The sequence below is a fragment of the Lactuca saligna genome, chromosome 5 (assembly GCF_052625555.1).
Source record: "Lactuca saligna cultivar CGN05327 chromosome 5, ASM5262555v1, whole genome shotgun sequence".
NCBI classification, from domain to species: Eukaryota; Viridiplantae; Streptophyta; class Magnoliopsida; order Asterales; family Asteraceae; genus Lactuca; species Lactuca saligna.
In genome coordinates, this window is record NC_136421.1 from 236,544,095 (window position 1) to 236,616,183 (window position 72,089).

Sequence of the window (72,089 nt, forward strand, 5' to 3'; positions counted from 1 at the left end):
TTGCTAACGCTCTAACAATTTACTTGTTTTTCTAACATTTAGATATGGATTCTTGAGACTTTTTCGGTGAACAGTTTGTTTAGTACCTGACAATAGAATGTGATCACTCGGGCTGTTGCATGGTTAAAACTGAGGCATTTACAAAAGACTCATTGCAACAAGTTTTTACAAATTGACGACGTATGGTTACTTAATTACTTATTTATTTATTTTTTTTATAATTTATTTTAATTTTTAATTTTTAAAATTTGTTAGCAGGATAATAGACTCGTATATAAGTTGGTGCCGACAGAAACTAAAAGGCGTGCTGAATGGTGGATAGTTAGCTCGACACAGATTGATCGCCCTGATTTTCCCAACACTAAAGTTCACAGGACACCTTCACTAACAATGTCACCCAAAAACACCCTACCTGTGAGTCTCGACCAAAGAAGACACGAATAGATGTTCCATCTTATCCGCCACCACTACTACCGCCGGCCGTTGACCCATCAATTGATAAGGATCAAATAATTACTGAATTGTAAAACACGGTATGTCAGTTAAAAAATAAGTTCAATGAATGTCGCAAGCAGTTGAGGTCACACGATGAGCGTTTAGCAGAGCGTGAGGCTACTTTATCCAAGCTTTTAAAACTTATTAATAACAATCATGGGGACGATTTTGCTACCACGGAGTACAATGACAATGAATTATGAAACCATGATTACGGCCCATGCACACCCGAAAAACTGTTGCATGACAGCCTTGAGCAGCCCATTTATCATTCGTCGGATGTAAAAGAGTGTAACACCTATGCTTTTCCAGGACGAGTCGAATTAGGGTTTCAAAGAGTAAAAGGTTGGATTTTGCAGAAAAAGGATCCTCACGACGTGAGGCATGGAGGCTCACGACGTGAGATGGGATGCATGAAGATTTTTGTCTGGGACTGAGCTCACGATGTGAGCAATAAGAGCTCACGACACGAGGAGCGCTACAGCCTAAGCCTATGATCTTTTAGGGTTTCCTTCGTATTTAAGCACCTTTAACCTCATTTTAAGATTTCTTATCATCCCCAAACCCTCTTTCACCTCAGAAAAACCATAGTACTCCCCTTTGCTTGATCTTTGGTGGGTTTGAAGCTTTTCTTGGATTGGAAGAAGGAGGAAAGAAGAAGAAGAAGAAGGTGGGATTGTGTTGTGGCTTACAAGGAATCATCATCAACATCACATTACCTTATTTATGGACTATCTTAAGTGCTAAAGCTCCTACCTTTATGGTTATATAAGGCTAGATCTAAGTATTGTACCACTTTTCTTCTAAATTGAGCATGTTGAATAACCATAAAGTTGACAACTTTATAGGTTATGAGCGCCTTAGGGCGTCTTGGAGTTTAGATCTAGAAAATGGATGAGTTTTTGAGCATTGCATGAAAGTTGGATGTCTTTTCTTCAACTTTGGACCTAAATGAGATCTAGACATATATGTCTTAAAAGCTTTGACTTTCTAGTGTATTAAGCAGTTGTAAGACTTTCTGGAATGTTAGATTTCAAGACTTAATGGATTAAGGACTTAAAAGTTGGATTTTTAGCCTCAGACTATTCTCACGATGTGAGACACAAGTTGTCACGATGTGAGGAGTGTTTGGTCCCGTTTCTTATGAGCTTTTTAAGGCTCACGTTGTGAGGATAGGCCGCTCACGTCGTGAGGTCAACTCAGATGTTATTCCTTGATTGAGTTGGGTAGGTTTAGTCGAGATGAGTTGGGACCTGATCGAGTGATCTCCCATGACGCGGGATGTGATTTTGGGCCTTCTTGTGCTTGGGCCAATTTGGAGCTTTGGGTGTCTTTTAGGAAGTTTGGCCCTCTTGGAGTTGGCCCATGATGTGTTTGAGCCCAATTAAGAAATTAGGCCATATTGGGCTTTTGGTGTGACATCCCCAAAATCTCGGCCAGAAAAGACCGATTTTCATTTATGCTTTTAAAATAATTTCAGAGTAAATCCTTTTGATTTGAAAGAGTTGCGGAATTTGTTCCCAAAAACAAAACATGATAAAGCAATGTTTACCAAAGCATTTCATAAAAGAAATGTATTTTCATTATATATTCAAAACTCGGGGTGTCATGTTCTGTTAGGTGCATTTCATGCATTCATTTTTTATAGTTTTAGTTCATAAAAGTGCATTACATTTAGGTTTAGACTCATGCATTTTGTATAATTTCGGGATTTTTCATGATGCAATTCCATTCACACGCTTTTAGAATATTTCAGGGACTTATGAAGGTTGGATCTTGTTGGAGGAAGTTATCAAGAGTTGGATACAAAGTTGTAGAAGTTTTGGAGCTTTGAAGAGAGAGAATGAAGAAATGAAGAATTTGGTTTCACAGGAGTTTACACGGCCGTGTAAATTTATGCCTTTGATTTACACGGGCCGTGTAAACGTATATGCAAGGATATTCTACTTTGAAGACCTGGAAGACTTAAGCATTCTACTTTTCTTGTTTACACGGCCGTGTAAATGGAACCCTTTGGTTTACACGGGCCGTGTAAACGTCTCGGCAGTTTTAAAGTGGTTTTGTCTTCTTATAATTCAGACAATCAGTTTTTATGAAGTTCAGGTCGGATTTTGGGAGGAGAAGAGACGATTTTCAGAGCTTTTGCAAGTAGATTAACACTTGGAAAACACTTTAATTTCTTTTTGTAAGCCAATTTGAAGTTTAAACTTGTTTGATTTGTAGTCCAACCTAGATATGTGTGGTTGATTTTATTATCATTTCCGAATCTGAATTCTTAAGTATGTGTTGTTAGATTGTAACTTGAATTTGACTTATGTCTAACATCTAGTAATCTTTGATTTGATCTTAATCATGTGTTTGATTAGTTCTCTTTTTCACTTGATCAATGAACTAGGGTTCTATTCAATCTAGTTAATCAAATCATGAAATTCGTATATGTTTTATGATTTGATGTTAGTAACACTCACTTACTTGGTTGTAATTAGATCAAAATTAGTGCAATCAAAGATTAAATGTTTATATTCCCAAGCTTAAGAGGAATGTTAAACATTGTTGGTAATTAGTGCAAGAACTTAATGTCATTTAATGATTTAATGCAAGAGCTTATTTGGGTTGAATCAAATAAATGAAATTTTATTTAAAGAGCTTATTTTGAATAGAATACTTTTGCCAATTTGGATATTAGAGTTTATTAATATCCAACTTACTAACCTAGATTGAACATGAGTTATAATCATATTACATCTTTCAACATAATACATATATAAGAGTCAGAATCGGAAATGTACTTCTTTTACTGCGTTTGTTTTCAATCTTTCTTATTTATGAAGTTTAATTCAAGTTTAAATACAAACCCCCATTTCAATATTACTTGTATTATGTGTGAAAATATGGTAAGATGAAAAGTCTCGTATCTCTGTGGACCGACCCTGCTTACTCTATACTATCTTTAGTATTAGAAATAGCAGTGATTTGAGTTATATTAATATTATTTTATCCCATCATTTGTTGGTTTGACACCCAAAAAAATTGGCGCCGTTGCCGGGGATACGGTAGTACTAGTTGTTTATGCCAAGATCTTTTCGCACAGGTACACCTTTACCAGTTGATTTGGAAATAGAGAAATCTGCTAAACAGAGAAGGAAGCAAGCCAGACTTTTAAAGAAACAACAACAATCCAGAGCTTCTTCATCAAATCCATCAACTACATCCTCTCCAACATCCAAAAGTATCACCCCACCATCTTCACCTACTCCTACCATGGCAGATAACCATGGAGGACATCAAAATCCTCCACATCCACCACCTGAACAAACCTTTAGACAATGGGCTACTCAAGATGTCACCCAACAACCTTTGTGCATAAATTACCCTGCAACAATCAACTTTGAACTCAAGTCTGGACTCATCCATTTGTTACCCTCATTCCGTGGTCTTGAGAATGAAGACCCACATAAATTCCTTAAGGAATTTCATGTTGTTTGTGTGGGTATGAAGCCACATGAAGTCATAGAAGATCAAATCAAGTTAAGGGCATTCCCCTTTGCTTTACAAGATTCAGCCAAGGAGTGGTTGTATGACTTACCACCGGGGTCAGTCACAACATGGAATGAACTTGCAAGGATGTTTCTGGATAAATATTTTCCCGAAATGAGAGCTTCAGCTTTACGTAGAGAGATAATTGGCATCAAGCAACAAAAGAGAGAAGCCTTGCATACTTATTGGGAACGGTTCAAGAAATTGTGCTCAAGATGTCCACAACATGGGATTACAGAATATCAGTTGTTGCAGTATTTTTGTGAAGGAATGTCATCTTGGGATAGGAGATTACTCAATGCATCAAGTGGTGGATCTATAGCTGATAAGACTCCAACAGAAATCAGAGTTCTTATAAAAAACATGGCAGAAGAGTCCAAGCATACAGTCCAAGAAGAAGAGTGGTATAGTGATGCACCAAGGGGGGTGAAAGAAATTTCTACTCCAAAAATTGAAAGTCAACTTTCTGAGTTGACTAAGGTAGTAATGATGCTTGCAAAAGATAAGGGCGTGCAACCACCAATAGTCAGACCTTGTGGCATTTGTACACAAGTTGGACATCCCACTGATATGTGCCCCATGTTACAAGAAGATGTAGAGCCAGTTCAAGCTATGGGATTTTTCAAGTCAACAACAAGGAAACTTCCAGCCAAGAAGCAATCCAAATTGGCACCAACCTAATACCAATTTTCAGCCTAGACCACCACCTTATCAACCAAGACCCCCATTTCAAAATCAAATGCACCATCAACAAAATTATCAACCACATTTCCAACCAACTCAACCTCCTCATCAATCTCAATATCAACCTCAAAACATGCATCAAGGAAGTAGTTCAAGCGGATCGGGAATGTCTTTGGAAGACATTGTTAAGAGTTTAGCCACAAGTACTCAAACATTTCAAAATGAGACCAAAGCGAGCATCAAGACTTTGGAGCAACAAATGACTCAACTCGCCAAATCTGTGAGTAAATTGGAGTCACAAGGCAAACTACCCGTGCAAACTGAGAAGAATCCAAAACATAGTGCATGTGCCATCACTTTGAGAAATGGTAAAGAATATGAAGGTCCTAAAATGATTGAAGAAGAAGAAGAGATGGAGTTAGAGAAAGAAGAAGAGAAGTCAAAAACCCCTTCCAAGCAAGCTCCTATTGAAGTAAAAGTCACTCCTCCTCCGTTTCCCTCAAGATTAAGCAAGTCAAAGCATGAAAGAGAAGACAATGAAATCATGGAGATGTTCAGGAAGGTAGAGGTAAATATTCCTCTTCTTGATGCCATCAAACAAGTCCCTAGGTATGCAAAATTCCTTAAGGAATTATGTACATCCAAGAAAAAGTTGAAAGGGAATGAAACTGTTAAAGTAGGGGAAAATGTGTCTGCAGTGTTACAAAAAAGATTACCTAAAAAATGTAAGGATCCGGGTGTTTTTACGGTTCCTTGCAAATTAGGTAATCTTCATGTTCCACGAGCTATGCTAGACCTTGGAGCTTCTATCAATGTTTTGCCATATTCCATCTTTAAAACATTAAATATTGGCACATTGAAGAAGACCGGGGTAATCATTCAATTGGCTGATAGATCTTTAGTACATCCCAAAGGTGTGTTAGAAGATGTGTTAGTCCAAGTGAATGAACTAGTATTTCCATCAGATTTTTATGTACTTGATATGGATGATGATGAATCACCGAATTTGAGTTCAATTCTCCTAGGAAGACCCTTTTTGAAAACAGCCAGGACGAAAATTGATGTTTATGATGGTACATTGTCCATGGAATTTGATGGGGAGGTGATAAATTTCAATATTTATGATGCTATGAGATATCCAAGTGATATTTCATCTTTGAATTTTGTGGATGTCATTGAACCATTGACAGAGGAGTGTTTTGATCTGTCTAATCTTGATGTGTTAGCTCTTATTTTAGACAGGAATCTTCAAAAGGAAAGAGTGGAAAAACTTGCCAATAAATTTACAATTGACAAAGAGATTATGGAGGTTGTGTCTTGTATGGATGAGAAGAAGAAAATGAGGTTTGATGTTCAAAAGCTGAAAATACCAATGTCTAATGAGAAACTTGTTCCCTCTATTGTGCAGGCACCGGAATTGGAGCTAAAAACTTTACCCGAGCATCTCAAGTATGCATATCTTGGAGATAAGGAAACTCTACCAGTGATCATTTCCACCAAGTTGTCAACAAAAGAAGAGGAAGAACTTGTCACCACCTTGAAGGAATATAAGGAAGCAATTGGGTGGACTATAGACGACATCAAAGGGCTAAGTCCTTCGCTTTGCATGCATAAAATCCTTATGGAAGAAGATTACAAGCCTTCCCGAGAAGCTCAAAGGCGTCTGAATCCTCCAATGATGGAGGTTGTGAAAAAAGAGATTTTGAAGTTGTTGAATGCGGGAATGATTTACCCTATATCAGATAGTAAGTGGGTAAGTCCGGTCCAAGTCGTGCCGAAGAAGAAAGGTATTACCGTTACAAAGAATGACTAAGGTGAATTAGTCCCCACCCGTGTGCAAAACGGGTGGAGAGTTTGCATTGATTATAGATGGCTCAATTCCTCAACCTGGAAAGACCATTTCCCACTTCCCTTCATTGATCAAATGTTGGAAAGGTTAGCGCGAAAAACACATTATTGTTGCTTGGATGGATATTCCGGTTTCCATCAAATACCCGTTGCACCTGAGGACCAAGAAAAAACTACTTTCACATGTCCTTTCGGAACATTTGCATATAGACGAATGCCTTTTGGGCTTTGCAATGCTCCAGCCACTTTTCAAAGGTGCATGGTAAGTATTTTTTCGGAATTTGTTGAGGAAATCATTGAAGTTTTTATGGATGACTTCACCGTTTATGGTAATTCTTTTCATGAATGTTTGGGAAATTTGAAAAAGATTTTGCAAAGATGTATTGAAACCAATCTTGTTTTGAATTATGAAAAGTGTCATTTTATGGTTGACAAAGGTCTCATACTAGGTCATATTGTGTCTTCTAAGGGTCTAGAAGTGGACAAAGCAAAAATAGATGTCATAAAATCTTTACCTTATCCCACTTGTGTTCGTGAGGTGCGCTCATTTCTTGGTCATGCAGGATTTTATAGAAGGTTTATTAAAGATTTTTCCAAGATATCTCGTCCCATGTGTGAGCTCCTACAAAAAGATGCAGAATTCGAGTTTTCTAAACAGTGCAAGCAAGCTTTTGATCAATTGAAAGAGTTGTTGATCACAGCACCAATACTTCAATCACCGGATTGGAGTTTGCCTTTTGAAATCATGTGTCATGCCAGTAATCACGCAGTTGGTGCAGTGTTAGGGCAAAGAAAAGACCGTGTTCCTAATGTCATTTATTATGCTTCAAAAACACTTGATAGTGCACAAGCCAATTATTCAACAACTGAAAAAGAATTGTTATCTATTGTCTTTGCTTTAGACAAATTTCGTCAATATCTTCTAGGTTCTAAAGTCATTGTTTATTCTGATCATGCAGCTATTAGGTATTTACTTGCAAAGAAAGATTCGAAGCCTAGACTCATTCGATGGGTATTACTCTTGCAAGAGTTTGACATTGAAATCAAAGACAAGAGCGGAAAGTCAAATCTTGTAGCTGATCATCTTAACAGGATTGTTTCTCCCGAAGATTCAACTCCCATTCATGATGCATTTCCCGATGAAAATCTGTTTTCAGCAAAAGTTGCCCCGTGGTATGCCGATATTGTGAACTACATTGTCACAAATCAAATTCCACCAGATTTAACTCGATGGCAAAAAGACAAGATCAAGAAAGAAGCCAAGAGGTATGTTTGGGATGAGCCATATTTGTGGAAATATTGTGCTGACCAAATGATTAGACGATGTGTGGATCAATATGAGGTAACTTCTATCTTAACATTTTGTCACTCTTATGCTTGTGGAGGACATTTTGGTCCTCAAAGGACTGCAAGAAAAGTTTTAGAGAGTGGATTTTACTGGCCAAGTATTTTCCATGACTCTTATGTTTTTTGCTCAAGCTGTGATAAATGTCAACGAATGGGCTCTTTAAGCTCAAAGAATCAAATGCCCTTAAACCCCATATTAGTTTGTGAAATTTTTGATGTTTGGGGCATTGATTTTATGGGACCTTTTCCATCATCTTCGGGTTTTATTTATATTCTTTTGGCTGTGGACTATGTTTCCAAGTGGGTGGAAGCAAAGGCTACCCGTACTAACGATTCAAAAGTTGTGATAGATTTCTTGAAGGCTAACATTTTTTCCAGATTTGGTGTTCCAAAGGCCTTGATCAGTGATCGTGGTACACATTTTTGTAATCGTATACTCGGGAGTGTTTTGAAGAAATATGGTGTCACTCATAAAGTTTCCACAGCATACCACCCACAAACAAATGGACAAGCTGAGGTGAGCAATCGACAAATCAAGGGCTTTTTGGAGAAAACCGTGAATACAACAAGGAAAGATTGCAGTACACGCCTTGATGATGCTTTGTGGGCGTACCGCACTGCATACAAAACTCCAATTGGAATGTCGCCATATCGTATTGTTTATGGAAAGCCGTGTCGATTACCCGTTGAGTTGGAACATAGGGCATATTGGGCAGTCAAGCAGTTCAACATGGATTTAAGTGAATCGGGAAAGAAGAGGAAGCTAGACATACAAGAATTGGAAGAAATCCGCAATGAAGCGTATGAGAATGAGGTTCTTTATAAGGAAAAGACTAGAGCATTCCATGACAAGATGATTACACGCAAGGTATTTCACAAAGGTCAAAAGGTACTACTTTACCATTCGCGTTTTAAATTGATTCCTGGTAAATTAAGGTCCCGTTGGGTGGGACCATTTGTTGTCACTAATGTTTTTGAGCATGGTGCAATAGAAATCACAAGTGAGAAAACCGGGAAGATTTTTAAGGTAAATGGTCACCGTTTGAAGCCTTATTATGAAGGATTTCAAGTCAAGAATGAAGAGGTGGAGGAAGTAATGGATCCAAAGTATGAAAATTGACAAATAGTTGGGGTCCAAGTCGAGCCAACGACATTAAAAAGGGGCGGCTAACCGGGAGGCAACCCGGGGGTATTTTTGTCATTTAGTATATTTTTATTGTATTTTCTTTGTTTTCAAACTTCCAAGTTGTTTTTCATGTTAAAAAAGGGTTAAAAATCATTTTTCGGGCAGTAGAGGTTTAGCGGGTTGCAATTTCAAAAAGTGAAAAAAATCAAGTTTTTTGGCTTTCTCAGAAGTTTTCACGGCCGTGTAAACTTATGCCTTGCATTTATACGGGCCGTGTAAACGATTGAATGCGGTTTTTATGATTCAGGGATTTACACGGCCGTGTAAACCCTCCCCTTTGATTTACACGGGCCGTGTAAACGCAAAAACAGGGCTGAACAATTTTAAGGTCAAATCTCGATTTTTCTAACTCATTCTTCACTCAATACCTGCGATTCCCTCTCTCCCTACTACCCCTTTCGAAAAAAACCCTTCCAAATGCTCAATCTTCCTCAATTTTGCATCAAAAATCAAGCTCCAAGGTATGAAATTCCTCCCTTTTCTTCATCTTCTTTATCTTCCACATCTATATCCTTCTCCCATGGCCGATTTTGGGTTTTTTTTAACAAAACCCTAGAATTTTTTTAACTTCAAATCTCAACCTAATGTTTCAAATTTCTTGTAGGATAAGCTTAGGGATAGCTTGGGGAAGCATTGGATATCATCTTATCACCATTATCAAGCACAAATTGGTATAATTGTTCCAAACTCTTACTTTGTGCATTTAGATAGAACACATTCTTTTTTTTGGGTGTTTTTGGTAAAACTTGCTAGTTCTTGTACTTCAATTGTCTTAATTGTGTGCAATATTTTGTTGATTCATTTGGGTTATGGCTTCCCGGGGTAAAAGACATAGAGTTGGCACTTCACATGATGAACAAGACCCACATGCCATAGACAACCCCTATGAATTTGGTCTTATTTTTGAGAACAATCGACAGGAAATCTTGTATGCAAATCTTGTTACAAGAACAATGGGTGCTCAAAAATTTGTGGACATCCAGGCCCTCAAAGATTTACACATATACAAGGGTGTTCACAAGCTTTTTAAAAACATAGGATGGGAGGGTCTTTTGAATCTTCATGCAGTTAGTTACCAAACACCGATGTTGGAACTTTTGTCTTCCATTTCCTTTGACTATCAAACCCATCTCCTAACTTTCCGTCTGCTCAACCAAACGCATCAATTTCATGCTGATATCCTTTGTGATATAATTGGTGCTCCTAAAGCAAGAAGGGATATATACACAGCTAAGGGTAGAAAAAATGTTGTTTTTGAGCAAGACTGCGCAAATTTTTAGAGAAACATCTCTTGTGAGTATGAGTATCAATCGGGCACCGCAAAAGCTTCTAGCATTATCCATCCGGTCTTGAAAGTAGTTCACCGGATCATTGCTTCTCTCTTATTCCCTCAAGAAGAGATTAGCAAAGCTAATAAAAAAGAGCTAGAAGTCTTGTGGTGTATGATTAACAAGCCTGCAGAAGTCCCTCATTTTGGTTGTTGGGTTATTCAAAAAATGCTCAGAAGTGCTACGAGCAATGGTGGACAGCTACATTGTGGAGGCATGGTTTCTATTATTGCAGAGCATCTTGGCCTCCATCTACCTAATAACCCAACAAACATCATCATGGGCCGTACTCGTCTATCAATTGATGTTATGGAAACAATGCATCTCTTCCACCGCCTTCCCACTGGGGATATTCATTGGACAGTAGATGGGAAAGAGTATCTACGTATAGACAGCAGAAATAAGAAGATACTCAATTTAGCTAATGATATTCCATCAACTAATTGGAAACTCAGATCCAACTTAGGTGTTACAATAGATCATAGTCCTCCATCCTCTCCTCCTCCTGCTCCTCCTGCTCCTACTGCTGGTGCTTCTAGTTCCTCTCGCCCTATTCCTTTTTCTGAACATAATCTTTATATGGGCGAGTTTGCGCGTTTGAATCATCGTTACACCAGTCTACAACAGGAAATCGGGGACATTTATACGGGTGTCGCTGAAATCACTTCTGATTTTCAGGACTACCGTAACTTACAGGAAGAGCATTGGGCCCAACAAGAGTTGTGGTGGGCTGAGCAAGATCAAAGATGGGCTACTCAAGAGCAGCACAACCGCAACATTCACCATCTGCTGAGTGATATCCATAGAGTTCTTGTGCTCCCCACACAGTCGCAGCAGCCATCAACATCCCAACCCCAATGGCCTCCCTACTATCCTACAGATTACCCTTCACAGTTCCCTCCATATCCTCCGCCTGGTCCTCAATAGGACGGCTGCGCCTCTCTTCAAGCATCGAGGACGATGCTATATTTTAAGCTTGGGGAGGGGTATCCATCCATTGCATTATCCTGTTGCATGTAGGTTGCATGTAGTTTTGTACATATTGCATTAATTTTCATTTCATTTTCGTTTTCATTTTTTTTCTGCATGAAAAATTAAAAAAAAAAAAAAAAGATCCAATCCCAAGCAACCGAATCTTTTCAAAACAGTTGAGCACGTAAATGAGTCATGTGCCTTGAAATTGGCTTGCTTTTCTTATTGAAAAAATCTAAAAGCAAGTTAATCACACACGAGCACATCTCCCGAAGCTACTTGTGCAAAACAGAAAATGAGAAGATTGTCAACACTGGAGCATAACAGCAGGTATGAGTCGATTCTTTGGGACATATGACCTGTCTTATGAGTAGTAATGCTCAATTGAACTTAAAATGTCAAATTCAAAAGTTCATAAAAAGAATGCAAAATCTCAATGTCCCGCCTTCCAGCGCTCTTAAAAGTTCTTTCTACTTATTCCCTTTTATATATACCCTGCTTGAGCACATAGCTTTCAACTATACTTACGGGTTTTTGCATGTTAACATTTAATCCCTCGAAAAATGTCCAGAAGTCCCTCACGGTAATAGACCGTGAGATGTCCCACAATAGAAAAGTCAAGGACGGAAATATAAGGAAATTGGCCAAATAAACAAATTAATAAGAGTGTTATGTGTTAACTTAGTTATTTGTATATGTGTTATATTTAAAAAAAAAAAAAAAAAAAAAAAAAAAAAAAAAAAAAAACTAAACTATTATTAAGTTAATCTGTGACCTTTGGGATTCGAACAAGTAAACTCTGAGGGGTGTTCTACACCTAATCACCTAAAGCTAAATTGTTTGGGATTGATTGGGTTGAAAGTTCGTTATACGGGTTCCATAGAAAGTCATGAACTTAATAATAGTAAATAAAGCTAATCTGTGGCCTTTGAGGTTCGGGCAAGTAAACCCGAGGGATCTCTTTAAATCTAGCACACTAAGGTCATTTGATTTGGATGTGTTGGTTGAAAGCCTGTTACACGGATTTCAAAGAAAGCCATGAGCTTTATTTATAAAAAAAAATGTGTAATTAGAAAGTTTGTACATAGTTGTGTTTATAGTTTAATTAGATGTTGTGTTTAGGAAAAATAAATGGCTGTCAAAAGATTCCCTTGGACTTGGATTTGAATTTATGACATTGGACTGAATGTTAATTACTTCAACTGGTGTAAGTGGTTTGAAGTTTGTAACCAATCTAGATAAATATTAGGGAATTTTTAGAAAATATTTTTCAGAAAAAGATTGTTGTTGACCAACAAATAGCTGGAATCGAACATTGTTATATTTTATGAAACAAAGATGGTTGAGCATGTTTTGTCATATATAATTTCACGAGAGTAAGACCATAATTTGTTCCAAGAATTGACTTGATAATATTGAAAAGGAATAAGTGTTGTGATCTTTAATTCTGTTGAGTTGTACTAGGGAGTAGCCAAAGTCTTGTTTCTATTATCATTTAATATTTTGAGACTAAAGCAAAGTTAACTCGAGGCATGACAGGTACATTCTCAACTATGGTACAAAACAGGGTAATTGGGTTGGATCTTTTCATATTTGTTTTGATTTCATGCATTAAGTTATAAATAGTCTTAACTTTAATTTTCTTTTCTTCTATTCTATTTTCTTTTTTTTTTCTTTTCTAGTTTAAATCTTCTTGTTCTTTCTTGAGGACAAGAAAGGTTTACGCTTGGGGAGATTTGTTAGGTGCATTTCATGCATTCATTTTTTATAGTTTTAGTTCATAAAAGTGCATTACATTTAGGTTTAGACTCATGCATTTTGTATAATTTCGGGATTTTTCATGATGCAATTCCATTCACACGCTTTTAGAATATTTCAGGGACTTATGAAGGTTGGATCTTGTTGGAGGAAGTTATCAAGAGTTGGATACAAAGTTGTAGAAGTTTTGGAGCTTTGAAGAGAGAGAATGAAGAAATGAAGAATTTGGTTTCACAGGAGTTTACACGGCCGTGTAAATTTATGCCTTTGATTTACACGGGCCGTGTAAATGTATATGCAAGGATATTCTACTTCGAAGACCTGGAAGACTTAAGCATTCTACTTTTCTTGTTTACACGGCCGTGTAAATGGAACCCTTTGGTTTACACGGGCCGTGTAAACGTCTCGGCAGTTTTAAAGTGGTTTTGTCTTCTTATAATTCAGACAATCAGTTTTTATGAAGTTCAGGTCGGATTTTGGGAGGAGAAGAGACGATTTTCAGAGCTTTTGCAAGTAGATTAACACTTGGAAAACACTTTAATTTCTTTTTGTAAGTCAATTTGAAGTTTAAACTTGTTTGATTTGTAGTCCAACCTAGATATGTGTGGTTGATTTTATTATCATTTCCGAATCTGAATTCTTAAGTATGTGTTGTTAGATTGTAACTTGAATTTGACTTATGTCTAACATCTAGTAATCTTTGATTTGATCTTAATCATGTGTTTGATTAGTTCTCTTTTTCACTTGATCAATGAACTAGGGTTCTATTCAATCTAGTTAATCAAATCATGAAATTCGTATATGTTTTATGATTTGATGTTAGTAACACTCACTTACTTGGTTGTAATTAGATCAAAATTAGTGCAATCAAAGATTAAATGTTTATATTCCCAAGCTTAAGAGGAATGTTAAACATTGTTGGTAATTAGTGCAAGAACTTAATGTCATTTAATGATTTAATGCAAGAGCTTATTTGGGTTGAATCAAATAAATGAAATTTTATTTAAAGAGCTTATTTTGAATAGAATACTTTTGCCAATTTGGATATTAGAGTTTATTAATATCCAACTTACTAACCTAGATTGAACATGAGTTATAATCATATTACATCTTTCAACATAATACATATATAAGAGTCAGAATCGGAAATGTACTTCTTTTACTGCGTTTGTTTGCAATCTTTCTTATTTATGAAGTTTAATTCAAGTTTAAATACAAACCCCCATTTCAATATTACTTGTATTATGTGTGAAAATATGGTAAGATGAAAAGTCCCGTATCTCTGTGGACCGACCCTGCTTACTCTATACTATCTTTAGTATTAGAAATAGCAGTGATTTGAGTTATATTAATATTATTTTATCCCATCATTTGTTGGTTTGACACCCAAACATGTTCTGATACAGACCAATAAGCATAAACAATAACATTACAAGTCATTCAACAAATATATACATATACAGACTTGTAAACAAAACAACTTGATGGTTTATCCATCTTACGCCCTTGCGCCACTTCCTGCAATACAAATAAAACTGAGTGGGTCAGGCTTGGGAGCCTGGTGAGCATATAGGGTTTTCAACCCACAATAAATAATTAAATTATTTATTATCAACCAACAATAACCCAATTACACATTCCCATTATTCTCACTTTATGTCCCTAACATAACTGACACAAGGGACCTAGTTTAAGAATATTTCATCGGGGTGACAACACATGCTTCGGGGGTTCCTCAGCAATATAAGTCAAATAAGGCAACCATGAGGGGGATGGAATACAACGAATGAACACCCAAGTTCATTAACACCTACAGGTTATGAGCCTGCTAGCCTTCCACTGGACTGTCTAGAAAAGTCTGTGGTTGTCATCTAAATTCCGCTAGATGACTGGATCAAAACAACATCGAGGCCTCTCATCTTTTATTACACACCAACTATTTACCCATGTTCTACTCAACATATTAGTAGATAAAAATATATATTTTTATACATAGTTTAAAACCTACATAGCATTCTCGTTCAATACATATTCCAAAACAACAGATGAGACACATACACATAACATGTATTTCATAGAGAATAAATCATATCTATGAGATAGAAGAAAGTGAATATACATTCACGCATATAACAACAAAATATACACATAACACGTATTTTATATTAAATACTTGATAATTATACGTTAGAAGAAAGTAACCACACACTCACACATATAAACAACAATATACTTAGTACACTCAAATCATACTTGTATTATTATCGTGTTTATGAAAGGTAGTATACACTCATTTGATCAGAAGATGATCGGACAACACTACGACTTGCAAAAGTAGTAATCCTCAGCAGATCTGGAAGATCTCTACAAAAATCGAACTTCTCGCGGGCAGAGCTTCGGCTCGGAAACCGCACTTCTCGGGATCTTCGGGATCTCGGGACTTGCTTCGGGACTCGGGAATATTACCGGGGCTTCGGGGTATTTCTGGCACGCAAAACGATGCAAAGCGGGAGAGAGAAGGGAGAAAAATGGCAAAATATCCGGCTGTCCTCACATCCTATTTATAGGAGGCTGGAAGCCTCAATTACGCGGGGCGTACTGCTCCGAGTTCATCATGGCGTTCGTCATCCGAAGTCCTCGAGTGCGAGTGTCGACACTCTTCGCTGTACGCGGGGCGTACTCCGGATGAGCCCGATGACTCGCCTTCGGATAAGGCCGGATTTAATAATTAAATTTAATTATTAATTATTTAATAAACTTCAGAAATTCATATCTTCTTCATACGAACTCCGTTTTCGACGTTCTTTATATCCACGCGAAGGTGAGACTACGCTCTACAACTTTTGTTTAGACTTCGTTGGCTAATTTTGACTTTATTTTTAATAGGCCGGGACAGAAAATTTCGTTATAAATTCATAACTTCTTCGTTTGACGTCCGTTCTCGCCTAACTTTTTTATCGCTTTGATACTAACAACGAGATCTTCGATTCTCATTTAGATCACTAAGGCTAAATATCGCTCTGACGTAAATTTTACTTTTTACGTCATTCAGCAGTGTCGGTTCTGTCGCGAAACTTTGACAGGTCATAACTTCCTCGTTATAACTCGGATTTCGGTATTCTTTATATCTTCGGAAACCATGTTTCAGCTACTACAACATTATCTAAAGATATCAAGTTTATTTTACACTTAAATTTTGACGCTTATTTTTATTCTTAATTAATCAAACCACATAATTAAGCAATTAAGCACAAAACACATAATACTCAAATAATACACTTCTATTATTTCATAACGGGTTACAAAGGTTAACCTAGACTATTACATTACTAAAAATGGCAAGCCCAGAAACACAGGCGTTACATTTGGTGCTATTGGTTGGGTCTCGGATTTTGGGCCAAGTAAAGAAATGGGTGAAATAGACTTTTACCCTAAGTATTATACTAGGATTCCAACTATGGGTTGTGGGATAATTACTAATTGGGTATTAGTTGATGATGTTAGCGTGGGGATTTTTCGGATTGCTAGTACGAGCTTTTATTTGAGATATTCAACAACTTCATGTGAGTTTCCTTCACTCTATCCGTGGGTCAAATGCACCAATGTTAGCCCAGTAGTTTATGCTTGTAGTGTGATGCTGGTCTTCATGATAATCATCTGTTATGCCCGTATTGTTTGATGACTTTGTGGTTCTTTTTTTATGATATTATGTGGTAGTGATAGGGGTGAAATAGACCCATTATCCAGTTGAAATAGACCGAAGGGGAATGCAAGCACCAAAATATGCTTGATAGTAGCAAGTTAAAATAGATCGAAGGGGAAGGCAAGCACCCATATATGCTTGACAGTATCCGGTTGAAAGAGACCGAAGGGGAATGCAAGCACCCATATATGCTTGATTGTATGTTTGTATGGTATGTGGTATTTTGGGAGAACTCACATAAGATTTGTGCTTATGGTTTATTATTTGTGGTTTTAGGTACTTCCGATACAAAAGAGAAGGGCCCGACATGATTGCACTACATCAACCCATGTTTCCGCAACTTTATGAATTTGGGATTTTATTCTGATAACTATTTTTACGTTATTATACTTTTGAACGATTGGTAATACTAAACGGTGTTTTAGTGGTTGAATTAAAAATAAAATTTTTACCTTACAATTTTTGGGATGTTACAAAGTGATTCTGTGGGATCAATACAAAACACCCTCGCCAGCACTTCAACATTCTATGTGCCAAAAAGTTATATCTATATGGTATAAGTCCCCATGGATACAAAATGAAGAGGAAAGATGTTGTACAAGGACAACCAACACTGTTGGACAATCTCTTAGAACCGGCCATACACATTTTTTATAAAACAACGAGATGGTTTGATGTTTTTCACTCACCGTTTATTGACAACTATTCCGATGATTGAATTTTAGATGCGCTTATATGTGGGTAGTCATGCAGGGTGGTTGGAATGTGATGCAAGTTACATTGTTAGTCTGCTCATTTACATACTATGCTTCTACTAACAAGACTTAATTGCAAATGTTTTTAATTGACAGTACATAATGTTGTGGATCTCACTGCTGGTATAACGTAGACATGATGATGCTCGGTGGACGGTTGTACTGACAACTTTCAACATTGATACATTTGATTAGAGTGACATGACTTACAAATCCGTTTACCTAGCTTGGGTAGAATATGATACTATATAATTGTGTTTGGGTTACATTACCTAAGTATGTATGTACTATAATGTTATTTGATGTTTAATTATTTCTAACCTTTTTTTATAGCTTTACATCCCTATCAATGTACAAATTGCTCACTGGTTTTTGGGTGCTTTGAATTGGAAGACATACCAAATGAGAATGTATGATAGTCATTGGAAGAGGAGCTACTTTTTAGAAACCAAGGATTTGTTTATCGATATATGATCCTACAATCACAGACTGCTAGTGAGTATCAACTACCAGGGTACCGAACCAAGTGATTCGATCCTATTTAAGAGTTTCAACATGACCCTCGAAAAGGCGCTACAAGTACCACAATAGATTGTGAGTATGGGGGATTGTTGGGTGTTTTTGTGTTGGTTCCTAGAAGCGTTGATCATCGAGAAGTCATATTCTATAGACGGTCAATGCGGTCCATAATTTATATGTCATTGTTGACGAAAACGCGTACTCGCAAGTATACGAGGCCGTGCAAATAATATAATCATAAGACCAAATATCGTACACGGACTATCTATCTTAAAGGAAGATGAACTAGGTAGCTGCTGGTAAAAACGATTTGGTTTGATTGAACTACAAAAACTAATTTTAAAAACTACACTAAAATAAAATAAATAAAGACTACCAATATTTCTACAAGAACTAAAATGAAAATCAGAAACACAATACTAGATTTAAGTAACTAAAATGGGCAAACATGCAACTTGGGATTGAGCAGACAAGAGAAATGCGAGGTTTAGCTGATTCGATTTAAAATTACTTACTCATATCTCTATGCACCTCATGATATTAAAAAGCATTAAATTCATTGGTATTGTTCAAAATACACCAACACATGTCTATGTTTATAATATTTATAATTTTCCCAAGTCAACTAAACCCACAAAAGAAAAGAAAGGTGTTGCTATTAAAACAACCCCCCCTTAGACACGTATGAAGATTTTGTCAATTAACCTAAAGCATAAGATATCATTTTCCCAAGTCAACTAAACCCACAAAAGAAATTACTACATAAACTCAAAATCAACAGCAATCAGAAAATTAAGTTTAAACATCATCTTGTTCCTTGCGTCTGATGTAGCCCAACATAAATATTAGATTAGCCCAAGAGAAAACATAGCGCAACTCATAGACAAATTGGGCAACAACTTCTTAGATCACTTTCTGCGTGCGTGTTCAGTGCCCTGGACGCTGACGTGCTCTCCTTCTTCTGCTTGTGTTCGTGAGAATCCCAGCAGCAAGGAAAGGTCGATCTTTTCTTCTTCTTCAAATCCGATTGACACCTCCCCAAACCGCAGGTACTTCTCGCTCTCTCTCCACTCGATCACACCTTTTTCCTCCTCCTTTCAATTCTCGATCACAGTTTGTGTGTGTGTGTGTGTGTTAGTTCGATCGCAGTCCCCTTTATCTCCCTTCTATTTTTGATTTTCACCGGTGAGAGTCTGATGGGTTGTTTAGGCTGAAAGAGAGAAACAATGGTGGTTATGGGTGGTATTTTTTGTGAAGATTGATGTAGGTGAGTGAATGGTGCTGATGGCGAAAATTTGGGTGGTTCAAGATGGGTTGAAGGCTGTCAAATGAAGGCAAGGGAGGAAGGTATAGAGGATGGTGGTGTTTTTGAGTGTTTGAAGGCTATTAACGATGGTGGTAGTGGGTGGTTTATGGTGGTTCGATGATGATATTAAGGGTGGAGGAGGAGGGTGATGGTGAGGATGGGTAATGTCGGGTGTGTTGTCTGTGGTTATGGAGGTGGAAATTGTTGATATAAGGGTGGTTCGTGGTGGCTGTTGAGGGCTAAAGGTGATGGTGAATAAGGTAAGGGGTGTAGATGGTGGTCACGGGTGGTGCTTGTGACGGGTTGAAGAGGTGTGAGGGGTTCTGTGGAGGTTCAAGCTCGTTGGTTGTAACAGGTGGCTGTTATTGGAGGAATAAGGTGGTGTCGGGTGATCGAGAAGGGTTGAAGAGGTCGTGGGTTTATGGTTAGAGAAGGGTTAAGGTGAAGATTTGTGTGTTGAAAATGTGGATGATGGCATCGTGTATTTCCAGGAAGTTCTAAGAAGTTCAAGTCAACAAAGCTTTTTGTTCTAGAAATCCTTGAATCATCTAAATGAAAATAAACTTTCTTGACATTTTGTTTTTCTTTTTGGAATAATAAACTTTACAGGATCTTTGACTTGTTGAATCAACTTTCATGCCTTTGCTTCTTTTGTCCAATCGTATGTGTGTATAAAACCAAATCAAACGATGGCACCCAAATGGACTCAAACTTGACTAATTGTTAGCTTTCTAAAACTTGCAAATTCACTCATCTCTTATGCAGTGTGAAATGGCTGCAAAAGAATTTATCTTGAACGCTTAAACTTTGAACAACCAAACCCAAATATTTTCACAATAGGTCATTCATGACAAAACTTGTACGCAAACTATATCATATCCGTCAATTCCTTGTAAAATTCATGTGGACTTTTTAACAATGAAGACCATTGTTCCGTCAATTCCTTCAAAACTTTAGACTTTATAAAAGGAAGTCCAACTCTCATCGTCTGTTGAATAGGAGAAGAGGGACTCACCAAAGCAGGTTGTACTTGTGCTAACAAGTGAGATAAAAATCAGTCAATTCGTTATAAAAAGGATTTGAACTTCATGTAAAGAAGACCAACTCTTACAAAAAAAAAAAAAAAACATGTGTAATAGGTGGTAGGGAACTAGTGAAACACATATTGCACTTGCAATAACAAGTGAAATAAAACATCAGTTCAATTGCAAAAGCACAACATTTATATTTTGATTTTCATAAAACGAAAACCAACTCATTGAATAAGCGGAGGGGAACATGAGAGACTTGGGTTTGCACTTGTGATGACAAGCGGTGATACAAGCCTTCAATTCATTTAAGATCTTGGATTTCATAAAAAGAAGCCCAACTCCCATCAACATTTTGAATAGGCAATGGAAGACCCACCAAAGCAGGTCAGTCTCAACTGAATGGGACAAAGAAACATCAACCAAAAGATTTGAACTCCATCACGAATTTTAATGAAAATTCACATTTTTAAGCTTAAAGACTATGTAAAAATTTTAAAATTAAGGGTAAAAATAGGCTTTCTAAATCATCTAGTGAACGTAAAACGGGCACTAACAATCATATTGTAAATGACTAGCGAAAATATTTTGGAGTGTAAGGAATAAGATGATTTGAACATTGTAATATGGGATGTAATATTACTTCAAACTAATCCTTTTTGTTTATTTATTTGGTTTTTGTTGATTTTAAGATTACCAGTTGCATTTTAGATATTATATAAACAAAACTTTTACAAAAAAGAACATATTTACACAAAAAAACAATAAAAAATATAATAAAAAAAACGTTTCGGAACTGTGGTCCGGAATCATACTCCGGTGTTCCAGATGCCGATCCGAAATGATGAGGCCACATGTTACACGAAAAAAAGCCAAATAAAATGTATTTCGGAACCATGGTCCACTTTGGAATTCCTAAAACCTCTCTGCAACAATCTGTTCCGGACAATTTGGTTACTTAAAAAAAAGAAAAAAAAAAACTTTAGATCATTTTTGTCAAAGAAGTCAATTTATAAGGGTTAGAATTATCTATAACGATAATCAATTGGTGAGAAAGGAAGAAAGGAATTTAATAAAGAGAAGCGGAAGAAGAAATTTGGAAATAGATCTCCTGGCGGCCGACACCCTCGATTAAGCTCCAATATAACTCGAGTTCATTTATCAAGCTTCGGATCGTCGAATTGAACTCGAGCTCGACGGAGACACGTCCACCATGACCCAACACCTCTCTCCTCCACTCTCACATACTAAACTTCCTTCTACGTTGATTTGTTCGGTAAACTTCCAAATTCCCGATCAATCACTGGAAAATTTTCATGATCAAATCGTTATTGCAATTAACGAGCTTTAAATTTCAACAATAACTGATTTCATTGAAGGCTTGCGTTATTCTTCAAAAAGTTAGGCTTTAGTATTAGTATATTGTCACGACTTGTAGAGCTGTACTTTTGCCAGGGTTCGGTGGTGGTGTTCTTGACTTGAAGTACGACATGATGTCCGTATTCCTGATCGTTCAAGTTCGCGCAGTTTTGTTAATCCTCTCGGCACTAGTGTGAGTTGTGATTCATTCTGCTAGTTTTAGTTTTGTTACTACACTGTTTGTGCTCTTGAAATCGGTGAGGCGCATATGAACGGATTGTCATCAATTTCGATTGATTTTCTGATGTGGAAGTTTGTGAACTTTCGGTATATTGGTTTGGAATTTGGATAAAATAGAGGCTTTGCATAATCAAGAAACTTCGCATATTAGGTATTTACATGAAATCGGCAACAATTACATGAACCATGACCAAATCACAAACCATATCCATGAGAAACTACACAATTATTCTGAAATTAAGGCGTCAACAGTTATAGCTATAGCACAATTAGTCAAGGGAGATGCTAAATCTTATGGAGAATCAAGTGAGCACCATGTCGGGGTTGAAGCGTAACAACATAAGATGGTGAGTGAGTGTAAGAAGGCGACAGATCAAACGAGAAATGTTGTAGAATTGTTGATATAGCCAACTTAGCTTCCATTAAAGCAAAGTTATTCCCAATGCAAATCCGAGGACCCCAACTAAACGGGAAGAAAGCAAGCTTGTTCTTTGTCGCCTTTGCAATTCCCTCTGAAAATCTCTCGGGATTGAACTCCTTGGCGTCTTCTCCCCAAATTTCACGATCATGGTGTACAAATATAACTGGCAACAAGAACTGCACTCCAGCTGGTACAGTTAGGTCTCCTAGTTTGGCCTCTTCATATGTGATCCGTGTGAATATGGTTGCGGGTGAGTATAGCCTAAGAACCTCATATAGAATCATGGTTACCTGAAAATTTATAAATAAAACAATAAATATACTCATTCCTACTTTATGCACTTGGGTTAGGATTCATTTTATCTGTGTTAGATACGCCGATTCCTTAAAGGAGGGGAAGAGGAGAGGAGGCTCCACATATATTATGATACACGAGACTCTGTTTAGTTGATGTGAGACTAGTAGTTAAACAATATTGCATTTGGTTAAATTGTACTTACGACTTTGAGGCGACTCAACCCTTCGTAATTTGGTTTATTTTGTCCAAAAACTTTGTGAACGTCCTCTCGTGCTCTTATTTGCCATGTCGGGTGTTGGCTCAACAAAATCATGGTCCAAACCAAGAGATTCGATGAGCTTTCTTGCCCTGCAAAATAAAACGATTTGCACTCTTCAATCGCCTCATCAACACTCATCCCCATATCCCCGTTTGCCCTTGTAGTTGATTTCAACAATAACGATAACAAATCTTCATGATCATCATCACTTTTCCCCGATACCATCGCAAGCTCCTTTTGCTCCATGACCTTGCTCAGTATCGACCGCAACTCATTGTCGATTTCCTTCATTCGCTTGTTCGTTTTGGTTGGTAAAAACCTAAATGTTTTACAGTTTTAAGGTTTTACTACAATTAAATACATTCACGATGAAAAAAAAGGAATATATAGACCATTATGTTTAATGTACCTTCGTCCCGGGAGGTATATTGACTGTAGAACTTCACGTGTGAGCACGGCTTGTTCTTTTTGGAGACGATATATCCTTCTACCTTGTTCATAGCTACTTCCAAATGCGTTTCGGGAGATGACATCACTTGCAAAATCATCGATGTAAGGTTGTACATCTAATTCACATGAACCCTTCTCAGAAACCAACTTTGACCATTCGGTCACCAGTATGTCGAAACAACTCGTGTACATGGCTGATGACATATGCTATAATATGATATGAAAAAGATTTAAAACTACATTAGCCAACGTTCATGATTTATTTAGTTACATATCTCAATGAAAATATTCATCGAAAATTCAATTCATGCCTTCAACTTGTCTTGTGTAAGAGCTGGTGCTAGAATCTTGCGATGTTTGTCCCATTTTTGGTCCTCATAACTCGTAATTCCTGAAACAAGGAACCTTACCAATGGGTTTGGAGTTGGTTTCTTGTAAACCTTATTGTTCACTAAAACCTCTTTGATTAGGTCAGGATCCATGATGTTGATCCTAGCGGTTGGTCCCATCCATGCAAATGAATTTTTACCTGCGGTTTTTATATCATTATTTATCGATAATTACAAGTCAAGGTAAAATAAATGAAGCAATTATTAATCTAACCAAAATTTCTATTGACTCTATTTTTAGCCAAAATTTAGGACTTAGTCTAAATCGCCATCAAAACTGTATGTTATTGAAATGGTCTACTATTTTGCTTAAATGGTTAGCGGTTCAGCTCTAAAACTTAAGGTTTTTGTTATTCATAATTCATTATGAAACTGTAGACCATTTTATAGTCTACAGTTTCCTCTGAATAGTCTACTGTTTTCCAAAGCATAGACCAGCATAAACCTTAAAATAGTCTGTTGTTTCGTCCAAAAAGCTATGATTTTTTTCTTCGTATTTGACTACTATTTGTAAAAAAATAACAACATTTCATTTATATTATAATGTATACAAGCTACAAAAAAACAAAAACAAAAACAAAAAAACACAAAAAAAGTTTAAGATTCGAAGATATTAGAGGGTCCATTGAGAGAGAATTCCAAACTTCAAACACACATAAAATGAGTAAAACTGAAAATTAAAATTTTATATATTGTGGGCCAATAGGCCCTGAAAGAGCAGACGGTCCACCAAAGAGTAGCTTATTGCCTCCAAAAAGTAGTCAACCGAGATCAAGTCAACAATAAGTAGCTTATTGCCTCCAAAAAGTAGTCAACCGAGATCAAGTCAACAATAAGTAGCTTATTGCCTCCAAAAAGTAGTCAACCGAGATCAAGTCAACAATATTGTTGGTCGTAAATTAACTTAATGAGCTACACTTTTAAAGGCTAGTTTCTGAATTAAATATTAATTTTTGGCTAAAAACTAATAAGTAGTTAAAGATTTTGGCTACTTTTATAATTAGCTTTAAAAAAAATTAAATGATTAATACATAATATACGATGGTGGATTGGTTAGAATTTAGGCAGTGTTGTAAAACTCGCCGAGTTGGCCGATTAATCCTTCGAGTACTCACTACTCGGCCCCTTACCGAGACGAGTTACAAAATCACGAGTACTCCCCAATCGGCTTCTTATTGAACTGAATAGTGTTGTAAAACTCAGTCAACTGCGTGATTAATATGTATAATATACTTAATGATTTATTATTTAAGACAAACACATGTAATTATTACTACATATAGATCTTAAATTTTCAGTAATTATTCACAAAGTGAGACCATTATGTGTTTTTCAGTTTTTGTGTATTCAAATGTATCTAATTTTGTTATATATTTCAATCAAATTAAGATTTTAACTTATGATTTTGATATATATAAGTTCCCTAAAAATATCTCTACATACATTACGTATCCGAGTACTCCCCGAGTACTCCCGGGTAGTCCTGAGTACTTGCTACTTGGTAGTCGGCCGAATAGATATCGAGTAACAAGTTCTACAACCTTGAATTTAGGTATGATAAGTCAATGATTCAAACTTATACGTGTTTAATTTAACTTAGTGACAAAATTGGTCGAAACGTTTGTTTATTTTGGTCGTGTTGTTAGTAACATAAAAGATCAAGTATAATTTAAATATAAAAGATCAAGTATAATTCAAACTAAGGGGTAACGTTTTTTTTTAAGAAAAATACATAATTATTACTTATTTACCATTTGACCAAGTGATTTATTTTGCCTTCTATATCATCAACCACTTATTTATTAAATGTTTATTTTGCTTTTATATTTTACAAATAAACATCTAACCAAGTGAATTATCTTGCCTTTTATATCAACAGCTTTTTATTTTGTTTTTATATTTTATAAATTTAATATTGTTCATTTAATATATATATATATATATATATATATATATATATATATATATATATATATATTACCTTTTAGTTATATTTAAATTTATTAATTTTTTTTCACTAATTGAATATGTGGGCTGCGATGAGTAATAATATATTATTTATTTAAATCCAGATGTTATTTGAAATATATTATATTGAAATATGAAGTGTCTTTATAAAAACAACAAATTAACCTAGATGACTTTATAAAACATTTTAGATGAAGGTAAATAAACTAAATAAATAAATATAGGAAAACTTTTGAGATTGGTTAAAATGAAGAATATTTCTGATGTATTTTAATTTAAAATGTATCAAATATATATATATATATATATATATATATATATATATATATATATATATATATATATATATATATATATATATATATATATATATATTTGTGGATACCATAAATGATTTTATGTTTTGAACTATAACTAATATAATTAATTAATACAAGAAATTTCATTTATCACATTAATTCTTTTTACTGGAATAAAAAATATAAGTAAGATAACAATAAAAAGAAAACAGAAAAAAAAAAAAAAAAATCAAAACATTAAAAATAACTAAATTAAAATAACTTAATTAAAGTTTTACGGTTTCTTAATATATCACTTTGTTTTCTTATAGAATGGAAAAAACGCAATATAAATGATAAGAATACATGAACCCATAGAAAAACCGATCCCGGAACTTTTGTGATTGATTTTGAGCTAGTTAATATGATTGAGTATGCGATATTTTCTAAAATTCTTGTAGGACTATGATGGTTATAGTATTAAGGTTATACCCGTTTGATTATCCAATCTTATATTCTTATATCTACTACCATTTTGTCAACATCACAACATTTATTTTTTAGAATACTTGTACCTTTTTTATTAATATACATGATTTCAAAATTAAATTATAATATTATATGTAATGTTATAAATAGAAATTTATTATTACTACTTCAGAAAGAAAATTACTAATATCATTTTTAATATTTATATTATCATCAGTTTACCAAGAAATTCGGATATCATATGGTGATCACTATAATTGTTAGAGATAAAATTTGTTTGATGTAGTTAAAATTTGAATTATGAAAAAATTCAAATCATTTTTCAGATGATTGTGTTAGATAATAAAAAATTCAACGATTAAGTTTTATTTAATAAGATCATAGATGGGATATCAATACCTAGTATATGATTATCTACAAACCACGTATCCAATAGGACGAAATCATGTTTGAAATTCACATTTATAATCTTTTTTTGGAAATGGAAAAGTTGAAGTCTCGAAATATTTCAACTACCCCCATGGGTTCGAACTATTTTATAGGCAAACCTAGCCCATAGAGATTTCTAGGGAAAAATTAATTAATATTTTAATTATTTAATTAATAATCGAGTATGAGACATGAAGATCAAATATCCGTCCCACTGCCATCACCAATATCAAATACGATTTTAATTACTTAATTAATATTTTAATAACGGTTTTAAATTTTTTCAAACTACCAAAAATTACTAAAATTAACTTGATCCGTTATTAAATTTAAGCAAAACAGATTTCCATAAGAGGATGGATTCATTGTATAAACTATAAAGCAACTTCTGACACATGATCCACCATCCCTAGCCATTGTCGCCCAGGTTTCCACCGTCGAGCACCATTGATATTGCACTTGAGGTTAAAAAAATAATAAGTAATTAATTTAGTATTCAAAACCCTAGCTACTAGCTAGTACTAGCCTACTAGGGACAATATATTAAAAAGAATACACTGACCGTAGGTTTCGATGATGTGGTGGTGGAACGGCAGAATGATGGGGAGGAAGTCGTCGGAAAAGCTTATGGGTTTGGAATTCATGGCGGCGTGTCGAGCCATGGTGGCCATCTGGTTCATGTCTCCATGCAACAATCTGTAAGCTGGGCCATTGAGACCTTGTTTCCTCAAACATTTTTCGATGGCTTTGGGTCTCAGCCAGACCCACTGGACCACCGTCCACAACCACCATGCTCCGCCGATCACTGCCACTGAAGCCAACAATAACAACATGGTGATGGTGATGGTGGAAGAAGTTAGTTAATGTGTTTCTTTTTGGGAGGTAACGAATTTATAAGCATAAAAAAGGGGGTATCCTTAAAGGGAGCTACAATGCGAGTACGTACGCTACCGTTGGTTTCCCATTAATAAATTAACTAAGTTTCGAACAAAGGGTTTGGACCACTTAATTTGATTTAATATACACATGTTTTTATAGCTTCAGAGCCTTTAATTAATTTCTTTTAGATTACTTTTTTTTTTTTAGCAAATCACAGTAATATATATATATATATATATATATATATATATATATATATATATATATATATATATATATATATATATATATATATATATATATATATATATATATATATATATATATATATATATATATATATATATATATATGGAAAAGTGAATATACCCTTAAGGGTATATAAGCTTAGGTACTCAAACTCACCATACTACGTCGTTTTGTATCATATATATACATTATAATTGTCTAATGTTCTTATAATTAAACTTCTAACTTGATTTCATTCAAAGATTTTTATAAATTTCACATTTATTTTCCTCTTACATAATTTTCATTTTCAACTATAATATATATAGCCTAATTGATGTTCGTCAAAAAAATGTGATGTAAGAGGAAGATAATAATGAAATTTTGAAAATCTTGAATGTAAATCAACTTAAGGATTGAAGTTGAAGAACATTATAATAAATATATCAAACAAAACGATGTATTATGGTGAATTTGGGTACCTAAGCTTATATACCCTTAAGGGTATATTCACTTTTCCCATATATATATATATATATATATATATATATATATATATATATATATATATATATATATATATATATATATATATATATATATATATATTCAAATTCATTTGATACCATTCTAATTTTGTGAGACTGTAAGATCGAATTTAAAAATAATTTTAAAATGCAAAATAAATGAAACATTCCAAAAATACGTGAAAAATATAAAAAAAATCCCGTTCGGAACTTGAATTAACTAAAAAAAATATAAAAAAAAATCCTGTTTTTTTTTTTTTGAAAAATACGTGAAATATTCTAAATACAATATTACACTGACATATATTCTAAAAAATAATTTTAAAATGCAAAATAAATGGAAAAATATAAAAATTCTATATATATATATATATATATATATATATATATATATATATATATATATATATATATATATATGTTAATGTGAGACGCCTAATTTTGTGAGACTGTGAGACACTTTTTTGTATTTTTTTTATTTTTTTAGTTAATTCAAGTTCCGAAAATAATATTTAAAAAACGAATTTTTGGATTTTTCCATTTATTTTGCATTTTAAAATTATTTTTTAGAATATGTACAGTGTAATATTCTATTAGAATATTTCACGTATTTTAAAATAAAAAACGGGATTTTTTTATTTTTTTTATTTTTTTTAGTTAATTTAAGTTCCGAAATTAATATTTAAAAAAAGAATTTTTAGATTTTTCCATTTATTTTGCATTTTAAAATTATTTTTTAGAATATGTACAATATGATATTCTATTAGAATATTTCACGTATTTAAAAAAAACGGAATTTTTTAATGTTTTTTTTATATTTTTTATATATATTTTTATTTTTTTAGTTAATTCAAGTTCCGAAAATAATATTTAAAAAAAGAATTTTTGGATTTTTCCATTTATTTTGCATTTTAAAGTTATTTCTAGATTTGGTATCACGGTCTCACAAAATTAGAATGGTTTCAAATGAACTTGAACCTATATATATATATATATATATATATATATATATATATATATATATATATATATATATATATATATATATATATATATATATATATATATATATTCCAATTTTCATTTATTTTTGCTTCAAAGCCGTTAATTAACTTCTTTTAAATTACTTTTTTAAATGGTCTTAGAAGGAGATTTTTGTAGGTGAGGATGGGGGATAAAAAGAAAATTAGTCGAGTTTCATAGGAAAAAGTAACTCTCAAAGATTGTGGTGGTCTCCTGGTTGATTGTTTGAATTCCTTGAACTTAGCTTTTCTTGCTAAGCGTTAGTGGAGGTTAAGACGAAGAGGAACTCACTTTGGCTGAATTGCGTTCAAGTTATACACAAAATTTCCTTTGTGGATGGTAAAACTTTTGCAAGGAACTCTATTCCTAGTGTATGGTTGGCTGAGGATTGCTAATATCGATGAGAACTTTATGGAAGGAGGCATGGCGGAAGCATAAATTTACGGAGTAGTAGCACAAAATGTAACGTCTTTTTTCACAACAATTTTATTTTATTTTTTAAATTTTTGTTAAGGTGAAACTTCATAATTATAAAATCCATGTGTAAGAACACTATTTGTTCCAAATTACATTTATTGAAAATCAGAGTAATATAATAAACGCGAAATCTTCGTAGTTGTTGACGAATGTGTACATGCAAATATGAATCTACATGTCAAACAGTTCACTACTGCTTACTAGGCCCCTCACATCACACTGCTCCACTACCGGTAAACCTCCGAGGAATGCATAGCCATATGTAATAAGAGACGAGATAGCCACCTGAACAGATGATCGTACTCTAAAGCCACAACCAAACAAGAAATATGCAAGAAAACCTAGATCAAGAGTTCTTAGGCTATCCTACATGACTACCTACAGTCCCTAGCTAAGATACTCCTCTAGATAATGACCAGTCTACTGGTACTCTAACTAGCATACCACTGCTCATATATCCTAACATACAACGATATAAATATCTTACAGATCATTACTGTACATCGATATCCTACATACAAGGATACATAACAATAATCTAGCAGGATGACATTGGTGACTTCGACTCACAGGCACAGTGAGGAAAGCTCACCTAAATCGGAAAGCTCAAGGATACCGCAGCACACTCACTTTCTGCATTGATTGCTCCCACGAATCCACTAACACCAAAACCAGGTAGAACCTTAATCAATAGCCCAAAACCCTCAAGTTTGACCCAAAGTCAAACTTGTTCATTCACCGGTCAACGGTTAAAAAAATTCAAAGTCAACTTCAGTAAGATTACACCATGCGTAATCAATCTACACCCTGCGTAGTGGTATGACATACTTACTTTAGAGTATGCCTTACGCACCACGTTGATAAGCCATTTCCCTTTTTAGCTCTTAATCCATAAAAGACCAACCATCTATTGCTAAAATCTAGTCCTAATAAACGTCTAGAGTGATAAAGTTCCTAACTTTATGCCTTTGCATGGCTTGAAATAGAAAAGTATCAAATACAAGTTCAAAACACACCCAAATGCCCAAATACTCATTCATCGAAGGATAGGAGTGACCAAGCTCCCATTTTTATCACTCTACAAGCTCAGAATTGCTAGAAAATGCCACTCATGAGGTCTAGAGCAGCTCATACTCACTAGACCCAAGATCAAGGGACAAAAAGCTCACAAGCTAGATCTATCTAATGAATCATCAAGGTTCAAGATTTATACCTCTTGGAGGATGTTAAAGTATAGTCTAGATCAACAAGCCTTAGACTTCTCAAGCACACTTTCAATGATCTCCTTCTTCACAAAACACATAATGAAACCCTCAAATGCTTCAAAATCCTCACAAGATGGCTAGGGTTTCGAGTTAGAGGCTCAAGAGGTTGGAGGCTGATAATAAAAAGAACCTTAAGGGGTTAGAGTCCCTAAATATGGCTCAAAACCCTGAACTTAGGGTTTTTACTTTGCGCAGTTATGCCATGCGTAACATAAGTTAGGCCCAATGTAGCCCAATAAAAATGCGTCCCACCATTCAGCCACGGAACCCTACATACCCAGTGTATGCCCTGCATAGTGCAAACTCCCATTTCCAGCTTAACTTCAAATAACCATAACTTATTCGTTTCAACTCCGTTTTTGATGTTCTTTATATGTACTGAAAGGTATTGAAGATGCCCACAATCCTGTCTAGTTACTTTTGTCTTATCACATACCAAACTAAAGCCATAACCCACACAAGAAGCTAGATCTATAACTTTTCCCTTTCTACCCTTCGGTCCAACACACAAATCAAGGGTTTAGATCTCACAACCAACATTATCAACCTTCAATATGGTCTAAACTTAATTCCTTAAGGCGCAAAGCCTTTACATTATCGATTTTCGATCCACAACCTTGAATTAAGAAATGATCTGAAATAGAATGTTACACAAAAAATGCCAAAGTTTCGGATATGCCCTTGCTAAACATCTAAATATCGTATCTACCAACCTAAACTCTAGATATCGTATTTTCCCCTCTTAATGTTTTTAATATCATAACTAAATACAGCAACCAAATAGACAATATTGCCTTTCCTTTAGAAGTCACAGGTTTAATTCATTAATTCATACGAGGTTGTACTCTATCATTGTCTTCCTCACCGATCCGTCACCCTCCTCCGCCACCACCTTAAGCAGCAACCACAATGTATCATACTGAATGATGTGAATATTTAAGCCACTAGTTTTTATTTATAATTCCTAATTTATCGCATCTAAACCACACCTTACAGGCAGTGAACCCGATCGAGTATGGTATAGCTTTGATAAGCAAGGGTATCGAACGCAAAGGGAAGGTAGTAAATTAATTTAGAATGTTTGATTATAAGTTACACAAAACACACAAAAGCAATAAAAATAGTTTTATTAAATATTTTAATACCACTTAACATCAAACATCCATAAACTGACTGGAAGACAAATCGCTTTAGGTACTTTGGTTTAGACAAATTACACATTAAAATCATAGATAATTGCACACACAGATTTATATATTCATGTTCACCGATTTCTAAAATGATTATGTTCATGTTCACTATTACTAATCATTTAGCAAACAAGTCAATTCAAACAGTTTCCAGTTGATTAAACTAACAAGTTTCCTAGTATTCATTTCGAATCAAGTAAGACTTCTAGTATTAGTTAACTAAATTTGTCAATTCAGTCAACTTATATGTGGTTGTTCATCACACATGCTCATACATTAACTTATTTATTTTCTAGTTAACCTTAGGTTCAAGTTCACTAATACTAGGCATACAATCTTGTTTTCACAAAAATATATGATTCAAGCAATTAAGAAGATATTCATACAACTCAATTAACTTGATTATTAACATAAAATAATTATCATTAACACATAAGGATATTTTAACAAGCTTAACAAGATTAATTAAACACGAATTAAACAATCCAAATAGCAATTAATCCATAAATTCAAAGATTCATTCAATCATAAACACAAAGTAAAAGGTTTTTACACCTAAATTAGAAAGTAAACATATAATGGAATCACAATGGAATGCTAAACAATCCAAATAGCAATGAATCCGCTCTCTAATTCCTTAGATCTTTGCTCCAGATCAGCTTAGCGGCCCTCTGACCGCCTTCTAGACCCTCAAAATGGCAGCTATGAAGTTTTCTTGTCGCACAAGTCGAAGTGGAATATCATAGATGATGAAAATGGTGGAATGATATGGGGTAGTTATAGTTGAGTGGAGATGGAATGAATATGGAATATTAGGGTTGGATTGGAATAATGAAACTAATGGTAGCTTAGGGATTAAGCAAATAAAAATAAGGTAAGTGGTGCTTGTGGAATAAGTAACTTGGAGGGAATTTCCATCCAGATTTTATGCTTCATCTGCAAGGCCAATTTTAGATATGATAAATGTCGAATTAACAAAAATGCCCTATCACATAAGTCGTAGGAAATTTCTTCTAGTTTTCAGAACATTTTGAATCTCTTCAATCGGACTTATGAGTCATCAGATATACTCGAAACACTGAAGAGGGGCCAATCTGCCAACAATATCCTTTTTGCATCTTTTTAGCTCCATTCTCTTCCTTTTGCATTCCTGCTCCCATTTTAACTGTAATTGAATATTTTTAAAAATATTAAGTGTCTTTTAGTTCTAAATAACATAAAAACATAGTATAAAATAATAAGAAAACATCAAAAATATATGCATAAAATAGACGTTATCAGTGAACCTTATCAAATCGCCATACATAATTGTACATACTCTCATCCGTTTGATACTTCAGGATCAAATGGTAGTAAATTATATGGCCTCTTAACTGGTCTGTTGTCAGTTTTTCCATGGCATCATTGTTGGGAGTTAATACTGTCAATACGTAGCCCTTGGACATCAGTTTACCCATCTCGGTCGCTAATGACGTTAGGTTGACCAATATGTATAGTATTTCATTATAGCTTCCGTAATGTAGGAGTGTTTGGATGAAGTCTTTCACCTGGTTCTCTTCGTCGAAGCGGTGGTGAGGTTCACCAGACTGTTGTTATCGGAACTAGAGATGCGCCTGAAGCCATCACGTTATATACTGGTAGTGCTGGTGGTGCACCGATGGGAGCTAGAGTAGCTGGATTCTTCAACTGGTGGATTCTCGGAACTACCATCGAAGCTCCTTTGTGTAAACCAATTGAAACTGAAATCATGCTTCTTCTCCTGTTAAACTCTTCTTCTACTAATTAGGGCACTATCAATATTTCAACCCCATAAATTAACCCATCTGATTTGATTACTTCATCGGGACATATTTCTTTAACTAAACCAACCACTATTTTCACATCGAAGTTTTCTTGGTTTAATGGTAGATGATTCTCAGCTTCCTCAACCCACAAAGTTTCATAAACTACTGATGCCAAATCCTCATCCGGTCACTCCTTCAACCCGACCCAAGACGAAATGATATGAACGAGCAACATATTCTATAGAGATTTGAGATTCCCAGGTTCAAGTGAGAAGTGTTTGAACTCAGGATCTAAATGTCTATCCAAAGCTTCATTTCTCGGAGCAAAAAGGGTGATGTTATGACTATAAATTGCTTCCTCAAGGGTCTGTAGAATAAGGGCCTTCTCAATCAACTCGAAGAGCTCAGTGTAGTGCGAATCCAGAAGCACGATTTTGAATTGATCTAGGTAGAGCTAGATTTGGTGTGTTGTTGAGGTATCTCAGTTGCATTGATGGCTGTAGGTGGTATCAGATAACATATGAAAAAGAATATCCACAATGAACCATTAGATATGAAAATCCATGGTACTAATCTGTGAAAATATCAAAATTGAAGACAACAAAGGGGAATATGAGGTTGCTTATATTTATTAAGAGGCTATGATAGGGAATTCGCCAAGCAATTTGCAATTGTAATTAGCCTCAACATGTGATCTATTGTACTGTAGTTTAGAACTAAGGGCATTATTGCCCATTTGGTTGTTGTCTTTAGCTTTAATGATTTTTAAATGGTAAAAAAAATTATAAATCAATAAAAATTATGAATAAATAGATTTGCGAATATATGATATTACAAAACATTAAGAAGGCCAAATACGATATTTAGAGTTTAATCTAGACAAATACGATATTTAGATGTTTAACAATAGCATATAGGAAATTTTGCCAAAAAAATCATTTAACATATACTCGTAGTTGCTAAGGTGAGCATGGTAAAATAAAATACATAGTAAAGACAGAGAGAATTGAACCTATAACCTCATAAATATATAGCCAATGACTTATCCAATAGACCATAAATCTATTTGTGCTAATAAGTTATAGGATACATACACATACACTTTAATCCAAAACATTATAATTTGGTTGATCATGTTTTCTATGATTGTGACTATGCCAAGATGGATTGGGTTTGGTTTTGCTTGTGGACTAATTTTTGGTCGGGAGCTTCTTTAAGTAGGGGCGTTCTAATCCATCTTCACCATGGTGTTACTGGGGAAAGAACTTATAAATTTAAGATTGAATTTATGTTACGTGGTGCTTTGGTGGATTTAGAAGTTGAGAAACGTCTTGGTGTTTGTTAGATTATAGTTTACTCTCTTTTTGTATTCTTTATTATGAGTATGGCCCCTGTGTAACTTTTTTTCTTTCTTTCTCTCTCTCTCTCTCTCTCTCTCTCTATATATATATATATATATATATATATATATATATATATATATATATCAATGGTGTTACTGGGGAAAGAACTTATAAATTTAAGATTGACTTTGTGTTACGCGGTGCTTTGGTGGATTTAGACGTTGAGAAATGTCTTGGTGTTTGTTAGATTATATTTTATTCTCTTTTTGTATTCTTTATTATGAGTATGGCCCCTATGTAACTTTTTTTCTTTCTTTCTTTCTCTCTCTCTCTCTCTCTCTCTCTCTATATATATATATATATATATATATATATATATATATATATATATTGCAATATACATCGCCCCTTAATTAAGAAGGCTACCTAATTATCATGGTATTAGGGCTAGGTTAAGAATGTCTTTCTTCACGGAGATCTATCTAAGGAGGTCTATATGAAACAACCTTCGGGTTGTGTTCATCCGTCCTATCCCCGTCATGTTTTTCACCTTCATAAGGTGATTTATGGCCTCAAACAAGATCTTAGAGCTTAGTATCAATGTTTTGCGATTTTCATCACCTTTCATAGATTTACTAGCAGTCGCTCTGATAGTTCCCTATTCACTTATGACTCTGGTAAGTATCATATCTTCCTCATACTCCATGTGGATGATATTATTCTCACCGCCTCTTCCTCGACTTTCATCTCTCGTATTATCTCTCGTCTTTCCTCTGAGTTTCCAATGACTAATCTTGTTTATCTTTCTTTTTTCTTGGAATTTACGCTTCTCGCTTTGATAATGGTCTCTTCTTATCTCAACCCTCCTTTACTAAAGAAATCCTGGCTAAAGTTGCCATGTCCACATACAATCCATGTAGTACTCCCTTCGACACTAAATGTAAGTTATCTCCTGATGGTCCTTCTGTCTCTGACCCTACACTCTACAGAAGTCTTGTTGGTGCTTTTCAATATCTCACATTCACTCTTCCTGATATTGCTTATGTTGTTCAACAAATCTGTTTATTCATGCATAATCCACGTGAACCTCATATTCTCGATCTGAAATGTATTATATGCTTTCTTTAGGGCACCTTGTCTCATGGCTTGTTTATTCGAGCGTCTTCTATTGATCGCTTGGTTTTGTACTCTGATGCTGATTGGGCTTGTTGTACTCACACTCGTCGGTCTACTTCTTGGTTTTGTGTTTATCTTGGTGAAAATGTCGTGTCTTGGTCCTCTTTTGGGTTTGAATATTAGTTGTGAGGTGTCAAATTCTATTGTAGCTTGATAAGATTCGAATTATGTATTTCGTAAGGGTAGCTTAGTTTTCGAAGCTTTCATGTATAATCCCTTATGTACTTTTTGTCCACTTCATTTGTTCCTATAAAAAAAGGAGAGGTACTAGGGTAAGGGTAATTAGTGTGCACTTTACTCTCTCATTCATGTACTCTTTTGAAGTGATAATAGATCCAAACCGATCTTATTTACTTTTTGTGTTCTCAATTAGATTTGTACTCTAATTTTGTTCACTTTACTCGATATATTCAAACTACATCCTCCAAACATCAACATGTTGTGCCTCGTTACTCGGTTGAGGATGAATACTGTGGGGTGGCTAATGTGGTTGTTGAAGCTTCTTGTCTTCATAATCTTCTTTTCAAGTTGTCTTGTCCATTGTCTAAAGCTACAATTGTGTTTTGCGATAATGTGAGTGGCATGTACTTATCTTCTAACCTTGATCAGCACCAACGTACCAAGCATGTGGAAATAAACTTACACTTTGTTAGCGAGCAAGTTGCTATTGGACATGTGCGAGTCTTACATGTTCCTTCATCTCACCAGTTTGTAGATGTATATACTAAGGGTCTTCATTCTCAATTATTTTTAGAGTTTTGGGAAATTTTGAACATATGTAAGCCACGTGCTGAAACTGGGGGGGGGGGGGGGGGGGGAGTGGTAGATTATATATTATTCTCTTTTTGCGTTCTTTATTATAAAGTAGGGGTCCCTATGTAACTTTGTGTGTGTGTGTGTGTGTATATATATATATATATATATATATAGAGAGAGAGAGAGAGAGACAGAGAGAGAGTTAGGTTCATATATAGATTATATCTATTGTGTGATTGTGTGACTCATTCTATACCGATCATTTGATTAGGGTAACTTTAGCAATATTTAAATATGGTAAAATAATTAATATCTTTAACTATTGCCTATTACCTCGTACCACTTATTTTTACCAGGCTTGGTTATTCACATCTGAATTCTTTTTCACTTAGATTTTACCCTCCTTCCCTTCTCGTCGGTGATAGATGTCATCGAACCCTTATCTCTGTCGACAGAAGTCCTGCATCAGATCCTACCCTTCAAGAACAGTAAGCCTCCATCGTCAGCTTCCCATGGAGGGATAATCTTCATAACAATCCAAACACATCCCTTTTTCCATTCTTCCCGCTTTCTACTCTTCTAGACCAATTATCGATTTGTCGGTGGCCTTTGTATCCTCACCGCCATAGCAATGTAGCAGCACAGAACTGCACCGCCAACATCATATTTATATAGAAAAAGGGCAACATGTCTCTCCTGTGTTGCCTCGTATCTCTCTTATCCATCTAGGGTTCACAAAACCTCATATTTTCGAGATACTAATTATTTCTTCCCCCTTTTCATCAAAACAATTCAAATCATTTCAAATGGTCTTGAATTCGATAATTAATGTAAATGTTATTGTGGTTTCACTATTTCAATTATGACTGTTGATTCTGGAAGAAAGGCTTTAGAATTTCTGGGATTACATGAAAAAGATGATGAAATTAACTCAAATCAAGCCTCTGTGTCTCCAAATATTAATCGGGTATGTATTATTCTCCACCTATCCATTCCCACTTCTCGATTTCAACTTTCGTGTCATTAGGAAACACCAAATCAGGGACGAAACATTATGAAATCAATTAGTTGTTAATTGGTTTTCTAGGTACCCATCTGTTTTACAAGTACTCATTAGGATTTTATTGTTCATTGCTTTCGATTTTTATTTGTAAATTTTTTTATACATGAGGATTTAATTGTTCATTGGTTTTAACTATTCGGTTAAGTTAAGATTAATTCATATGTAGTTATCAGTTAAGTTATGTGTAACCAGAGAAATAAGCTACAAGTTTTAAGATAGGTTTTATAAGAGAATACTAACTTGAGAAAACTAACTTTAAGTGTGTTGTGCTTTGTATAGAGTGTTCCTTCAATATGACAAAATAAAGGGATTGGGTGGTTGTAATATATACAATGAGAAATGGGTATTTCTTGAATTATGTTTTTAAAACATTTGCATGAACTCTTGATAATAATCCTAATTAATGGTAAAAATTGAATACTTACTGCTAAAATTGTCAAATAAGAAAGTAATCGACTTGAGAACCCCTCTATTATAACGAAGCTCACTTATTATATATTATATTATATATATATATATATATATATATATATATATATATATATATATATATATATATATATATATATTGCCTTTGTTACTTTTTTGGAACATTATATTTATATGATTCAATGGTTTTTGTATCTAATAATTCTGAACTAACATACTTTTAGGGATGCATTTGTTGATTATTTATTCAATAGCACTATGTTGACAAAAGACATGGAAACACAAATTTACATATTCATAAAGCAGATTGAGATCTCTACCTCGGCCATTTTTTGCATCAAATTTGTTAATTTCATTAAGAATAATGAGTTTTTTTAAAGGATAAAGTTTTTCCAACATTGACTTGTTAACTTCGGAATAGGACTTCAAACCTATACACCTTGAGCTTTTGGCAACTCATCAAAACTTGGAATTGTTATAGAGCCACCTGAATTTCAAGAGAGATATGATATATAATTCTTGTATTACAATGCTTGAATAATCCTTTGTTTTTTTATAAATATTTTTTCATATGTTTTTTATTGGCAACGGACATGATAAATATTTTACTATGAAAATAGAGCGGGAAATGGATTTCTTACTTTCATGGAAGTTTCCTCAAAGCATGGGAAGTTAATTTCCATGATGATGCATAATGATGAAAACTAACATAAACAAAACTTTGAGGTAAAATATTACATGTTATTTCTCATATTTTATCTTTTTTAATTAGAATAGGAAAGTTATTTAAATATTGTAACTGTCTTTTCACTACAAATTCTTATCTTATGGGCATTTTTATGGAATATATTGCAAGTTTTTTGATGATTTTTTGATTGATAATTAGAACTCTGTTTGATATGGTAACCATGCATTGACCTACATGATTGTTGGCTGAATATTCTCCTAAGTTTGTAATGTTATTGAATTATGTTTATGCCAAAAGATTTACATTGTTAATTTTCATACGTGTTCTAGATGAAATATAACCTTTTTAGGTTCTAAGAAAGTTCAAGACTAAGATCGGGGGAAAAACAATACGAAACAGGGATCCTACACAAGGAATTCATTGGTGTTGTTATTAGACTAGTTACCAAGTAGAGCATTCTTAAAGAATTAAATTTGATTCTTAAAGAATTAACGGCAGTGGCCGGTGAGGATGAAGCCTTGATGGTTGCGTTTTTATGCAGATAGATGGTAGGAGATGATGATGATGCATGTGGTAATGGATATCGAATGGAGAAAGTGGAACCAAAAAATGTTTTAGATTTTGTATTCTTCAAGAATGATTAAATTATTCAAGAATGCTTAAATTCTTCAATTGTATATATCTTTTTTCTGTTTTATAGAGTTAGAAGATTATTCTTCAAGAATTGTTTCCGTTGTATAAAATATTTGTGGGTGCTACGGAGCTAGAACATTTCAATTATTCTAGAATTCTTTAGCCGTGTAAAAAATCAAATTTGTTAAATCATTTCTTAACAATAAAGTCTACAAAAATATTTGATTTGTTGTTAAGTTAAACCATTTCTTAACATTAAATTATACAAGAATATTTTATTTGTTGTTACGTTAAATTGATTCTTAATCCAAAATCCTAAAAAAATCAGTTTAGGTTTAAGTTATAAGAGTATATTCTACAAGAATTTATGATTATGTTATTTGTTTCATAATTTTTGATTATTTTTCCTGAAAACAAATAATTCTCTGTAATATTATTTTTTTATTTGTATTAATTTTCAATGAATTTTAGTAATTATATTAACTTAGTTGCCTAAAATGTGTGAATTTTTCATTTCTCTCTCTTAATAGAATGTCATATTTACCTTTATAATTAATTAAGTGCAATTATATAGTAAATGTTATCACATGGGTTTTAGGAGATGCTTATGGAAATCAACTTTATTTCCTTTTTGTTGTTTTCTTCCCCATTTTACATTTTTATTCTAAAATAAAATATAAACTTTCAAACCTCACCCAAACTATTAATTCTAATCAACTCTAATTAAGAATCAGTCACCCGTGATTACTCGGTTGTTGGAGTGGATTCATGAGGCACAAATTGAGGATATGAAGGAAGAGCACAGGAAGAGCGAATGTATTGTGGGTCAGATGGCTTCCTTCGATCATGATAGTGTTAATACCATGTAACCTACAATCACAACCCTTCATTTTTCTTAATCTACTTGCTTGAGTTTAGTCACACATTCACACAATATTTGTGATTCACATTTGATCCTAACCCTATATATATATATATATATATATATATATATATATATATATATATATATATATATATATATATAGAGAGAGAGAGAGAGAGAGACGATTCAAATGTTTCTACTATCTATTATGTGTATGTAGGATTGATTATGAATCAATTATTTTAGTTATTTAAAGAAAAATAACTAATATATATTAAATCTTGAAGATTTAATTAATACTCATTATATCTTCAACATTTAATATGTATTAATTACTTTTTTAAAATTACTAAAATGATTGGTCCACAATCAATTTTACATGCACATAATAGTTAGAACACAATAACCAAACACACACACACACACACACACACATATATATATATATATATATATATATATATATATATATATATATATATATATATATATATATATATATATATATACTAATTTATAACCCGTGGAAACCACAGTTATAAAATTAATTAATTTTTTATAGTAAAACCTATAAATTATTAATCAATTGTTTTAAATAAATTATTAATTAATAGATATTTTTATTAGTTATGTGAAATTATAATCATTGATTCAAATAAATATGTATATATATATATATATATATATATATATATATATATATATATATTAGACATTTTTTTATTTGTAAATTAATCAAAACAATAATATAAAATTTAAAATTGAAAATATATACATTAACAAATAGCATCACATTAATAAGGAGGTCTAATAAATTTAAAATGGAGAACTAATAGATTGACAAGTGGCAACACATTAATTAAGAGCTCTAATATGGTGACACATGTCAAAAAACTACTATTTTATTATTATAGGGATATATATATATATATGTATATATATATATATATATATATATATATATATATATATATATATATATGTTGGATTAGGTGTCTAAAGCCATAACTATATTTGGTATGTACTTGACCCGATTGTAGCATGGTCCTTTTGGGTTGCCTTGACCAAAACAACTTTACTGGATAAATAATGGATAAAGAGGTTATTATGGTTTATTAATATATTATATGAATAATATATTAAAGAAGAAACAATATTGTATAATTAATATTGGTCCAGAACTAATTTAGAATTAATTTTGTAGTGAAAAGAGATTAATTAAATCAATGAGACTAATACTTTAATTAAGATAGTTACAAAGTTGGGCTTATGATCAATAAGGAAGCAATGGACGAATTCTATATGGGAGTTCACATTGAAATCGTCCAAGGAGCCTTCTGGAAGGATCCTTTGGGCTACTTAAGGACTAAGCAAATGGATTAGGGTTTTGGCTGAAACCCTAACTGCTGGGCTATATAAGGAACCCTTAGGATAGTCAAAATCGGCCACTGAACCCTAAGAAGGATAGCCAACCGACTTTTGAGCCTCCTCCCCCTCTCTCTAAGATTCTCCAATTTCTTTTGGTGTTTGTGATCCATTAGACGCATCACATTTGAGGTGCTAGGTTCTCAAAGGTTCAAGATTATCAAGATACAATCAAAGGTAACATTCTAACTTGTTTATTAGATTTAGTTTTCGATTTTTGTATGCTAGCTATAGGGTTTACAAGCTTTGGATGATTATTGCATTTACATTTAGAAAAATCTAGATCCAAAGCTTTAAGGTTTGCATGTGCACCATAGGTAGAGGTGGCAAAAATTGACACGACACGAAACCCGACACGAACCCGACACGAAATAAACGGGTTTGGGTAAGATATTTCAACCCGTTTAAATAAATGGGTTGACACGACACGACACGAAAATTAAACGGGTAAGGTTAGGGTTGAGAATTTCAACTCGAATATGACTCGAAAATGACCCGTTTATTTATATGCAAGTTTTTTGAATTATTTAAATAAACTAGAAAGATACAAAACCAAAACCATAAGTAAAAGAAAACCTTCGAATTGAGTCGTTTTATAATGTTGAAATGACTTAGCCGTCTAGATCAAGACTTAATTTCAGTTTTTCCATTCTCTCCCAAACTACCTAGTCTCTTTCACCACTCTCACATCCTCGCGACCTTTTCATCCGCCTCCCCAACTCCCATTCTTTTAATTTTGTCATCTAAACTTGCTATGACTTCATCTATTCTGCCTCCAAACTATTAGTTTTTCCTTTTCGCCTACCCAACTCCTACTCTTTTAACATGCTCAATCTTTTAACCTCACATGACACGACATATTTCAAGGTATAGCCCTAACCCGAAACCCGACACGAACTCGACACGAAAATAAACGGGTTGACACAACACGACACGTTAATTAAATGGGTCGGGTTAGGGTCAAACACTTTCAACCCGTTTAGTGTTTCGACACGACACGAACCCGACACGACACGACACGATTGCCACCTCTAACCATAGGATTGTTGTTTTACTCATAACCCAATATATATATATATATATATATATATATATATATATATATATATATATATATATATATATATATATATATATATATGTTCAGGTTCATTTGAGATCATTCTAATTTTGTGAGACCGTGAGACCAAATCTAAAAATAATTTTAAAATACAAAATAAATGGAAAAATCCAAAAATTCTTTTTTTAAATATTATTTTTGGAACTTGAATTAACTAAAAAAATAAAATAAAATAAAATAAATTCCATTTTTTTTTTGAAAAATACGTGAAATATTTTAAATAGAATATTACACTGACATTTTCTAAAAAATAATTTTAAAATGCAAAATAAATGGAAAAATCTAAAAAAAAAAATTTAAATATTATATTCGGAACTTGAATTAACTGAAAAAAATAAAAATAAAAAAAGTTTTTTTTTTGAAAAATACTTGAAATATTCTAAATAGAATATTACACTGTACATATTCTAAAAATAATTTTAAAATGCAAAATAAATGGAAAAAACAAAAAATTCTTTTTTTAAATATTATTTTCGGAACTTGAATTAATTAAAAAAAAAAAATACGTCTCACGGTCTCACAAAATTAGACCGTCTTACATGAACTTAACCCTATATATATATATATATATATATATATATATATATATATATATATATATATATATATATATATATATATATATATATATATATATATATATATATATATACAACAACAATACTCACTTTGTTAAACACTAATATTTGGGAAGCCTCCTTAATCAAGGGGCGATGTATATATATATATATATATATATATATATATATATATATATATATATATATATATATATATATATATATATATATATATATATATATATATATAACTTCAATATACATCGCCCCTTGATTAAGGAGGCTTCCCAAATATTAGTGTTTAACAAAGTGAGTATTGTTATTAACACTTTTAATTGGTTCAGGAATTGTACGAAAGTGTACAATTTATATTGGTTGAGATGGTCAGTGTTTGATGTTGCTTCTTATTTCTTGTAGGTGATGTAGTCTAGTGCCTTGATAGTCCATTTGTTGCTTTCTGTTTGTGCTAATAAGTTTGGTTCGACTAAAAAGACACCTTTAGATACTTTTTAAAATACTTTTTATCGGTTAAAATTAAACTGTTTTTTTACCGTTTAAAAAATAAAAACTAATTAAATGTCAAATTATTATTCAATCCGATAAATGAAATATACTTATTATCAGTTAACAAAAACTTAGAATATATCATTATTTACATGACGTAACTATACATATTATTATGTGTAAAAACTAAAAAGTGTATTATTAAAAATAAACAATACGAATTTACAATTAACAAGTATAGATTATGAGATTGATTGGACTCTATACCTGTTTTTAATAACTTTTAAGTTCCTGCAGATGTTTACAAGATTAGATGCTAAGAAAGAATAGGTAAATTTCTTAATTTGTAGAAAAATAGAAAAAAAAAAAGTGTGGTTCAATATGATTGATAGTTTTTTATTCAAGATGATTTCATAGTTTGTATTAGGGAAAATGACTTAAAAGCCCAACGAAGTTTCCAAACCATTCAAAAAACCTCAATCATGTTTTGTCAGTTCAAAAAAACCCAACGAACTAAACCTTTTGTCTAAAAAGTCCAACAAACTTTCAAACCGTTCAGAAAATTCCAATTTTGTTTTGTTTAAGTTCATTGGGTTTTTTTTGAACAGTCAAAACATGATTGAAGTTTTTTAAACGTTTTGAAAACTTCGTTGGTCTAACAAGTCATTTTTCCGATACGGTAATAAGCCACGTTATCTGTTTCTCTTATTTGACTTTCGAGAAATTATAACTTAGTTGGGCTTTTTAGATAAAATGTTAAGTTTTTGGGTTTTTTTGAACAGACAAAACATGATTGGAGTTTTTTAAACGGTTTGGAAACTTCATTGGATTTTTAAGTTATTTTCCCTTTTTATTAGATGCTAAATTGTATAACACGATATAGGTTGCTTGGGAATTTGGGTCTTTTTTTAACAACAATATATAATAAAACAAAGTTCTATTATTTGTATTTATTTATTATCATCAAGAACAACTATTAATTATATATTTATTCGTTTCTAGTTATAGTATTATACTAATTATAGAATGGATTATAGTACATATGTTGCTTGAAAGTTGGGTCATCGTTCTTTGTTTAATATAAGCTAAAGTTTATATATATATATATATATATATATATATATATATATATATATATATATATATATATATATATATATATATAAACCTGCAAGAAAGAACAAATAGAAAGCAATTTGGTTGAAACTTGTGTTTAACAGAGTTTCCTTAAAACAAATTTACCCTATATGAGTTTTCTTTTTCAGGATACAACAGTAGAAATGACTCTTCTAGGTCACCCGAACCTTCACTTGGCCCGGAAAATTCATTGGTTGCAACAACATTTGAAAAACGATACATAAGCGTATGAGAGGAAGAAAATTATTGTAACACCCCCATTTTCACGGCCAGAAAAGACTGATTTTTGTTTATACTTTGTAAAAATCAGAGTACTTCTTTTCATAAACATGTTGTGGAATTTGTTCCCAGAAAAACACGATAAATACGTTATCAAAACATTTTCGAAGAAACGTATTTTATTCATTTTAAAACGTTTGGGATGTCATCGTCAATACCGAAACATGAGCATAAACGGAACTTACATTTATTTACACTAGTGATCTACATCTCTTTAATCTCTCAGTGTAATGTGACTTCATATCAACACATGTGATATAAATAAACTGAGTGGGTCAGGTTGGGAAACCTAGTGAGTACATAGGGTTTTAAACCAACAATAATATAATTATTATGTTTAAACAATCAAACAATCAATCCAATTACCCATCCCCATTATCTTCTTTACTCTTAAGGATCTATCCTAAGAGTCATATATCCTGCATTCGTTTATTCCGAAGTCCCTTGCTTCCAGGGTTATAGGACTGGCACTAAATCCATAGCTGCCAATGCTTGTTCGTAAAGCACTAATTCCATAGTTGTTATAGTTTATTCATCGGGTACTAAATCTATAGCTACCAGAGTTTATCTAATAAGTACTAAGTCCATAGCTACCAATTCCTAACAGGTACTAAGTCCATAGCTACCAGTGTTTGTCCAATAGACACTAAGTCCATAGCTGCCGATGTTATTTGTTAGGCACTAAGTCTATAGCTGCCAATGTTTACTCACATCATCTTTTATCTCTCATCATTCATCTACCCATCTTATACTCATCATACTTGTATATTTAAAATACGTATGCAATTCAAATCATTTAAAACATGTATAAAAACGTTCATCCAGCATAGACATCATATTCAAATAATATGCACACATAGCACGTAGTTTATATAAAATACTTCATATCTATGTGTAAGAAGAAAGTAACTATCCACTCACTTGAAAGGTGGTGATTCAGTCCTCAGACAGTACTTCGTAACTCTTAAAACAATTTTCCTCGACAAAACCTAGTATCAATACCACTAGGGTTTAGTCTAACGTCAACCGCGATTAATTAATAGTCTAGTTATTATTATTATTATTATTATTATTATTATTATTATTATTATTATATAAGCGTTAAATAACACTCAATATAACTCATAATAATAGCCCAAATAATTATTTTAAGGTCCTAATAATGTTACTATAATTAATTAGAAGCTATATTAAAAATAGTGTAGGCGTAGCTCACTTACAGCGGGTTTTATCGAAAACCGGGCTTTGTTCGGAGCAGGGTTTCGAAACTGAAAGGCCCTTTTTCTCGGGACTCCGGGAGCCTCGGGGCTTCCTTTGGGTGTTAGGGAGGTTCCTTAGGGTTTAGGAAGGTTAGGATAGGCTAGAGAGAGAAAGAAGTTAAAGAGAGAAGTGAGAAAGGTGCAAGAAATGAGGCTGCTTGGCCTCTTTTTATAGCTGCGAGAGGCCTTGCTATGTTGGGCGTTCAACATGCTTATGCTGGATGTTCTTCGGATAGGACTGCCAGGTGGTGGCCTCCGGGTGGTGCGACGTGGCGAAGTCTCGGACCGCACAAGAGCGAGGTACGTTGGATGTACTTTGTTTCGGATGCGGGCCATAATGCGAAGGGGCTACGTGGCCTCATCCGGTGTGAGGCTTGCTTCAGCGATGGACGGCCCTGATGCCGCCACGTCATCGATCTTGCTCTAGCTTCGCACTTTTTCCTTCCGACTTCTAAAAATCATAACTCTCGCATACGAGCTCTGTTTTTAACGTTCCTCATATCCACGCGAAGGTGGGAACGTACTCTACAACTTTCGTTTAGACTCCATCGGCTAATTTTGAATTTATTTTAGAAGTTACATTATTAACAAGCCTGGACAGGATTGGTTCGTTAAAATTCTCATAACTTCTTCATCCGACGTCCGTTTTCGCCCATATTTGTCTCGTTACGCTACTATTAACGAGATCTTAGATTCTCGTTTAGGTTGTGTCGGCTAAAAACCGCTCGATCTAATATTCGAATTTCAAGTTGTACACTGCTAAGTCGAAACTTCGAAAAATCATAACATCTTCATACGAAGTCAGATTTGGATGTTCTTTCTATGGACGCTCTCGGTTTAACATATTCTACGAATTTTGTTTAGATCGCTAAGGCTAAATCTCGCTCTATCGTAAATTCACTATTTACGTTTTCCGGTATCGTGTCGGTTCCGTCGCGAAACTTCGACGGATCATAACTTCTTCGTTATAACTCAGATTTTGGCGTTCTTTATATGTACGGAAACCTTGTGACATATTTTACAACTTGGCTAAGATTATTTATTCTAAATAATCTTTTGTCTAAAAGTTGTTTTCAATACTTATTGCCTCTAATTTGACTAGCCCGGATCTACGGACGTTACAATTATCTCCCCCTTAGGATGATTACGTCTCGGTATCATCAACGAAATAGGGCTCATATAATGACTCCATACGTCTTCTCTTCATCCTAGGTAATAATTATAACTTCTATATTCCTTCAAGTCTATCTCTTAGACTTATTGACTATAAGCAGTACTCAATCGTGCACCTGCTTTCTATCTCAGGTTAGACTCCAAATTATGACCTACCATCATGTGATGCACGTTTAGTCTCAGGTCTCTTATAGTTACATTCCAAAACATACTATACCTTCCTTCATGTTCTAATGTGATATAATCACTTTTAAAAAGGTAGCATTTCTAGCTACAATCAACTTTTCGTGATACCTCTACTGATCGCTTTTTATTCCAATCTTCCGTCTTAAGTCATATGCTACATCGAACTTGATTTTCTAAACCACATATCATACTCAGCGTAGTCGGACTTAATTCGATATGACCACTAGGGTCGGAATATCAACAATCTTTTTAGTCATTACCGAAACGATGGTAACGACATACTTGAATAAAACGGTATCAATTACTAGCTTCTTGGTAACCTTGTGACTCTCCCTGATCCAAGCGTAAGTCCTGTGCTTCCGGTAGTATATGCATCTACTACCTTTCACACCTACTCATACTCGTCTCAAGTATTGTCTCGCAATTTTCCAAGTCATCATGCAAGAAAATCACATAACAGTTTAACACATCAGATACAAAAGGAAGGCTTTATTATTTCTTGAAACTATTACATAGGTGTTCAAGTTCACCCTAGATTATGCCTCTAATAGGCTACATCATATTGTTCTATCTCTTAGGCTACCTCATAACTCGATCTTCGGGTATGGATTCCTCATCCTTGGTTCCTCACGTTATTTTCCGCTTCATCGAGGATCATGTGGAATGCCCTTGGCCTTGGTGGTGTGTTTGGATTTGCTACTTCGTTTTTCTTTGGGAAATTTCTAGACAGGTTCCCCTTGCCTCCACATCTGTAGCATACCTTATCATTATGTGTGCAATCTTTGGAATAGTGACCAGTCCTTCCACACTTATAACAAGTCACTTCTTCGTTGCACTTCCCACAATGCTTCTTCTTGGATTTATTACACCATCTCGCTTCACCTCCTTCTCCTCTACCTAGCTTTGAGAATTTTCTCTCCTTGTTGGACCTTGAAGATCCTTCAAACTTCCGCTTCTCTCCTGCCTTATCTTTTTCTAGACCCTTTTCTCTTATATGGGTCTCTACGTTCTTAGCTGCCCTAACAACTATTTTCAATGTAGTTGCCATTTTGACCATTGGGCTAAAGTCAGTGGGCAATCTGTTAGCAAACCTATCAATATTGGAGAGTTCAGTAGGAACCAAGTAGGGAAATAGCTTCATCCTCTCGGTGAATGCGGTGGCATACTCATCAACACTCATCTTCCTTTTCTTCAGGTTTTGAAACTCGTTGTTCAGGTCTATCAGATCTATCTCTGAGCAGTACTGCATTTTCAACTGTTCCAAAAACTCTTCCCATGACATCCTTAGGGCTTCTCCTCGTGGCATTGTATCTGCCAATAGCTTCCACTAGCTCAAGACTCCAGTTTTTAGTTGTCTTACTGCGAAGACAGTCTTCTGTTTCTCGCTACAGCTGCTGCTCTCAAACACCATCTCCATCTCGGAGATCCAATCCATAATCTCAACCGGCTTCGGGCTTCCTAAGAGACTCGGTGGTTTCACACCCAAGAAATTCTTGTACATTCGCCCATCCTTGTCGTTTCTCTTCTCCGGTCCACCCCTTCGTTCACCTTGAGTCCCCACTTGACTCACTTGGTGGCTGTAGTTCCCTTCCTCTGATTGCTCGGGAATCAGCTCGAGTTGCTCAATGGGCATAGTAGGTTCGTCCCTATTCAACATCCGCCTCATTTCTTCCCTTTGTTCAGCTAACATAGCCCAAATCATGGCTTGTACTCCAGCCATGGTGATTGGCTCGGGTACATCTTCTACTACAACAGGTATTTGCTGAATCACCGGGGGTTGATTCCTAATCCCATTTGTATTCCCAACTCCACTGCAGGTTCTTGCCATTTTGATCTATACACCGAATAAGGTGAATCTAGATCTTAATTTAGGATTGACGTTTTAAATCATCCTTATCACTCTGAAACATTTATATGCTAGTTCTAATATCGTATTCGTACGTTTAGAATCCTAAACACATAAGGTTTCCAGATCCGGTTGGCAACAGACCATAGATCCGAATAAATAACAACATATAAAGCACAAAACATTTAGCACATAAAAACATTTTAGGCATACTTCCTAAAATAAGCTAGTGCTCACATCTCACAATCATCACTTAGCATTCTAAGTTTAAGTCTAGAAATAAATCCATATTCCTAGTTCGCTTAAACTAATGCTCCGATACCAACTGTGACACCCCCATTTTCACGGCCAGAAAAGACCGATTTTTGTTAATGCTTTGTAAAAATCAAAGTACTTCTTTTCATAAAAATGTTGCAGAATTTCCCAGAAAAACACGATAAATACGTCATCAAAATATTTTCGAAGAAACGTATTTTATTCATTTTTAAACGTTTGGAATGTCATCGTCAATACAGAAGCATGAGCATAAACGAAACTTACATTTATTTACACTAGTGATCTACATCTCTTTAATCTTTCAGTGTAATGTGACTTTATATCAACACCTGTGATATAAATAAACTGAGTGGGTCATGTTGGGAAACCTGGTGAGTACATAGGGTTTTCAACCAACAATAATATAATTATTATGTTTAAACAATCAAACAATCAATCCAATTACCCATCCCCATTATCTTCTTTACTCTTAAGGATCTATCCTAAGAGTCATCTATCCTGCATTCGTTTATTCCGAAGTCCCTTGCTTCCAGGCTTATAGGACTGACACTAAATCCATAGTTTCCAATGCACGTTCGTAAAGCACTAATTCCATAACTGTTATAGTTTATTCATCGTGTACTAAATCCATAGCTACTAGTGTTTATCTAATAGGTACTAAGTCCATAGCTACCAATTCCTAACATGTATTAAGTCCATAGCTACCAGTGTTTGTCCAATAGGCACTAAGTCCATAGCTGTCGATGTTATTTGTTAGGCACTAAGTCTATAGCTATCAATGTTTACTCACATCATCTTTTTGTTGGATTAGTGTCTAAGTCCATAACTATTTTGGTATGTACTTGACCCGATGGTGCATGGTCCTTTTGGGTTGCCTTCACCAAAGCAACTTGATTGGAGAAATAAATAAAGAGAGAAAGGTTATTATGATTTATTAATATGTTATAAGAATAATATATTAAAGAAGAAATCATATTTGTTTAATTAATATTGGTCAATAATTAATTAGGAATTAATTTTGTGATCAAGTGTAATTAATTAAACTAGAGGGGCTGATTTGTAATTATGTGATAGTTACAAAATAAGGTAAGGATTATCTTATTATTAGGTTGGACGAATTTAAGGTGATAAGGCCTTAGAATTCGACTATGATAAGGATTAAAGGATTATCTTATGGGTTGCTTTGTGGATAAGCAAGTAGATAAGGATAATGACTGAAACCCTATCTCTACACCTATATAAAGACCCTAAGACTCATGAATTCGTGCATCCCTTCCCAAGGAGTCCTAAGAACGAATTCTAACCTCTCTCCTCTCTCTTTATACCTTCTCCATTTGCTCTTGGTGTTTGTAAGCCATTAGAGGAGTGACACTTGTGACTCTAAGCATTCCAAAGTCAAATCAAGGAGATTTGGGATTGTTATTGCTACATAACAATCAAGGTAACATTATAAACTCATTCTTATGTTAATATGATTATTTGTATGCTAGAATTAGGGTTTATAGTCTTGGATTCAAAGTATGTACAATAGAGAAACCTAGATCCAAGCATTAGGGTTTGTATGAGCACATAGGATGTCTTATGACCAAAACCCATCACTTTTATCTCTCATCATTCATCTACCCATCTTATACCCATCATACTTGTATATTTAAAATACGTATGCAATTCAAATCATTTAAAACATGTATAAAAACGTTCATCCAGCATAGACATCATATTCAAATAATATGCACACATAGCACGTAGTTTATATAAAATACTTCATATCTATGTGTAAGATGAAAGTAACTATGTACTCACTTGAAATGTGGTGATTTGGTCCTCGGACAGTACTTCGTAACTCTTAAAACAATTTTCCTCGACAAAACCTAGTATCAATACCACTAGGGTTTAGTCTAACGTCAACCGCGACTAATTAATAGTCTAGCTATTATTATTATTATATAAGCGTTAAATAACACTCAATATAACTCATAATAATAGCCCAAATAATTATTTTAAGGTCCTAATAATGTTACTATAATTAATTAGAAGCTATATTAAAAATAGTGTTGTAACATCCCAAAAATACAGGTCAAAAATTTCATTTTTAAATAAGTCATTATAAAACCAACAATGTAATAAAATATTTGTAATATCATGTCATGTCAAAACCAAAGTAGAAATAATTAAACATGTTATCATAAAACAATATCAGAGTGCAATCCCAAAGATCTCATGTGCGGAAAACCATAGTGTGATGCGCTGCGATCAAGCCGACTCCTTTCCTTTAGACACGAAGTACCTGAAACCAAAACTGAAACCGTAAGCACGAAGCTTAGTGATTTCCCCATAATACCACATACCATATAATCACATAACATACATATATTGTCAGACATATCTGGGTGCCCAACCTACCCCTTCGGTCCTCTCAACCGGATACTGACTAGCATATCTGGGTATTGGTCTCCCCTTCGTTCCTCTCGACCGGATACTGACTAGCATATCTGGGTGCTGATCTCCCCTTCGGTCCTCTCGACCGGATACTGACTAGCATATCTGGGTGCTGGTCTCCCCTTCGGTCCTCTCGACCGGATGATGGGGAATATTTCACCCCTACCACTACCATATAACACGTATCACATAATCTATTTAGCATGGATGGGCTTGACTGCCCCTTCGGCCCTATCGACCGGTAACCTTGGGACTATCTCCCCTACTATCACTAGCACATAACATTATATCATACAAACACATAAACATAACACAGGTAGTAGCAACCCTAGATGAATATCACAGAGACAATCATCTAATCATACAATTCCTACTAGTAGGCTGCCATTGTGGCCTTAGACCCACTGCTACTAGAAGGTAACTCACCTCACACTACTGAAGTCCCGAAGACACAATCCCACACTTGCTGAAGTCCCGCAGACTCGACCCCAGCTGCTGGCTGACAGATTCCCGAATTATCAACACCAAAATAACACCCAATTAATAATTAGGTCCCAATACATAACCATAAGTACATTCTTTGAGTAATTACTACATGGCCCCTAGCTTGGCTTTTTCAAGCCCAAGGCCCAATCCGTAGTTCCAAAGTCAACTAGGAAACAAAGCCCAACACATGACCCAATTTTCCGAATTGGGTCTAGGCCTATACATGGTCTCATTCTAAGGCCCAACATCATATAATCATTAAGGCCCAAACTATGGCCCAATTTTCTAAATTGGGCCTAAGCCCCTTACATGGGCCTTACCCTAGGCCCATTAAATTATTCTAGTTCATTAGCTTGACTCTGGATGGCCCATTAGTTACGCAACCCTCAAGGCCCAAAAGAAAGGCCCAACAATAAACCCAAGTGAAGTTAGGGTTTCAAATAAAATGATGGTTAGGGTTAAGTTTCCTACTTAACCCATTAAGGACTTAATCCATTAAGTCCAATGTCGCTTTGATTAATCTTTGCCAATGATTTTTAGTTAATATCTCAAGTTACTAAATAATTCTTGTGTGTGTGACCCGATTGATTCTTAAAGTTAGGGTTTCATAGGCATTAGGGTTTTCCAATCCAAATACTAGCCCATTTATTAATTTGTTGGACTTTTAGGTTATTTAGGGCTTTATTGAGCCTATCAAGTCCACTAGAATGTCATCAAGCCCATTTGAGTTTTATTGGGTCCATTAGAGTCCATTAGGGCTTACAAGGCCCATTAGGGTTTACAAGCACCCTAAACGAATCAAACTCACAAAGCGAGCACACCGCCACCCGACACGGCTGGTGGCGGCAGCCACCACCCTAAGGTGGTGGTTTTCAATTTCTTTCCATTATTTCCATATTTACAATCTACAATGCAAAATACCAAATTCACACACTCACAAACGCACTAAAATACACATACACGGCGGTACATGGTGGCAGCCACCACCTCACGGTGGTGGTGGCCATTCCCGGTTTTCTGGCCAATAAATACCCATACACATACTTCTGATCTGCAAGATGCAGCTCAGCCACCCTCCCGGTGGCTCACAGCGACGACAACAATAGATTTGGGGATGTCAGCCAAGCAACAACAGTTCAAGCAGCCACGACGGTGGCTATCAGCGGCAGAAAGGAAAGGAAAAGGAAGAAGAACGGTGGAGGAACCACTGCAGAAGTGGTGGCGATGCAATAGGAACAAAGAGGCGAAGAGGGTGGTAACGGAGATGGCAAGCCACGACGACAGCAGTCGCAGCAGGAGAAGGAGGCGCCTTCTCGCATCCTCGTTGGCGACTGGAGTAGCAACGACACTTCTTAGTCTCCCTGACTTCACAAACAACTACGTAAGGCAGCAGAAATATCAGCGGCTCGACTGGTCTCGGTGGCGATGACTACACAGCAAGAAGAAGGAATGGAGAAGCGGAGACACGACCGAGAACGATGCCCGCAACAACCTCACGACATCTACCTCGCTCTTCTGATCTCTAAACCAATGTGACTTGTCTGGGGGTTCTCGTCGATCCTCAATACTGCCGACGATAGCAAGAAACGAAGGGGGTAGTGGCGGCTAATGAGCATATGGCGGATGAGATTGGGTTTAGGGTTACGGGGCAATACAACAGTTATATACCGTATCTTAACAAACTTCCCTCCATATTGATAGAAATGGCCCTTCTCCATAACAATTTCTTCCAAAATAAGGCCATATTTTACAAGACAACCCCCAACATCTAAGATTGTTTCACATTAAGTCCAATATTTACCCATTAACCCCTGATCTCATAAATTCCTTTCAAGTTCGACCCATGAATTACCAAACAGCCCCTAATATCTTAATTATGACGCATTCAACCCCTCCACCTCTTTTCCTTTTTAAGTTAAATCCAAATAATTACCATGAAGCACCTGACTTCATTAATATTTATAAACTGAGTTCCAAACTCACGCTTTAACCCCCGACTTCTAAAAATGTTGCAAATAACTCCTCGAACCCAACACCATGCATATATAATTGTTTATTTTAGGCTACCATTCGTTCGTTAATTTATTTATTTAACTTAATAAATAAACGGGTGTTACAAGTGTAGGCGTAACTCACTTACAACGGGTTTTATCAAAAATCGGGCTTTGCTCAGAGAAGTGTTTCGAAACCGAAAGGCCCTTTTTCTCGGGACTCCGAGAGCCTCGGGGCTTCCTTTGGGTGTTAGGGAGGTTCCCTAGGGTTTAGGAGGGTTAGGATAGGCTAGAGAGAGAAAGAAGTTAGAGAGAGAAGTAAGAAAGGTGCATGAAATGAGGCTGCCTCGACCTCTTTTTATAGCTGCGAGACGCCTCGCTACGCTGGGCGTTCTTTAGATAAGACTGCCAGGTGGTGGCCTCCGGGTGGTGCGACGTGGCGAAGTGTCAGACCACACAAGAGCGAGGTACGCTTGGCGTACTTTGTTTCGAACGTGGGGTGTAATGCGAAGGGGCTACGTGGCCTCATCCGGTGCGAGGCTTGCTTTAGCGATGGACGGCCCTGATTCCGCCACGTCATCGATCTTGCTCCAGCTTCGCAATTTTTCCTTCCGACTTCTAAAATCATAACTCTCGCATACGAGCTCCGTTTTTTACGTTCCTTATATCCACGTGAAGGCGGGAACATACTCTACAACTTTCGTTTAGACTCTGTCGGAAAATTTTGAATTTATTTTAGAAGTTACATTATTAACAGGCCGGGACAGGATTGGTCCGTTAAATTCTCATAACTTCTTCTTCCGACATCTGTTTTCGCCCATATTTTTCTCGTTACGCTACTATTAACGAGATCTTTGATTCTCTTTTAGGTTGTGTCGGCTAAAAATCGTTCGATCTAATATTCGAATTTTCGGGTTTTACACTGCTAAGCCAAAACTTCGAAAAATCATAACTGTACGGAAACCTTGTGACATATTGTACAACTTGGCTAAGATTATTTATTCTAAATAATCTTTTGTCGAAAAGTTGTTTTCAACACTTATTGCCTCTAATTTGACTAGCCCGGATCTACGAGCGTTACAAATACATAGTCATACAAACTGAGAAAACTTCTAAGAGTAAAATGACCATTTTACCCTTGCTCTGATTTGGACCATAAACAAGGCCCAATTCCATCTAATCTTTCGAAGTCCATCAATGGCCCATTAAAGGCCCACTAATGTCCCAATTTTCTAAATTAGGCCCAAGTTTTCAAATGGGCCTTCCCTAAACCCAAACATATTCTTAACCTAAAATTTCTGACTTCTAATTTCCCACTAAGGCCCATAGATCCAAAGTCCAAAGTATGGGCCAAACCGAGGCCCAAAGCACCAAGCCCATATATGTTGAGTACACGGGGCGTACTCCTACGTACGCTAAGCGTACTGGCTAAATGGTGTATACGCTGCACGTACATGCATGTACGCCCAACGTACTTCAATGTTAAGTTGCTTTTCTCATTAAGTGATTAATACTCTAATCCAAATGCTAAAATCATAGATCCAAGTCCTCTTCAATGTCTTGACTCATAAAGTCGATCACTTGGTGGCTTGTAACCCACCAAATGTACCCAACTTGAAAAATATCAATAAACTTTCATGGAAATGGCTAGATCTCATGCATAGCTTCATAAAGGCCTTAAAGGTTGAAACTTGTCACACCCACGAACCAGAACGAAGGAAACGTCCGGGGGTTTGGGTGACTTCATTTTGTAATACCATCACATTGCATATAATTGAATCAAGGCAACATCATCATCACACATACAATAATACAATCATCACTGTTTACATCAGTGTGTTGGATTACAAATTACATTCCCAAAATATAAGTGTACGATGATAACAAAATACAACAAATCCATGAGTTCTTGAAGGCCAGCCTGCTTAACGATTTACTGAGAATACAAGTTATTTTGAAAATGGTCAAAATATATAATGTTGGTGAGTTCATAAGCATTTTGTATGAAAAGTTTGTATCACTTTGTAAACACCAGAAAATATGATATTTTCTGTAAAAGAAATAAATGGTTTGAGCATTTTGCATCAAATCTTGTATTAAAGCATGTGTGTTTCTGTTTTGAAAATGTATAAAGAGTGTATTCCATAATTCTTATGTTTCCTGTTGTAAGTAGAATGTAATGTATAATGTAAGTTTTCCCAGAAAATCCGATATTTTCTGCTTGTAAAAGTGTTGTGGTCTTAAACCCAAAGACTGTAGAATGGTGTTTATATAGTATCGCAACTGTAGAAATGTTTATGTATTCCGTAAATTTTACAGTGGAGTTAATTTCTTTGTGAGTCATTATAATCATACTTGATATGATTGATCTGTCTGTCATGACGTTTTTCAGGCGTCGCTTGTTGAAGGTAAGACACTTGTCATCCTAGACTGCCCTAGTCTAGCTGTAGCGAACAACATAGGTGCGGAGCTGTCAACCCCGTATAGATTTATACATAAACTCTCGCTCTCTCTCCAGGAGACTCTGGTTATAACTACAAGACTTAAAGTTGTACACTAGGTAGGTACGAATATATATATATATATATATATATATATATATATATATATATATATATATATATATATTCTTCTTTAGTCTAGAAAACTGTATTATTTTGTTTGTATTTTTCTTTATGTTATAATAAAAACGAAAAAGTATTTTTAAAACCTAAATACTTGTATTTAACCACCCCTGCTCCTCTCATTTCTACAAGTATTTATTACAAATTTTGGATATAATTTATAAGAGTTGAGGAAATTTAGAAGATTTTCGATTGAATAAATATGTATGAGATAATTTTTATTTAACATTTATCTATTGATCACTTTGTTATATCCATGTAACCTCTGAAACTTCAAAATTTTAAATTCTTAAAAACTTGACTATATGTGACCTTTTTTTCCATAATTTTTTTCGTAAATGATTTTAAGACTTTTAAATTACCCATTGGAGAGGTGTTATATATATATATATATATATATATATATATATATATATATATATATATATATATATATATATATATATATATATGTCTGTCGAAAATAACCGAAACCCGTTCTACAGACCCGAACCGTTCTGAATCCGGGTAGAATGGGTTGGGTAGAGCAGGTAACATGTATGAACATTCGGGTAATAGGTTAACCAGATAATAGTATAGGTTGGGTTTTAGGTATGAATATTAATTTTCGGATATACTCGAATACCCGAAATCGTTTTTTAAAATAATACATAGTATATTTAAAGACTAGTATATCCCATATCCCATATTGGACTATCGGTAACACGAGGCAGAAGCACGCTTGAAAAAAAAATTAAAACCCTTCACTTCTTCTTAATCGACACAAACAAACACATGCACACTCCATATTTCTTGTTCCAAATTCCGATCCTCAAAGACGCAATACTCAACCTCCATCTTCGTTATAGGCTGAAAATTCTCAGCATCGGTCTTCGTTATAGGTTGAAAATTCTCCTAATGCTTATTCTCACTAGCCATGCATCATGAACATACATTATACAAAAGTAACAATGAAGTTGTGCAACAGTTTCTAGTTTTGAATCCAATATAACCCAATAAGAGTTATTTAATCCAATAATAAACATGATAAATTGTTGTAGTTGAGGTTACAATATAACCCAAAATTAGTTGGATTCAAAATATGTGTATTAAACATGGGGTTAATTTCCTCGAGATTCAATAGAATGACATGTGTATGCTCCTCAAAATACTTACATACCTTTGGCTTCTTTAACTTGAAATGAAATATTTTGCTACCCAATTTTTTATTAAACAAACCAAAATAAAAAAAATAAAAAAAAATAAAAAAAAATAAAGGAAAAAGAAACATTTTCGGGTATACCCGATAATTACCCGACCCGACCTAAAACCCGAATTACAATATAGATCGGGTATCAGATATTATTTTTTTAAGGAAATACCCAAAACCCGAAAATTTTACCGGATGGACAATATATATATATATATATATATATATATATATATATATATATATATATATATATATATATATATATATATATATATATATATATATATATATATATATATATATATATATATATATTCTTTAGTCTAGAAAAGTGTATTATTTTGTTTGTATTTTTCTTTTTGTGATAAGAAAAACCAAAAACTATTTTGAAAACCTAAATACTTGTATTTCTCTTCAGCACTTTGTTATATCTATGTAACATTTGAAACTTCAAAATTTTAAATTGTTAAAAACTTGACTTTATGTGACCTTTTTTTTTTCCATAAATTGTTTTCGTATATGATTTTAAAACTTTTAACTTACCCATAGAAGAGTGTTATATATATATATATATATATATATATATATATATATATATATATATATATATATATATATATATATATATATATATATATATATATATATATATTCTTCTTTAGTCTAAAAAAGTGTATTATTTTGTTTTTATTTTTATTTTTGTTATAAGAAAAACCAAAAAGTATTTTGAAAACCTAAATGGATGTATTTTTACTTTTTGTATTTTATTTGTATTAGTTGGTATTTGTCGTTATCGGTAGCATAAGTGTCATGTGTCGATAGGTTATATCTCATCTATCGAATATGACGTATAGTTTGTAAGATGTGAGATAAAGTATCTAACCCTCAATAATGGGGGCTATATTGTAAATATATTTGTCGTATTGCATTCATACGATTGTAATTCAATTATGTAATTGGGTCCTTTGAACCTATAAATAGAGCATTTGTCCATATGAAATAAACAAGTTAAGTTTGAGAGTTTTAAGACTTGAGTTGATTTCAAAATTCTTCCTATGTTGAAATAGTTATTATATTTCTGAATAACAGAGCGTCTATCCGTATAATTATTCATATACGCAACGTAATCCATTATCGTTATAATCATCGATAATAAAACGTTGAAAAATTTGGTATTGGATATAATATATAGTAAAAATATAGTTTTATAATTAAAGCTGTTTTTTTTAATGTTAACAATATGAATTTACCGATTTTGTATGAGGAAACCTTGAAGCTCTTCTTTGACGTTCGTTCTCATACTGTCCTCCTAACTTCACAACAACCTCTAGTCTACGATCTATAAAAAAACATTGTCAAATTGACTCGGGTTAAAACCTTATGTTGCATGTATATACTTACATGTAAATTTGTAAATTTCATGTGAGCTAAAACTTTGATTTGACTCATGTCAAGCAAAATCAATTTTTTGAATCATGAACGGTTCCAATTTCTTTAGTTGTTTTTAGTTTCAATTTTTCAAGCTCCACGTCTTGTACTTATATATCCTTTTCTCTATTAATTGTTTTATTTGAATAAAATGTTGTCTGGATGATAATATATCATGTCTAAAATATATTTGAAAGAAATCATGTGCATAGTGGGGAAATGAAAGAAAGCAATGGGAATAAATTTGAGAAGAGAAGGTTATAACTTAATTGGAAGAACGACCCTTTCTCTCTCTTTTTTCATTAAAACCCTTTCACATCATTTAATAAAAAGAAAACACAGGCTAGCTTATCGTATTAAGCTCTTTAATCTACAAATAGCACCTACTATAATTAAGTAACTCTTATGTTTTTAGTACCCAATTGAAAGAAATAAGCTATGTTGCACAAGTCAAAAGAATATACCACTTTCTCATTACTCTATAAGTTTATAGTTCACACATTTATACAATTTCACAAACTCATAAATTTTTTATTAAATAAATGACAAAACTTTTAATCTATGTACATTGTCACACACATAAAATTATTTGTTATGTCCCCAGATCTATTTCATTTTATTTAGTGTATCTTCTTATAGAATATTCTTAAATGTCTTAAGACGTTAAGTTATATATTATATAACAAAATTATAAAAAGATGAGAGTAGTGGTTGACTAAAAACCTTAGAGATTGTAGAGTCACATGCCAAATGGTAGGCTCAATTATAATGAGGAGTTGATGGATCTAAAGTGATGCGATTAACATTGGGTGTCTATGGCATATGGTAATCGATGCATATGCAACCATTTGCCTTTGTAAATTAACAAGTTGCTTGCAAAGTCCACTTCATTTGTAATCAAATCACTAATTACTATGTAAAATATATATATAGCTGGTGAGTATTACAAATGTTTTAAGACATCAAAGATGTATAAAATCTATTCAAAACAAATGCCATAAAACATATAGAAATCGTCATTGTTTTATATATAAATTTCCAACTAGTTTGTCCAAACACGCTTAATAAGAAGCTCTTAAAACCTCACCACCATGTTCTTTTAAATAGTTTGAATTATTAGGTTAGCATTTTGTTTTGAATGCGAAAATGATGATAATAAAAATAAATCAGTGGTTTGTTGAAGTCTAGTGGCTTAGACGTTAGACCCGTGTATCTATTGAGCATATTTAATAAAATATTTAGTGGTTAAAGAATCTCTTACTTTAATGGTCAATGGCTCAATGCAAGCACTTTAGTTAAGCATCAATTTAACATGTTAGGCCTAAGAATTTAGGAAGGGGACCATTTAATTTCTGACCTTCTTTTTAATTATATATGCTAGGTTTTTAATTAATTGTTTTTCCTATTGTGTTGCTTAATATAAAATTTATTTTTTCTAGCTACTATCTTTTCTATAATAATATTTTTTTTTTCTAAGAAATTAATCTCCATGATTTAACAAGCTTTACTCAAGGTTGTCAAGTTAGAATTTGCTTCATTTAATGAGTCTTGTGGAGTTGTGGGTGGGACAGGAAACTATTTGTACTGGTTTTGTCATTCGTCGTTTGTCATGCCTATAATTTATGTGTTTTTATTTCACATTTGCGAGTTTTATCCTTTTAAATAAGTTGTTCTTATAAAGTGATTTTAGTTTTCTTTTGAACAAAAAAGAGATTTTTATTAATAATGAATAACTAGCAAACTAAGAAAGTGGTAGAGAGCAAATGCAATTAAAGAGAAAATGTTATAAAAGAAAAGAGTTAATTATTATATTTTTATATATTAGGATTTTCTAGATTAAACTTTTATTTTATTTTATTTTTTAAAAATGGTCTTATAGTTTATTTTATTTTATTATTTTATTAGTAGATTTACTGTTAATATTCTGGTTTTATACAAAAGAAAAATGAAAAACTTACGGTTTTTTTAGAAAAATAAATAAAATAAGTTTAATCCAAAAAATCAAAATATATAAGGTACGTAGTGTTGGATAGATTTTGTTCACAAAATGACTTATATATTGAGATTTTTTCGAATTAAGTTTTAATTATATTTTATTCTCTAAAAATACCTTTATCAAATTTTTTTATAATTAGCCCAAAAAAAGCTAAGCTCCAATTTAAATGTTTTTGTTCTATACTTAACCCATGAGTTGAATATTATCCACTAGGTTCGAGTATTCCTTAAATTTATTGATTGTCTTCAATACTACAAGCCAAAAACAGAAGAGATGAGATCTCATCATATATAAGTTTTGCCTTGTTCTTTTGAGTGCGTCTAATCTTTAACTCCAAATCCAATCTACTATGACAAATGAAGGTTTTTTTACCACATGTTTATTTCTTATTCATTTGGATACATGATATTTTCTAGAATTTTTAAAATTTTTATTTTGCACTTGTTATTTTATTGTATTTTTCATTTTATTAAATTAAAATTCTACATTTAATGTGTAAGGTAATATATATGTAAATTATTTATTAGAAATAGTTTATATATGTAATGTATTCAATATATGTAATGTATTCAATACATTAAAGTTTCATTAATTTTAATAATTAAAATTTTTCTTATAAATTCAAACTTTTTAAATTGTTAAAATTTTATATTTTTTTTTAATTACACCCATGTAATACATAGATCTCACACCTAGTATCGATTATCGAAAAACTAATGAATAATGAATTGATGAAAAGGGGCAAAATCCAGCCCGGTCCAATTAGAAGACCATACCCATATTTCTTCAATAGTACTTCAATGTCAATTAATGAAATTGTCACTTTCCATATTTACCGTTTGCTGCCGTTTAAAAAAAGAAAAAAAAAATGATATTTAATAATATCTCCAAACAAAACAATAAGTTGCGTTTAATTACGGAAAAACATTTTTTATTTTCCGTTTTTTGTTTTTCCTTTTCGATTTTTGTTTTCCGTTTTTATTTTTCATTGAAAATTTTAGAAAACGCGTTTAGTTAAACTTATTCCTTTTTTATTTTCAGTTTTAGAAAATTAGAAAACGTGTTTAAATGTGTATTTTTCTATCGGTTTTCATTTTTAAAAAACGGTAGCGGTGGTAAGGTGTGGGTGGGGGCGGTGACGGTAGTGGGTCGGCGGCGGTGGTGGTGATGACAGGCGGTGGCAATTGTGTCAGTGGTGGTGATGACAGGCGGCAATAGTGGTGGTGGTGCTAGTGACGGGTTAGTGGTGGTGGTGGTGGTGATGGTAGGTCGGTGATTGTCGTGATGGTGTTGGGTGGTTGGGGGTACGAGTGTGTGTTTGTGGGGGTATGTATGTGTGTGTGTGTTTGTGTGGGTTGGTGTGTGTGTGTGTGTATGTGTGGGTTGGTGTGTGTGTGTGTGTATGGGTGGGTATGTATGTGTGTGTGTTTGTGGGTTGGTGTGTGTGTGTGTGCGGGTGGGTGTGTGTGGGGGTCGGTATGTATGTGTTTGTGTTTGTGGGGGTGTGTGTGTGTGTTTGTGTGTATGTGTGGATGGGTATGTATGTGTATGTGTGTGTGTTTGTAGGTGGGTGGGTGTGGGTGGGTATATATGTGTATTTGTGTGGGTTGGTGTGTGTGTGTGTGTGTGCGGGTGTGTGTGTGTGTGGGTATGTATGTGTGTGTTTGTGGGTGGGTACGGGTCGATGTGTGTGTGTGTGTGTGTGGTTATGTATGTATGTATGTATGTATGTGTGTGTGTGTGTGTGTGTTTGTGGGTGGGTATGTATGTATGTGCGTGGGTTGGTGTGTGTGTGTATGTGAGTGAGTGGGTATGTATGTGTGTGTGTTTGTGGGTTGGTGTGTGTGTTGGGGGGGGGGGGGGTAGGTAGAGGTGGATGGGGTGGAGTGGGTATGTGTTTATAGAAAAATTTTGGAATTAGAAAAATGTGGAAAACAATAATTATCAGTTTTCTAAAATTTTCTAACTTCTTTGTAATTTTAGAAAACGGAAAATTTTCATTTTCCGTGAAAAATTTAAAAAAATAGACGAACTAAACGCGTTTTCAAAATTCTCATTTTTCTTGGAAAAATTTTCCGGAAAACGGCTCATTTTTCCGCAACTAAACGCACCCTAGATGTTTTTGAGGAACCTAATTTCCCCAATATATATATATATATATATATATATATATATATATATATATATATATATATATATATATATATATATATATATATATATATAGGAAAAGTGAATATACCTAACAACCTTATATAAGTTTAGGTATCTAACCACAATATACTATATTGTTTTGCATTATATTTCCAATGCAATCATCTAAGGTTCTTAAACTTCAACCTTTAACTTGATTTACTTCCAAGATTTTCAGACATTCACCATTATATTCCTCCTACACCATTTGATTTGTAACGGTAGTATATGAAGCCCACCAGGGGGTCTCCGATAGAAAAACGTCATTTGAAGGAAAATAATGGTGAAAGTCTAAAGATTTTGAAAACAATCAAGTTATGAGGTTGAATTTTAAGAACATTGGGTGATAACAATGCAAATATGATACAAAAATTACGTAGTATGATGTGGTTAGGTACCTAAGCTTATATAAGGTTGTTATATATATATATGGGAAAAGTGAATATACCTTTAAGGGTATATAAGCTTAGATACCCAAACTCACCATACTACATCGTTTTGTATCATATATAGACATTCTAATTGTCCAATGTTCTTATAATTCAACTTCTAAATTGAATTACTTCAAAGATTTTTATAAATTTCATATTTATCTTCCTCTTACATAATTGTCATTTTCAACAATAATATATAAATAGCCTAGTAAGTGTTCGACAAAAAGATGTGATGTAAAAAGAAGATAATAGTGAAAATTTAAAAATATTAAATATAAATCAAGTTAAAGATTGAAGTTTAACAATATTATAATGAAGATATCAAACAAAACGACGTATTATTATTAGTTTGGGTACCTAAGCTTATATACCCTTCAGGATATATTTACTTTTCCATATATATATATATATATATATATATATATATATATATATATATATATATATATATATATATATATATATATATATATATATATATATATATATATATATATATATATATATATATATATATATATATATATATAGGGACATGAAGGTAGCAATGTGTGATTTTTTTTTTTGGTAGCTCTTTGACTTCTAACCCGGTCTAAGGTTTCGTTTCCATAGCCAAACCCACTTGGAAGTAGAATTGGTCGTAACTCCGTAATTGATGTCAAAAAAGTGTTTTTCCATCATTTCCAAATTTTCAATTGAAAAGATTGTTAAGATTAGTGCTCAAGTCATCAAAATCTATCCAACACTTCGAGATATTGCACCAAGTTCCTTTTAGCACTTTGTGATATATCATAGTAGTAATATGTTTAAGTATATTGAACCAAGAAACTATTTGATAAAAGAAAACTATTTAATTAACTGAGTTTGGTATCTATTTCTTAATTAACAAAAACTATAATTGATCTTACCCTTGCTTTGCAGGGGGGACCAAATCTGCCGAAATAAAGAAGTATATGGACAAACTTGCCAATATACGAAACCATGTTGCCAAAGTCTTGAAACCCAAAGCAATATATGAAAATTTACGGAGCAAACATTTCAATATATGAAAGTCTTGTGGTGAAAGTTTGAAACCCAAAATTTCTAGGGACCAAACCTGACAATATATAAAATGTTGTGGCGAAAGTACCAAAGCTATAAATATACTATTCATTTGTTAATATACGAAGGAAGGTTTATATATGAAAGTCTAGGGACCAAACCTATCAATATACAAAAGTCATGTGGTGAAAGTTTGAAACCCAAAAATTCCAAGGACCAAACTTGTCAATATACAAAACTATTATGGCCAAATATGGAAGTTTAAAATATACTATTCATTTGTAAATTGAAATTAGTATATGAAATAAATTGTTATGTATAAAAATAAATGCCATGTTTATTTTATGTAATGGAAACGTGTAAGAAGACAATTGGGGAAATATAGGATACAAGATAAGAACTATGATAATATCTGGAACTAAGTGGATTACGATTAAAAGAGAGACAATAATATCAAGGAATAAGATCATTAAGAACAAGAGAGATAAAGAAAAATAATGCTATCAAGGAATAAGAACATTAAGAACAAGAGAGAGAAAAAAAAAGATAATTTATATTGAGAGAACTCAATACTTTGATGCAAGTGAAATACGAACCACCCTTCTATAGGTGAAGGAAATGTATCTCTTTCAATAAAAACCACAAGTTTTTAGAACTTCTTTTGTTAAAGTATATTTATTATAAAAACCACAACTTTTTATAACTTCTTTTGTTAGAGTATATTTATTATTTATTGTATTATATGTATTGTCATATGTTAGATACCTATGAGGCCCAAGATATTTGTCCTAAGTCATGTATATATTCTAATTGTTTAATGAGAGAGGCAGAGGAGATTACTTTGATCACATTCTTTTCTAATTTTCCAAAATCCATAAACATATAACAAAATGACCAATATATTTTGCAAATTTATCTTTCCTTTTTTAGTTTTTATAGCATTTCAATGGAAAATGTATGACATCCAAACGAGGATAAACCTTAATACTTATAGGAGAAAAAGATAAACTTCAATCCTAATAGTGATAATCATCAACATAATACTAATACTTGAAGGAGAATAAGATAATGGTCAAACCCCGATTTTTGTCCCCTAAAAAAAAGATTCTCCTGTGATTTCTAGCACACAAAAATGAGTATGATAAGGTTCCTAATCAATTATCTAAATATAACATAAAATTTAGAAGATTTACAAAGTCATACAAAGAAAAGGTATAAAAGATATGTCTTAAGCCCTAATCAATCTCGAATGAGAAAAAAACACCTTATTTCATAGCAAATAGAGATTTTATTAATAATCATGTTTCCCATTGAGTGGTCAAATTTGTCCTTTTCTGATACCATAAATTAGTTACGTGTATTTGGGATGATGTTATCAAATCTTTGATCTTACTAATGATAACATCATCATGAATTGTACCAATAACTTCATAAGTTGTGCCTTATGTATACATATAAAGAAAATGTTTGAAGTCCATAGACAAAATATGTTTGGAAATTATATGCAACAAATAACCTTATGTATACATATAAAGAAAATGTTTGAAATCCATAGACAAAGTATGTTTGGAAATTATATGCAACAAATAACTTGTTCAAAACTCATCGAAATAACATGTTTAAAATTCATAGGAGTTCGAAAATTTGGATTTTTAAACTAGTTTTTTCTAAATGAATAGGAATTTGAAAATCTAAAACTCGAAAATTAGGATTTTATCAAACAAATAGTTTTTGTATTTGTTTTTTTGTCAGAAAATATGAATTTGAAAAACAAATAAGAAGTTTGAAAATGTAAATTTCTGAACTCCATGGTCATTTTGGAAAATTGCTGAAGGGTACCATAATAAATAGTGACCATTTTTGGTGAATATCTCTTTTTCTTCATCTAGCACATATGCAAATGACAAATATATATATATATATATATATATATATATATATATATATATATATATATATATATATATATATATATATATATATATATTATGTTTGGTAGTTAAATGTAAGTTATACATAGATTAACGTATAGAAATCAAGCAAAATGTGATAGCAAACCAAAAAATGACTCACGGTCAAACAAATGATTTACATATACAAGATACACCATTTGGAAATTAATCTCAGTATGATAGTAAAAACAAAAATAACTCATGGAAAATAAGCGATCTATACACAAGGCCCACCAAGAATGCATATGATATACACACATGTAAGGTGAGGGCGGTTCACCTAATTTGGAGGCTCTAAGCAAACTAAAATTTAAGGGCCCGTTAGCCTTTACTATACTTAATCTAGTTTGTAAGTGGCATTTTCTTTTAGACATAATTATTAATCATTTCATTAATAATAATGAACAATCACCAACACACTTACAAATTAACAAACAACACACTTACAAATGAATAAACAATAAACTTGAAGTAATGGATTATAGATTAATAGAAATACTCGCTGCCTTGAAAATAGAAGATAACGGACAACTCAAATGGAATACTCAAATTCGGTCTAACCCTAAAAAAAATATAAAAATGAAGATTGTATTTTTTTTTTTCTGTTTAAACTTGTTGGTGATTTTAATGTCACCGTGTAATTTTATGTAACTGGATCTAACATGTAAGCTAAGTGATTTCATAATTTGTACTCTAAAATATGTACGGGTTTTATGCTGCATGCACGCATGTATAAGAATAACTTAGAAGTAGGTTCGAAGACAAGTCGGGGGTTCGACGGCAGCCCCCTGGGTCTGGGGTTTCTAAAGGGGTGACACCCCTTTGGCAGGGTATAGGGGCAGCGCCCCTAGCGGGGTCCAAGGGGCCAGAGCCCCTGGTTGGGGTCCTTCTCTGAATTTTACATATGAGAACATAGTAGGAAATTCAGATTCTTGAGGGTGATTATGGTAAAACTAATGAAACTTGTTAGTTTTGGAAACCCTAAATACTCATTAAAATTTGGATTACACTGACTTGCTTCTAAAGCAACTCATGACAGCCCAACCCTAACGAAACCCTAATCTCGTTTATTATATAAACAACTCTTCCTTTTGAAAAGGAACACACGAAAATTAGCTCTCGTTTTTCTTCAAACACTCACACAATCTTTCTAGCAAATTGGCTTACGATTTCTGTGCCTAGAATTTTAAGTATCCTCTTGGATTATCCTAGACTGAATTTCTTGTAACACAAACATAGGGTAGAAACATCAGTTCAAAAAGTGTTCACACGATCCAAGTTGGTTTCCATATCTCCACTACAAACCTTATTTTTTCTACAAAACTTTGCAGTGTTTTAATTAAAATGAGAACTCAAACTTGCAGGATTATTAAAACAATTGTTACAGTCAATTCAATAAACACAAATTCACAAAAAACACAAGATATAAACAAATTAAGGTATCAAGTGAAAACAAATAATGAAAATGGATTAAGGTATCATATAAATTTTAATATCTTGTATTGATGCAAGAAACCTTTAAACTTCTATAATATTCCTTATGATACCAACAATGCAAAAAAAATAAATGGAAACACTAACTAAAAAATAAAAAACAAATAGAAAAAAAATCGAGAATAGAAGGAATCAAGTGAAAATAGAAACAGATAATGAAAAAAGTCGGCAATTAACCCTAATAGATACCAGAAGATACCAACAAAATACATAAATGCACATACCTTGAATCATCAAAGCCTTTAGAGAAGCCGATAATGGAGAAGGAAGAAGAACAAAAGGCATAAGTTATTTCAGCGATTCAGAAATCACCGAATCAAACAACCTTTCTTTCACTCTTCAGCGATTCAAGAACGAGATTGGAGATGTCTACTAGAATCAAGAACGGAGAATTAGTCAATCAGAGATCCAGAGTACAAGTCTGCGAGAATAGAGAAGCGAAGAAGAAAAGAAGTGTAATTGTCGTTTTAATTTTATGTGTGTAATGTATCAGTGAATGCAGAAACCGAAAATAGAAGCTATGGAAGATTGGAATAATCGACATTACAGGATTTGGTTTAAGTGGGGCCCTTTACAAAATGGGGCGTTAAGCCCTAACTTATATTTTTCTACACATAATTTATGCTAAATATCCACGTGATATAGATGTATGTGAGGATCATCCAACTTGAACCCTCGACCTCAAGAAGAGAAAACAACATTTGGTACTGTTAGGCTATGAGTCCTTTGGTAATAACACCTACAATTTATCAATTAAATATGCTTCCATAGTTAATTTGTCTCATTCAATTAAATTAGGTTATCTAAAACCTAATTTATCCCAAATATCTCTAAATCAATTTTATGTGGGTCTTAAGAACCCATTGGTAGAATCCAAATGGCCATCAAATCAATGTTGTAATTTATTGTATGGCTTAACAGAAGATTAGATGATAGTTTATCCTTGTGCTTGCCCCTTTACACGACCTTGTAAATGTACGTTCTCTTGATTTATGAGCAAATAAACCAAATGGTCACTATTCCCATCTAATTCATTTCTAACACCTAAGGGGGTCTAGGATTGATCTATTATGTTGGAAACATTCTTCTAAATTGCTCAATTTGTTGCATAAATTGAGAACAAAGAAAAAGACCTAAAATGAAAACGCCTTGCATTTTCCAATAAAATGACATAACTTTTGATCCTAAAATGAAAACGTCTTGCATATTCCATATAAAAAACCAATTTGTTTGCATAAATTGAGAACAAAGAAAATTTTCAAAACATTGTTTTTAACCCTTGTGATTTCCTGGGTTACAAGGAAAACAGTTTATTTATAGCGAAAAGCCAGCTACAATAGATAAAATCATAATCACACACCCAAACATTATTATTTTTAAAAAGAGTTTCCTTGACAAACCTACAAGTTACAACTAGTAATACTACACAAACTTTTTTGTATGTAAGGGTCATGTAACTACAAAGCAGATGCAATTATCAGCATAATACAAACATTTAAATAGAAAAAACAAGGGAGACTCAACTGGATACATTTAATATATGCATTAGTCAACCTTTTAGCACCTTGTAGCTCTATACAAATGATCTCAAATGCTTGTAACACCACAAATCACATCAATTGTTCCAAAAATAGCCTACAATCAGAAAAGGTATTAAACCAATGACCCAACTTTTTGGAATAA

At 33.6% G+C, this 72,089-nt stretch overlaps 2 protein-coding genes, 2 long non-coding RNA genes and 1 pseudogene across 4 annotated transcripts in view; 2 read left to right on the forward strand and 3 right to left on the reverse strand.

Moving 5' to 3' along the window:
• Positions 1-18,888: 18,888 nt before the first annotated feature.
• LOC145047192 (uncharacterized) lies at positions 18,889-20,069 on the forward strand. The gene is made up of 2 exons (XR_013682138.1): positions 18,889-19,181; positions 19,271-20,069. It is a non-coding gene; the product is annotated as an uncharacterized LOC145047192 (long non-coding RNA).
• Positions 20,070-21,562: 1,493 nt separating this feature from the next.
• Positions 21,563-22,936, forward strand: LOC145046581 (uncharacterized). Its single transcript, XR_013682030.1, has 2 exons — positions 21,563-21,742; positions 21,922-22,936. It is a non-coding gene; the product is annotated as an uncharacterized LOC145046581 (long non-coding RNA).
• Positions 22,351-27,915, reverse strand: LOC145046580 (cytochrome P450 CYP72A219-like). The gene is made up of 5 exons (XM_078994866.1): positions 27,608-27,915; positions 23,804-24,021; positions 23,452-23,699; positions 22,986-23,361; positions 22,351-22,776 (listed from the first exon to the last, which is right to left on the reverse strand). The coding sequence occupies exons 1-5, from the start codon at positions 27,876-27,878 to the stop codon at positions 22,351-22,353; spliced, it is 1,539 nt and encodes a 512-aa protein (XP_078850992.1). The 5' UTR covers positions 27,879-27,915.
• A 4,358-nt stretch (positions 27,916-32,273) lies between these two features.
• Positions 32,274-35,154, reverse strand: LOC145046401 (fasciclin-like arabinogalactan protein 17; annotated as a pseudogene).
• A 36,593-nt stretch (positions 35,155-71,747) lies between these two features.
• The window catches only part of LOC145046591 (uncharacterized), a 2,340-nt gene continuing 1,998 nt past the window's right edge, over positions 71,748-72,089 (reverse strand). Inside the window, exon 4 of the mRNA XM_078994876.1 lies at positions 71,748-72,041. The gene's annotated coding sequence lies outside the window, so the exon portion shown is untranslated. The remainder of the gene's footprint in view (positions 72,042-72,089) is intronic.

Excerpts from the sequence above, each read along its gene's own strand:
- LOC145046580 (XM_078994866.1), bottom strand. The coding sequence starts at position 27,878 with ATGTTGTTATTGTTGGCTTCAGTGGCAGTGATCGGCGGAGCATGGTGG. Across the intron at positions 24,022-27,607 it reads CCACATCATCGAAACCTACG|GTAAAAATTCATTTGCATGG; the intron begins GTCAGTGTATTC and ends TAAAAACCGCAG. Across the intron at positions 22,777-22,985 it reads GGTTGAGTCGCCTCAAAGTC|GTAACCATGATTCTATATGA; the intron begins GTAAGTACAATT and ends ATAAATTTTCAG.